General features: G+C 37.4%; 2 protein-coding genes across 2 annotated transcripts; one reads left to right on the top strand and one right to left on the bottom strand.

Annotated features, from left to right (window-relative positions):
• Positions 1-42,395: 42,395 nt before the first annotated feature.
• On the top strand, positions 42,396-46,152 carry LOC127091412 (replication protein A 32 kDa subunit A). Its single transcript, XM_051030044.1, has 10 exons — positions 42,396-42,762; positions 42,871-42,981; positions 43,164-43,261; positions 43,376-43,417; positions 43,506-43,583; positions 44,987-45,062; positions 45,306-45,401; positions 45,474-45,553; positions 45,691-45,759; positions 45,847-46,152. Exons 1-10 carry the CDS (start codon positions 42,667-42,669, stop codon positions 45,920-45,922), a joined length of 822 nt encoding a protein of 273 aa, XP_050886001.1. The 5' UTR covers positions 42,396-42,666; the 3' UTR covers positions 45,923-46,152.
• Positions 46,153-66,900: 20,748 nt separating this feature from the next.
• Positions 66,901-67,230, bottom strand: LOC127091414 (flowering-promoting factor 1-like protein 2). Its single transcript, XM_051030046.1, has one exon. The coding sequence runs from the start codon at positions 67,228-67,230 to the stop codon at positions 66,901-66,903; it is 330 nt and encodes a 109-aa protein (XP_050886003.1).
• Between the last annotated feature and the right edge of the window lie 4,859 nt (positions 67,231-72,089).

Here is a 72,089-nt window from a genome sequence, read left to right as displayed (position 1 = left end):
TTCAGCCCTCGCTCCAGCGAGCCTGGATGAATTGGTTACTGGAATGCTCGCTACCTGCTCGCTAGATGCTCGCCTAGCGAGTAAGTACTAGCTATGCTTTTACCTAAGTCTGGGAGTGTTCGCTAGGGCCTCGCTAAGTGCTCGCCTAGCGAACACTTCGCTACCTCACTCGTCTAGCGAGCTTACGAATATACCATAAAATTTTGGGCTTAATTCTGAGCCCACCAAGACACAAAAAATTATTATAAATACTAAGACTTCATTAAGAAAAAGGGACAGACGGAAAGAGACAGAAAGAGGAGGAGAAAACCCTAACCGAGACAACCAGAACAACCGAGAAAAACCTTGTAGGCTAACTAGGAGAATTCAGAGCAACCTTTGGATACCCTGAAGGGAACTCATCTGCACAAAGATTACCTCCGCCCACTCAATCTGACACAGACCCTAAGAGTGATCTGACAATTCAATGGTGTAATTCAATTCGATCCCTCCAATCAGGTATGCATGAATGTGTAAAACCATATCTTGAATGCTTAATCATATAATTTCTGCAATGGATGCCATAGGGTTTAGGGTTTCTGAAATCGCACTGTTATCAAAGAAGAACCCAGAATCCGTAAGCGTTCGCTAGCACCTCGCTAAGCGAACATGTAGCGAGGGTTCGCCAAGCCTTCGCTAGGCGAGGCAGTAGCGAATATGACAGTAGCTGATTATTTCTGCTTGCACTCTAATCTGTTTTGTGTTGTTTGACATGTTTTATATCGCAAGTATGCATTATTTACCTGACACTATTACTTCTATGATTCTTTTGTTCGGTGCAACTCTTGATTGCACCCCATCTTTGTATTCTAACACGTTTGTTGAGTTTTTGTGAGGGCTCACATACTCCTGAAGAGATAGTTGGCTTGGTATTCCACTTTATTTGTGGGATACCATTGTGGAGATTTATTCTAATTACTTGATTTATTACATTTCTTTCTAATATATGACCTGGGCCCTCTCTTTGTTGCCTTACGATATTACGGTCATGTCCCGCGAATGTGGGGATACCCTTAGCAAAGACCCTTTCGATTAAATCATCATGTCCCTACAAGATAAATCATAGTCCCTCGAACGTTGCCTTCGAATATATGACTTTGTCCCCCAATGACCCTTCGTTGTAGCCTACGATTAAATGATGATCGTCCCTTCGAATGCTAAGGTATCCTTACAAATGTTGCCTTCAATGACCGATCGACGACCCCACGATGTCCCTTTACATCCAAAGGATAAGACTACTTACTTCTCAATAGTAAGGACAGTTTTACCCTCCTAAGGATAGGAAATACCTATAAAGACCTTGGTTAGGTATAACTCTTAAATGTCTGCTCACAGCTTAAAATATTTTTTACACCTCACACTTTTCAAAACATCTTTTAGAAAATCACCACTTGGTATACATTCGCACCAGAATCATTGCCGAGTTATATTTTTCTAAACATCTTTCAAAATCAAACGAGATAAACACTTTGTATACATTCATACCCGAATCATTACAAAGTTAAACTCTCCTTTCAAAATATTTTCTAAACACGTCACATTTCTCAAACACCTTCTCAAACAAGGAAAACATAAGTGAGTTAAGCAATTAAGAGCCCATGGATAACCATGGATACAAAGGGTGCTAACACCTTCCCTTTGTATAATTTACCTCCCGAACTCAAAATCTAATCAAGGTCTTTCCTGTTCTTTTCCGCCTTTCCTTATTGGATAAAAGAAAAGTCGGTGGCGACTTTTGCTATCCGCAACATTGCTTTTCAAAGCAAAAAACACAAAGTCAGTTCACCGTATAACAGAATTGGCGACTTTGCTGGGGACTCTTAACAAGAGAGGTTACCTTAAAAAAAAAGATCATTTATGTTTTCGAATTGTTTCTTTGTACTTTTAAGGGATTGTTTGGGTATTTTATGCCTGAGTGAAAGATCCTACACCCGGATCTAGTGTACCTTAGGTAAGTAGCAAGAGATCATCGCGACTGTCCGGCGTATACTGGAACGGTTAAAATGATGGCTACGGTTAATGTGACACTTTGGATGTCCTGATGTTCCTCATGTTTACTTGAGGAAAAATTTGGTGTCCACGTGGTGTCATCAAAGCATTAACCAGACCTTTAGAACCCTAATTGACTCATCCTAGCCATTAGAAAGTAGTGAGATAACTGACTTCGGTTCCGACTGGGGTTGGTTGATACTCGATACTACACTCTTTGAGATTGGACTTTAGGGAAATTTCGGTCAACCGCTTGGTGTTGCACTGAAGTGGACTTAAGGAAAGGTCAATGATTTGAGATCCTTCTCGAACCTTGTTACTATTCTAGGACAGGTTGAACCAACCAAACTTCAGTGGGGAGGGTACTTACCTATGGAACTCATGCAAGCCTTAAAACCTAGGAATGATTGTGGTGTGACTTGTTTGTGCTTGTTACTTACCTCATAACATCATAACATCATAACATCATAACATCATGACATCATAGCATTGTACTAACCATTTTGAGGACTTAGGGATTTAACTTTGCTCTGTTTTGTAAGGTTATGGCTTCCAGGAAGACCATCCGGATCAACTTTGTAGCGACCTCTCCTCAACTCAAGGATTTAGTGTCAGAACTTCCCGATCACGCTCAGTTCATCAAGAAACATGGTTCTCTCCTCAATTTGGTTACCACCGGTTTCAAAGAAGATATGATGAGAGTTCTATTCCAGTTCTTCGATCCTAAACATCATTGCTTCACCTTCCCAGATTATCAGTTGGTACCCATATTAGAAGAATTTTCCCGGCTGCTTGGGATACCTATCCTTGATCAAATACCTTTCAGTGGTTTAGAAAAGATTCTGAGGTTTGAAGAGGTTGCTGCGTCTTTACACATGACAAAGTCCGACATTGAAACTAATTGGGTAACAAGAAGTGGAGTTAAGGGTTTACTTGCCAAATTTCTGATAAATAAGGCCCGAGAATTCCGAAAAGTTATGAATGTTCATGCTTTCAAAGATGTTCTAGCATTGCTAATTTATGGTTTGGTGCTATTTCCTAACCCAGATCAATTCATAGACATGAATGCAGTTAAGATATTTCTCACTCATAATCCTGTGCCCACCTTGCTTGGAGACATTTTGCATTCCCTCCATACTCGTACTATTAAAAGGCAAGGGACTCTCATGTGTTGCGTACCTTTATTACCTAGGTGGTTTATTTCGCACCTTCCTCAATCAGTCTTGAAGAATGAGCAAAATTTGAAATGGTCTCAAAGGATAATGTCGCTCTCCCATTCAGATATCCATTGGTGTCCCTAACCCAAAGAAAATGTTATCATCATTGACCGTTGTGGAGAATTCTCTAACGTACCGCTCCTGGGGATAAGAGGAGGTATTACTTATAATCCTGCTTTAGCCCTACGTCAGTTTGGTTATGCTCGAAGAGATGGTCCACATGAAATAATTATCCAAGGCACTGTGTTTGACTATGAAAACGATTCTCAAGGTCTCCGTCAAAGGTTTGTACGAGCTTTGGGCATGGTGAAAAGAAGTACTTTAGGATAGAAAAACTCTATTCCTATGGAACCTTATCTCAGATGGGAACACGCCAGAGCTCGTGAGCTTATCATGCCATATATTGCAATCGGACCTCTGACTGTTGAACCAAAAGTTGAAGGAGGTACCCCTCAAATCATTCCTTATCCAGATATGCCTGTCAATTGTCACATTACGTGAAAAACCGGCGAAGAAAAAGACACAGAGCCGCCACCGTGCGTTATTTATCCCAAAGAAGGGAAAGGAAACGCTCGAAGTAAACCTGGAAAGGAATGGTCTCACGACCAGAGATTGCTAGATACGGGAGTCGGTTATGCGAAGGGAAGGTATTAGCACCCCTACGCATCCATCGTACTCGATGGGATCCACGCTCAAAAGAATAGAAGAAAGGTTGCTAAATAACTGCTCAAAACTGCACACACCCTGGAAGGAAACACAGATGAAAGACGAAAGAAGAGGACTCAGCAGGATGTCGCATCCTGGGCCTACGTAGTTTGTCAGACACAAACATCAGAGTCGACGTAGTTCGGGGAACCGGGAAACATGCTCGCTAGGACGTCGCATCTTATGCATACGTATCTTCTCTAACCATAAAAGAATCAGAGCACTCGTAGCTCAGCTAACGCACGCCGAAACAAGACACTGAAATAAGACGCCGAGACGTCAGAGCAAACACACAAACACAAAATGGAAATGGAATGCCAGTCGCTGGGCTTACATCCAACTTTACAAAAGAAACGCAAACAGGAATCCGAATGCCAATCGCTGGACTTACATCAGACTCCAAACAAACAAACACACACGGGAAACCGACTGCCAATCGCTGGACTTATGTCAAACTCCAAGCACACACACAAGAAGAAGGAGGGTCTCGATTGCAACTAGGGCAAGAGAAAGGGAAGGTCTCAATCGCAACGAAGGCGAGAGAAAAGAAAGGATCAAAGTTAGTTGTTAGTCAAACTCGACAAGACATCGCATCTCGTGCCTACGTATCTCATCTGGACATGAGAATCAGAGTTGCCGTAGTTCGGCTAAACTATTTCTATTTGTTTTGTGTTTTTTAAATGGATGACGTTACTACACAATCTACCGGATGCTCGACCTTGGGAGACTTACTCACCTGTAGTAGAAGGAGTTAACGTGTCCTCACGAGGGGATAATGTTTGTTTGTGTTTTAGGAAAGCTCACGCAAGAAAGGAAGTCCTAGACGAAGGAACCGTGCTACCTTAAATGACATGCAAATGAGAGACTATACGAAGTCTAGCAATCCTATGGGGATACAATCACACCACACAAGAACATCAGCATAAAGTAAACACACCAACAAGGGGCTCAAACATCAAGGGTGAGGCTTTAGTCAAGGGGTCATGTCAACCTCGACAAACAAGCCAGTTGTATAGGGTGTAGACAGAAGCTCTTAACCACTGACACTGAACGTCAGGGTGAGCAGATGAAATGGGAGATAAGGGTAAGACCTCATAGCTCTTAACCCAGGCCTGGGTGAGCTTGAATCAATGAAAACGTGGGAGTCCAGAATGTGGGACTCTACTCCACTTGACTGACTCTATACACAAAAGATCTTGGGTGTTTATTCAAAAGCGTCAACACATAGTGTGAGCATGATGAGTGACTCAAATGAATAGCAGGGGATGGATTGCACATCCCTTCTATCTGCCAATGCCTCTTCACTTAGGAGGTCTTTGAAATACATGGCACAAAGATAAACAGTCACAAACATTGCCTCTTAAGGAGGGCTTCAGACAGGTGCCTGCCAAAAAACAGCAGGTCTTCCAGACTACATGGAGTTAGAAGATGATTACCTAGGTGGTATGCCAACCAAGCAAAGCAACTCAAGCAATGAGTTAAAGCGGCTAAAGTACCTGTAAGAAAGTCAAACCAATCAGTACTATGTTCAGACAAACAACCAACAGTCAACAGTGTTACAACTCAATATGCCACACAAGTCAAGCTTTATGACTCAAGAATTCAAGTGATTCCACCACACTCCATGAACCTACAACACAAAGGATTAGTGGACAAATAATTTTGCATCTCAATTCATGAGATCAACATAAACCAATGGGACTAGGAGCTTGAACCTGAAACAAAACTCAAAAGATGAGTACAAACCACTGGCACCAAGGCTAGGGTAAAAAACAAACCAAAAAGTCAAAACAGCAACCAATATTCACTGTGAAGCTCATTTATTCAATCATGAACATGTCTCAAAAAGTGCCAAATCAAAATCATCAAGCAAAGTCATTTCAGGATCAAGATATGGCAAAGGCACACATGGATGGTCAACATTGGATATCAAGAAGAGAAACTCCATATTAAAACATAAATGACTCAAACAATTCTGGAAATTTTTATGAGCATACAATATGTCTAACACAATCATCATGCCAAAAATTGGAAACAGAGGAGCTCATTTAGCATGGAAATAAAAATGAATAAGATCAACATCAAATTGTGTGACACACATTGTCACACCTAACAATCATGTGTCCCAAACAGAGAAGAAAATTGCTAAAAATGCCAAATAAAATCTCACAAATCCAGCATCATGTTAGGAATCATCATGTAAAATTTCAAATCATTTGGACAAGTATTGAGCATTTCACACCAATTTGAATGAGGCATGGCATAATTGTGTACATGTTCAAGTAATTCCACACAATCAAAAATCCAGAAGAGATAAAATCATGAAGTCACTCCACAAAAATACTAGACATCCATATGATCATGTAGAAAAAAACCTGGAATTAATTGGATCATTCTTCAATTAGTTATGATTTTTTGAATATCATGCATAAAATGAAATAAAAATTAAAATCATGAAGTAATATTAAATGATCATGGCAATTTGGAAATGCACTCAGGCGGATTCGAACTGTGTACAGCCAAAACACGGTCGTTGCGCGCCACTTATCCAAACGACATTGTTTACGGCATGGGGAATTAAATGAGAAAAATGAAGAACGCGCAGGACTGGAATCGAACACGCATGGCTTGGGTGAAAGTCTCTTCTACAGTGTTTTTGCATGAACGAACCAGTAAACCCTAGAACTATTCACCTATGGCTGCGCACGGTGGAAACCACCGTCTTCCTCATGAAGACGGTGGAGGAACAGTAACATCTCCAGATTTTTTTTCCAGAATCCACTAAAAATTATATCAACAGAAAGCTCCTTCCACGTACATTAAAGATCAATCAACATTTAAACCTAATTCTTCCTAAATCAAGAGACTCGAAGACAAACATTTTTGTATTCAAATTTTCAATCGCACATATCTCAGCCAATAATCCACCAAATCATATGAAATTTTCATCAGATTAATAAGCAAGAAGAGATCTACATTATCATGGCAAAAGATCTGAGAATTAAGAGCTTCGAAAAACCTACCTCTTGAAGAACAGTTTCTGGAATCAGCAGTTTCAAGTCCTGGCACGATTCAAATCCACTCCTCTATCACTGTTATGAAGCTTTATGAAGAAATTGAGGCTTGGAGAGGCTTAGATCTAGCTCAAATAACAGTTTCCATCTTCACCTTCATGAGCTTGCTATGCTTGATTTCTGCTCGAATCTTCCAAACCAAAGCTTGATCTACACTAAATGAAGATCAGAGAACAAGAATATGGAAGAAAATCAAAGGCTTATGTGGAAGAAATTGAAGTTTCAAATTGGAGAAATTTTGGAGGGAAAGTTTCAATCTAGATCTAGAATGATGAAATCTGAAAAATTCTGTTATGATTATCCTTTTATACCATGTCTTAATCACATTGCTAATCATGCTTAGGCTTGGCTAATAAAATTTTAAGAAGAAAAGAGGTGTATGACCAAAATTGATTTTTCACCTCATGCATGCAACATGCACGTGAACAATACCACATGGCCATGCAATTTCACTTAAAATCATCTTATGAACATGTTGGAATGGTTAAAAAGCTCATATGATGCACCAAATTCAAATTCATGATTTTCCCTCCAAAATGAGCATGAATGACCAAATGATTATGTGAATAAATTTCATGCCATGCCTTGATGGATTTGGAAAATAAGAGTTATGACAAGCATTATGCAAAAAGAGGAACTCAATTTGGAGTTTTAGATCAAAAGTTGTGGCCTTTTGAAGTTCCATGCACACTTGGCAATGATTTGATCATATCTCATCAACCATTCATCAGATGCTCATGATCTTGGACTTTTTGGAAATGGGAGAGAAAGATCTTCAACTTTAATGTTGGACAAAATTTCATTTGAAGATTATTTGATGATGTAAGATTGGGTTGAAGTTGGTCTAAAACCCTTCCATTTTTGGAAACTTGAAGTTACAGGTCACTTTCCATTTTTGGAAACTTTTGATCTGGCTTCAAATCCTTCAATGTAGATGTTTGACATGATGAATAAACCTCTTTTAGACATGAATGAAGTGTCTCAAACCATTTCTCCACCTCCTAGCCCTCAGTTGACTTTCTGTTGACTTTTATGGGCCCCAGATGACCTGAAACTGTACTGTGGACTTTGAGCCTCTAACACTTGGTCAAATTGCTTCAAAATGAACCTTAGCTCATATGAGCTCTCTAGCACAACCATGTGGCTTCTTTTCAAAGAAATGCTTGGTCTCTTGCACAGATGAATCCTCTTGATGCCAGTCTTGACTGATGAGATGCAATGTACTATGCAATGTTAGTGTAATGTCACTGTAATGTCAATGACCTAAAAAATAAAATCAATGCATGAATGGGGGGTGAAAATTTGAGGTGCTACAGCTGCCCCTATTCAATCAACTGGGAACCTGGATGGATGAGAGCAACGACTGTCAGACCTTCAAGGTAACAGGGATTGAATACTAAAAGAACCGTAGAATTTGCACTCTGCGGGGGATAAAGCGAAGAAAGCGAGGCCATCCACCAATAGCGGCTTCCACTGGGGATTGGATATTTACAATTGGACCAGACAAGACGTTTACCGACGACTCTACTAGGGATTTTGATATTTATCGGAAAAAGGAACCACGACCAGACGCCAACGGATGAATGGGAGAAAGAAGCCACGACCAGACATCGAAAGACGATGAATGGGAAGAGAAACCACGACCAGACGCCAACGGACGAATGGGAAAGACTCAACCAGACATCAGCGGATGAATGGGAAAAACTCAACCAGACATCAACGGACGAATGGGAGAAAGAAACCATGACCAGACATCCAAAGATGATGTTTGGGAAGAGAAGCCACGACCAGACATCAAAGGATGAATGGGAAAGACTCAACCAGACATCAACGGATGAATGGGAGAAAGAAACCACGACCAGACATCCAAAGATGATGTTTGGGAAGAGAAGCCACGACCAGACATCGACAGATGAATGGGAAGAGAAACCACGACCAGACGCCAACAAACGAATGGGAAGAACTCGACCAGACATCAACGGATGAATGGGAGAAAGAAACCACGACCAGACATCGAAAGACGATGAATGGGAAAGAAACTCGATGTTGACGGACATCGAAAGATGATGTCTACGGACACCAAAAGAAGAAGGACCCACACGGGGATCAACATGACACCTACTGGTATTGTAAGAACGACATCTACATGTGTCAAGACAAGGCCAGCCACTTGCCAGGGACTAAGCTGGGGATAATCAGACTCTCTTTTCACGAGCGGGGGAGGAAATAAACCTCTCTGGGGATTACCAATCCTGAATGCTATCAAGAGCAACTGCAGCAAACGTGCCATACAGATGTTGAAAAATGATCCACCTCTGCTAGGGATATGACCCAATACGGTTTAACACATGTATGCATATGTTTGAGCTTCTATGGCGTAATGCTCCATATTGAATGGAAATGCTACGCTTTTCGAGGATGCTAATGCAAATGATTACTATATGCAAGATGCAAAGGCTAAAAATCCCTGTTGGGAAGCATACGACCGCTTCTGAGCGAACGATTCTGATTTGATCTCCCAACTCTGTGGAGAGACGCAACAACTCTACTGCGGATGCTAACTGATCTGACACTCTGGGAAATAGCACTGCTGCTGGGGAGTCACCTGTTGGGAAAAACACCAACCTTTCAATCATGCTGGGGAATAACACTGCTGCTAGGGGAAGGGATAAACCTCACTGGGGACGACCTCCACTGAATCCAATCCACTCGGGGACTCCACTGGAGAAAATAACCAATGCCAGCCTCTGCCGGGGATAACTACCAACCCACGGGCAGAATTAACTCTACTGGGGATAGTTTTCACCGAACATGATCCGCTTGGGGACTCCGCTAGGGAAAACCATTAGCACAAACCTCTGCTGGGGAGACTGCCCACTTCAGACTTGCTAGGGGACACACATTCACAACCCTGCTGGGGAAAGGCGTTCATAACCCTGCTGGGGATACTGCAAACTCAACCCTGCTGGGGATATAGCAATCTTCCGGCTCGCTGGGGAACTAGCAGTCCTCAGACTTATTGGGGAAAAGGCCACCTGCAGACCTGGTTGGAAAAAACATCCTCAACCCTGCTGGGTATTGCAGTCTACTTCAGGCCTGACTGCCGAGGAAACACTAGTCTCGGACTTGCTGGGGAGACAAGCTCTGAACTTGCTTCGAGCAACCCAACTTCACACTACTGGACAGTGCTGAAACACCTTTGAACAAACTGTGACCCATCTGCTTTAGCGAGTAATCAAAGATAGTAATCTGCAAAACAGTAAGACATACATGCCCTAGGGGATTGTATGGACAAGATGTACCCAAGTGTACTCAACATTCAAAATGATTTTCAAATGTTTTATCTTTCTGCATGTTATTGTCTAGCCTTCATGTTTTTTTAAATGCAATGTTTATAAAAAATTCGGACGTTTTTGCAAACAAAATAGTAAAATAAAAACAAGAGAGCAATTTAACTGAATAACGACTTTTATTGATTTAAAATGGGCCTGAAAAGGCGAATACATCAGGAAGCAATTCCTAGGAAGAGGTAATTGCGCCAAACAAGGAAATAAACTATCCTATTGGCAATGTGAACACGGCATCCACTATTTTCCAATTCTGTTATAACTCGTATATCCTCAATTCCCCCAAATTCCCTGCTTTCGGAGAAGAATGATTGGACCAATCATATCCTTCAGGATGGTATACGATGAAGCGCGATGAAGTACAGATAACTCAGACTGTAGTCTTCGCTTTAATCCCTCTTTTGCCTGGATCGCCCTTTCGGGTTTTCAATCCACCGGGATACCCATTTTTGCCTAAGCCGCCCTTGCGGGTTTTCGACTTACCGGGTGTACATATTCTTTTCATTCTTTATCCCTAATTTTTGCCCGAACCTTTTTCTTTTTCTTTTGGTTCGCCGGGATGCCCTTTTTTTTCCCGGACTCTTTTATTCTTTTCGTCCGACGGGTCAATTTATGCGAAGTATTTTTTGACTACATCTGAGTTAACAGGGGACGGAAAATCTTCACCATCCATAGTTGTAAGCATCAAGGCTCCACCGGAGAAAACCTTTTTAACAACATATGGACCTTCATAATTCGGAGTCCACTTGCCTCTGTTATCTGTACCGGGAGGAAGGATCCTCTTCAACACCAAATCACCTGTCTGATAGTTTCGAGGACGCACTTTCTGATAAAAGGCTTTCTTCATCCTTCTCTGATACAATTGCCCATGGCACACTGCTGCTAATCGCTTCTCCTAAATAAGGCTCAACTCATTAAACCTTGTCCGAATCCACTCAGCTTCGTCTAGCTTGACATCCAACAGGACTCTCAGAGAGGGAATCTCCACTTCAACAGGTAGGACTGCTTCCATACCATACACAAGGGAGTACGGGGTTGCCCCGGTCGACGTACGTACTGAGGTACGGTACCCATGCAAAGCGAAAGGCAACATCTTATGCCAATCCTTGTACGTCACGACCATCTTCTGCACAATCTTCTTAATGTTCTTGTTTGCCGCCTCCACAACACCATTCATCTTCGGTCTGTAGGGAGAAGAATTGTGATGTTCAATCTTGAAATCTTTGCAAAGCTCTTTCATCATTTTGTTATTGAGATTCGAACCATTATCAGTGATGATTCTCTCGGGAACCCCATAACGACAGATAATCTCCTTCTTAATGAATCGGGCGACCACTTGTTTGGTAACATTGGCATAGGAAGTTGCTTCCACCCACTTGGTGAAGTAATCAATCGCAACCAGGATGAAGCGATGTCCATTAGAAGCAGTAGGTTCAGTCTTCCTGATCATATCGATGCCCCACATCGCGAATGGCCAAGGAGAATTCATAACATTCAGAGGGCTTGGTGGTACATGCACCTTATCTGCATAGATCTGACATTTATGGCATTTCCGAGCGTATTTGAAACAATCGGATTCCATGGTCATCCAGTAATAACTGTCTGTTAACAACTTTTTGGCCATTGCATGACCACCAGCATGGGTACCGAACGAACCCTCGTGTATTTCCTGCATCAACACGTCTGCTTCGTGTCTATCCACGCATCTGAGCAAAACCATGTCAAAGTTCCTCTTGTACAACACATCATCCGGATTCAAATAAAAACTTCCAGCTAGCCTTCTCAGGGTTTTCTTGTCATTCTTTGACGCTCCTTCAGGATACTCCTGGCTTTTGAGGAAATTCTTAATGTCAAAGTACTATGGCTTCTCATCAACAACAGACTCGACTGCAAACACATATGTAGGGCTCTCGAGTCGATTCACAGCAACATGTGGCACATGATTCTGCCAATGAACTTTAATCATAGAAGACAAAGTAGCAAAGGCATCAGCCATCTGATTTTCATCTTGGGGGACATGATACAACTTCACTGTCTTGAAGAAAGTCAAGATCCTTCTGGTGTAATCTCGATAAGGAATCAAATGCGGCTGATGAGTATTCCAGTCTCCATTGACTTGGTTAATCACTAGAGCGGAATCTCCATAAATGTTCAGAGTTTTGATTCTTAGATCGATGGCTTCTTCAATCCCCATGATACAAGCCTCATACTCAGCCTCGTTGTTGGTCACTTCAAAAGTCAATCTGGCAGAAAAAGGTATGTGTGCACCTTTGGGATTGATAAGTACTGCCCCAACACCATTTCCATTCATATTCACAGCCCCATCAAACATCAATGTCCACTTGTCATCAGGATCCGGTCCTTTCTCGACAATAGGCTCTTCACAGTCTTTCATCTTTAAGTACATGATGTCTTCATCAGGGAATTCAAACATCATCGGCTGATAATCATCAATCGGTTGCTCGGCGAGGTAGTCAGACAAAATACTACCCTTGATGGCCTTTTGCGACGTGTACTGGATATCATACTAGTCAAAATCATCTACCAACGAGCCACACGTCCAGTGAGAGTCGGCTTTTCAAAGATGTACTTCACTGGATCCATCTTAGAAATCAACAAGGTAGTATGGTTCAACATATACTGTCTCAGTCGGCGAGCAGCCCATGCCAAAGCACAACAAGTTTTCTCGAGCTGCGAATATCTTATTTCACAGTCGGTAAACTTTTTGCTAAGGTAGTATATAACATGCTCTTTTCGACCAGACGCGTCATGTTGTCCCAATACACACCCCATCGAATTCTCAGTCACCAAAGATACATTATCAGAGGCCTCCCAGGAACTGGAGGTATAAGGATTGGAGGTTTCTGCAAATACTCTTTTATCTTATCAAAAGCTTTTTAACAGACATCATTCCACCTGATTGCTTGATCTTTTCTTAGCAGTTTGAAAATCGGTTCACACGTGGCAGTTAGGTGAGATACGAACCGTGCAATGTAGTTCAACCTCCCTAAAAACCCACGAACCTGCTCTTCAGTTCTCGGTTCAGGCATTTCTTGAATAACTTTTACTTTTGTTGGATCGACCTCAATCCCTTTCTCATTGACAATAAAGCCTAACAGCTTCCCTGATCTCACCCCAAACGTACACTTGTTCGGATTCAGCCTCAGTTTGAACTTTCTCAGTCTTTCAAACAACCTCTGCGAGTTTACCAAGTGCTCCTCTTCTGTCTGAGACTTCGCAATCATATCATCCATGTACACTTCAATTTCTTTGTGCATTATGTCATGAAAGAGAGTCGTCATAGCCCTCTGATAGGTAGCACCGGCATTCTTCAGCCCAAATGGCATCACCTTATAGCAGAACATGCCCCAAGGAGTAATGAATGTCGTCTTTTCCATGTCTTCTGGCGCCATCTTGATCTGATTATAGCCAGAAAATCCATCCATGAAAGAGAAAACCGAGGATTGAGCTGTGTTATCAACTAATACATCAATGTGAGGTAATGGGAAGTCGTCTTTCGGACTAGCTTTGTTTAAATCCCGGTAATCGACACACATCCTGACTTTACCATCCTTCTTCGGCACGGGAACTATGTTGGCCACCCACGGGGGATAGTTGGTAACTGCCAGAAAACCCGCATCCAACTGCTTCTGGACCTCTTCTTTGATTTTGACAGTCATATCAGGACTAGTTCTGCGAAGCTTCTGCTTTACTGAAGGGCAATCTTCTCTGAGAGGTAGCCTGTGCACCACAATATATGTATCCAACCCAGGCATATCTTGATACGACCATGCAAAGATTTCCACATATTCTCTCAGCATCTCAATCAACCCTCTCTTGACAGATTCCTCTAAAGCAGCCCCTATCTTGATTTCTTTCTTGGCGTCCTCAGTACCAAGGTTAACAATCTCCAACTCTTCCTAATGCGGTTGGATGACCCTTTCCTCCTGCTTCAACAATCTGACCAATTCTTTGGGGAGCTCACAATCTTCTTCACTCTCCTCTTCAGCTTGGTAAATGGGATTATCGAAATCATACTGAGCCATAACAGAACTGTTTTTAGTGGAGTCCGCGAGATCGATTCTGCAGGAACGATGTTTAATGCTTTATTTTAGAAAAGAATTCAAGAAAGTCACAAAAACAAAAAACATTGCCATTTTATTGTTTGAAAAAAAAATGAAAATAAAAACAGAAAGATAATGAGCACAAATTTGTTTGCAAAACGTCCTTTATTAATGATAATCATTTCAAAACATGATGTGACCCTACAATGAACCACTACGCCCCGGGCAGAACGTAGGGTTTTTGTGCAGAATGAAAAACAAAAGAAAATGACTCTGTCTAAAGAGTAACTTGGACTATTTCTTCGGCTGTCCAATTATTCACCATCTCCCCTGGAGCACACAGGCGCACCCAGTTGTCCATATCATAATCACTGTCACCGTCTTCACTACCGGCTGCAAAGACGTCACCATGATTCATCAACCCCGCGCTGGTGAAGGTACTCGGCCCTTTCTGAACATCCTGCTCTGCCTGAAGAGGCTGATAACCAATGCCAAATTTGTCTTCTTTCACGGGCATGTCAACCATCTTGCCCCAGTCTTCTGCGTTGCCTGAGTTAACAACCTCCAAAGCCTGCTTGTATGATGCAATTGAAACACCCAGCTTCTTCTGCTCGACGAAAGCCACCTTCTCAATAGCAATGGTCTCGAAAGCTTGGCACAGAGTTTCATGAATCTCGCCATCCATCTCCACATACTTGAAGGAAGATAGATGACTCACAAGAATGTCCTCCTCGCCACACACAGTCACGACCTGACCATTCCATACATACTTCAGCTTCTGATGGAGAGTTGACGACACTGCTCCAGCCCCATGTATCCAGGGACGCCCCAATAAACAACTATATGTTGGTTGAATATCCATCACATAGAAGACAATGTTGAATACTTCTGGGCCTATCTTCACGGGCAACGTGACTTCACCGAAAACTGATCGCTTAGATCCATCAAAAGCACGGACGATGAGATCACTCGGAGTAAGAACAACCCCTTCAATATCAATCTTGCTCAAAATCTTCTTGGGCAACACATTCAACGAAGAGCCAGTATCGACCAATACATGTGACAACATTGCGCCCTTGCATTCCATGGTGATGTGTAGAGCTCTATTATGGTTACGACCCTCAGGCGTCAAATCCAAGTTTGTGAACCCCAAACCATGCCGTGTGCTGACATTCGCAATAACACCCTCAAGTTGATTGACAGAAATCTCTTGAGGCACGTAAGCCAGATTCAACATTTTCAGCAAGGCGTTACGGTGTGCCTCAGAACACAACAACAGAGAAAGGATGGAGATTTTCGACGGAGTTTGGTTCAGCTGGTCCACAATCTTATAATCACTTTTCTTAATGATCTTCATAAACTCCTCCACGTCCTTTTCAAAGGAACCCTCAGGTACTTTCTTCTGCACTGGTCCTTCTTCAACCACAGCTTGCTTCCCTTTTGCTTTGGCAAGAGCCTCAGCATTGTTATCCCTCAAAGTCTGTGGTGCAAACAGACGACCACTTCTTGTAAACCCTCCAGGTCCTCCACATTGTCCACAGCCGGACCAACAGTTATAGGAGTTCTGTTTGGCAAACCAATTGTCACTGGAGCCTGATTCACTGGTCTGGTCTGATTTCCTAACCTTCTGTTGTTACGGTAAGCATTGTCATATTTCCAAGGAACAGCCCTACTGTCGCACCTCGAAAAAATGGGGATACGACTTCAAAGCGAAACGCAATTGTGCGCTCGCAATGATGGACTGAACAGAGTCGCCACCGAACTTTATTTATTCCTAAAAAGGAAAGGGGAAATATCGATAAAACCCAGGACAAAGGAAGGATAAGATATGGTCATCGCAACCAATATCAGGGTTCGGGAGTCGATTACGCAAGGGGAAGGTATTAGCACCCCTCACGTCCGTTGTACTCAACGGGAACCATTAGGTTAATTGTGTGCGTTAATGTTAGTTTGGAATGTTAGGCTTTTCAAATTATTAAGTGGGAAAGTAAGAATAAAAGAAAGGAAAATGTTTTTGGATTTTTGACGAAGGACTAAACCTAAGTTTTTTATTAATGGGCCTGACAAGATTTAAAAATCCTGCTCCTACGTATCTCAAAAGAGAAATCAAGGCTTACGTAGTTATGGGTAGAAAAATGTTTGTTTGTTGGTCGATTTTAGCGAAAGTCATACTGTATTAATCGACGAAAACATTATTTTACCCAAAACAGATGAGGAGTGAACGCATACCACACATCGAACGGATTTATAAATCTACATTCGGAAAAGCGTCATTTATCTCTACTCAACAATCGTGGCCGAAACATTGTTTTGCATCACCTTAAGACAATATATCTTTTGTTTAAGAAAAAGGTTTTTGATTAGTCGCACGGCGGCGAGAAAAGAGTTTGATTGGTTGGATGTATTTTGAGTGATGGCGAGAACTTGGATGAGCGAGATATACATCTCGAATCCTAGCCTCAGGAGTTCATGGTATACACCATGTTCCATTTCCATCTTTATTGAAAAAGGTTAAGATAGGAATTCACTATTTTTGGAATTTGATTGAGAAAGGGTTTGAAGAAACCGCGTTGACAATTTTAGACGATGACGAGAGCTAAGATCGGCGAGATATACATCTCGAATCCTAGCCTCAGGAGTGCATGGTATACACCATGTTCCATTTCCACCTTTATTGAAAAAAGTGTTAAATAAGAATTAGGCATTTTGAGTTTTGTTGTGAAAGTGACTTGACCCTAGATCAGGTATTGATGGACGTTTAAAAGAAATTTGAATGAGTGTTTGAGAGAAAACAAAGTGGATAAATTTGGATGATGGCGAGAGCTAGGATTGGCGAGATATACATCTCGAATCCTAGTCTCAGGAGTGCGCGGTATACACCACGTTCCACTTCCATCTTATTGAAAAGGTCTTAACTATAAATTAATATTTTTGAGTTTTTTTATTAAGAAAACTGGCTTGACGTTGAATCAAGCGTTTGATGAAAGTTTGAAAGAAGTGGAATAGAATAGGAGGGAGAAATGAATTGATTTGTTTATTGAAAAAATACTCGACGTTGGATCGAGTCATGTTTTTTTGTATTTTTTGTAAATGGTGGGTTTTATTCTTGTGTTAATAGCTAAACTAAACAGTCGAGCAAATAAAGAGATAAGACAGTACAAAATTATCACACATCGGGGAGTGGGGTACATTTTGTCAAATGGGGATTCAAGATCATGAAACAAATAAAACGGGCCCAAACAACAATAATGCAAAGTATGAGTGTAAGTGCAAGAGAACCAGCTCATTGTAAGAAATCCCAAGAGTAAGCTATGTGAGGTTGATGGCGATGCTTAAAAAGCAATCGACTTACAAGGGTGTGAAAATGGGCTCGACATTGAATCGAGAAAAGTGTGATTTTAAAGTTTAAAATGGTTTTGAATGGATGATGAAATTAAAAGAAATCAAATTTGCGTCATTAATCAATAATAAAAACTATGAGTATAGGAGAAATTAATATAAAACCTAAACATAGAAAAAAATGAATGCTAAAAGAAATAAAATGCCATATGTGGGTATCGAACCCACTCCACTAAAGACCATAGAAACCACCCCTCTCCACCAGGCCACTTATGACTAGTTATTATTTTAAGGCTAATTTGGATAAATAAACCAAGATAGATTAAAAATCAGAATTAAAATAAAAAAAACTATTAAAAAAGAAATCTGTTGGACTACCATAATTAAACCCAGCCGCTTGGTTGTTGGATTCTAGAGGCTAGTGAGTTGGGAATAGTAAAAAAATGGAATCATTGTTAAACACCAACGTTAATGTCCACTAGGAACACTAAAGGGTCACTTAAATGGAGTTAAATGGTCTGTCTTATAATGTTTAATTAAAGAGCAAATGATAATAATAAAAAAAGAAATGAAAATGGAGGACGCAAACGAATTTCGAAACTCATCGTCCTCCTCCCAAATCTCAATCTCAGAATCTCTCTACCTCAAAACTCTCTCAAACGAAATCTCTCTCTGTTCTCAAAATCGCTCATCAACGCTCACCCATCGCTCAACCTCGCTCACTCAGACGCTTAACAACGTTAGCCAAAGAGAGCGCAAATTCGTGGCTTCAAAGAGAGAAATCAAGTGGAAATCTCACCTTTTGCGACGACGACGGATCAGGTGAGCTTAAATCTTCTTCCTTCTCCTCTTTCAATACCGATTTTCTTTTGATTTGGGGATTAGGGTTCTTTTTGTGGGGTTTAGTCCGCCTCCGATTTTTTCGTCCCCTCTCTCACTGATTCGCTCTCCCCTATTTATGTTCTGTAAATTAGGGTTTTTGATTTGATATGGTGGTCCAGAAGGGGCGTCCCTACGAACTACTTTTTGGATGCTCAAATTTGGATTGACTTGTTTATTGTTAAATCCGAAAAAGGTAAACATACATACACTTTCTTCTTCCCTTTTGTCTTAATGCCAATTTGGGATTTTTGAAATTTTACTGCTTGGTAATTATTTTGTAGCTTCGGTTGTCACAGGGGTTCTGGATCGGTGAGGATGAGAAGACGGGGCTTACTGAAGGAAGTTTGAAGCTGATTGGTGAAGGTTCCAGGAGTGTGCCTTCCAGCAATAGCATGAGCTCCCGTATACTGAGCGAACTTGAGAACAACTCTCTGTCCATAAGGCCTAGCAGATTGGACAATAATGTCCTGAGGATTCTCAATCGCAACAATAACCCTTGCGGAAAGTTGGAGCTTCTCCCATGTCTTCCCAAGATTTATAATGTAAATCCCGTCATTTCGGCGTTTAAAAATGTAACGCTCCATTTGGAAGTCACAATTCTTAGTGTCGAGGTGAAGCCTACACTTTATTTTCGGAGGCATTTTCCATTTTACAACAGGTTACTGGTCCCATGCATCGGGAGGTTGCTAATTGCTGTCGGTATCTTGCAATGGTTTTGTATCATGCTGTTGTTATTTTTCCATTGTGTTGCTCACGATTTGTGCGCCTTGCTTATGCTTGTAGGTTGACAAAACATACCGGTTTGAGGTCTGTTGCGTGACTTGATGATAAATTGGTCCAGGGACATCCAAGGCATAGAAAAATGGTAAACTCCCTGGTTTCTAACCCTACCTTTCACGTATATTGCAGCATTGCCGAATTTATGCATAATTATCGCATTTGATGCTTATGCAGAATTTTAGATCATGGCACATTCTGATGAGCTCTTTGACGCCATACACAAAATGCAGTCTCAACGTGGCTGGCGATCTCGAGTGCGATATGTTCAGAAGATGTGTTCAAGCAATCAAGTAAACATCCTGAGGAGAACCGATTTGATGTGCTGTACCGTTAAAATGAAATTCACAGAAGATTGACTGTTGTATTGTCTGGTTGAGTCAATTTGTCTTCAATTTGTGACAGTATCCGATCCCCAAAACTTACACAAAAACTTTATCTTTTCTTGTAGGAGGAACCTTCTGAGAATACTGTTCCATAAGGTTGGCATGAACGAGGAGTATTTGATGCCGACGCAACTTGATCGCATCCGTCAGAAAACCTACTTGATAATTGTATAGAAAATGCACTCGGTGCTTGTCTGATACCACCATGTTCACACTGGTATCTGCTCAACTTATTATGATATGCCCCGTTGTCAACTTCAGCAACATAGCCTCTAGCAAAAGCAATATCTAAAATATCCAAATTGCTATCAGAATCCATTTTCCGTAGGCCAGGGACGTGTTTTTGATCCTCGTAGACCAGTTGATAATTGTTACTATCATTAATATTGAAGTCCATTCTGTTTGGCATGTGCTGCTCTGCATCAGTTATGACGGGAAACCTTCTTAAACCAACCCGGTCATGTAGGAACTCGGCAGAAAACTTCACCAGTCCATAGACATATATTGTCTGCATCCTCTTTATCAGAAGGTACTCTGTCACTAAACCCAACACTCACTATACCTCTATAGAGATTAACTGAAATTCCAGGATCCCCATTATTCATGGTGGAAGATCATACAGGTCACAATTGGCATTGTTACGGTTTTTTGTAGAATGGTTGATGTTTGATATGCTAGATGCACGACTTTGGTGTCTTAAATGTGCACACCAGATAGAATTCATGGCTTTCTTATGTTTCATTTATTTTGTAGGTATTGAACCGTGTTGGACATGTTGATCGTGTGGAATTAGATGCAAGGCTATGAAGTGCATTGGATGGGGGGCTGTTGTAGGTTGTTGCTTTTTTGGATGCCGGTTCCGTTGCGATTTTTGATACATTGTTGTGGAATTTGGAGGAACCAAATTAATTCAAGAGGTTAAGGTGAGTTTTTTTCTTGATGCTGTTATGTTCTTTTCAATTTTCTGTTGTGGCTTTTGTAACCGAAACATGGACTGCTGTGATGTTGCAGGTTTTCTTGTACCACTTCGAGCAGCTTCTTGCTGTTCAAAAGCCTTGGATTCAAAATACTCAAACCAAGCTGCAGCGTCCTGTATTCGCAAGTCATCAGGGCCAAGCCTTGCCTGCAAAATTTGCAAAGTTGTCTGCTCATGCTGCTGCAGATCTCATGTTGATTAGCATTGACATGATTGGGCCTTGCTTCGTGTTTGTCGGTCGCGTTTTATGCTGCAGATTTTGTGACCACGGCATGTTCTTGTGGCAAAATTGTTGTAGCTCGTGAACCTTTGGGAGAAAATAGCACAAGGAGTTCATTGCAGTCAATATACCCGTTGTTTCCGGCTTGACACGAAGCTATGTATTTGGATCATAGGCTAGGACTTCCCCTTTGGAAATTTGCAAACAGTTGTAACTCATATTTGTAACACATAAACGTATGGACGTGTATGTACTATTCTTCAAATTTGCATTCCTATATGCTTGAATTTTAGCAGTAAACATGATGTTCATTGGATTCCTTCCATCCTTGCTTACATGAATGCATTGGTGTTGTTGTTTTGTTGCGGGACTGAGATAGACCTTTTTTATTTGAATTGCTCATGATGTATGCCATTAAGTTTGATGTATGTAGCATAAAATGTATATGAACAACCAATGAGGCATAATGTAATGCTTATGTAAAATGCTTGTTTTAATACCAAAAATTACTTATGATTTTAAGGTTGTAACAAACTCGGTTTGAATGAAATGAATTTGCGGTTATAGAAATGAATATGGATTTTAGAAATAAATCTAAGAATAATCAAAATGTTAATTTAAAATCAAAAAACCAACAAAACCAATTAGAATCAAATCAATCTATAATTTGTTAAAATTACTTTGATGTCAACTCTAACATTCATTTGGAAATTAAAATCAATTAGAGTTTGAATCATTAGTAAAACACAATTAAGATTAACTTGAAATTTGGAATTAGATTTACTTTGAAATTAAATTAAAATTGAAAATTAAAAAAAAGTCAAATAACTAAAATCCATTTTGTAATCACAAAGCACCATGATCAAAAAGCTAGATAATAACCAATGTTTATCACAAAATATGGATTTGGGAATGAATGTATGCAAATGAACTTTAGGCCATGTGCCAAATAAAAATGAAAAAAAAAATGGAAAAAATTCAGGACCAAAATCGGGGTATGACAGTTGCCCCTATTTAAGCGTCTTCAACTAGAGAGTATGAAGCAGGACACTCTTCATATGATCATAGTGGGAGACGGTTAAATACTAAGAAGACCCGGATTTTGATCCTGAATCCCTATGACATGATATGATATGATATGATATGATATGATATGATATGATATGATATGATATGATATGATATGATATGATATGATATGATATGATATGATATGATATGATATGATATGATATGATATGATATGATATGATATGAATCCCTACTGTTCTCAACAGGTCTTCTATCAGAAGCAACAATAGTAGTAGGAGCGCCAACAATTACTGGTGTAGATATGGTCACTGGGGTACCAACAGTTACAAATGCATTAACCGTTCTTGGAACACGTCCAGAACCCTCAGACGGTTTGAAGTAAATGGTGACAGTTGACACCACCCCACGATCTTTCACAGCCCGGCTAAACTGTAGGCAACCATCATCAATCAGTCCATGGATACCTCTCATCAGCTTATCACAACCATTCCCACGTCCATCACAGTCTGAACAACCATCATCACAGCCCGAGAACACTCCCCCTTTCAACAGACGTTCTTTTACCACCAACAGCGAAGTCTGAACCTCATCAACACTGACCACCAAATCCAAAGCCTCCTCATCTTCCACATTGTTCACCCTGGGCCCACCATGTTGAGGCATAGGGTTGTTCACAACATTCGGGACAGGAGCAAAGTTGATTGTTTTAGCATCAATCAAATCCTGGACCTTATGATGAAAAGCCCGACAATTCTCAATATGATGCCCCGGTGCACCGGAATGAAAATCACAATGAGCATTGGCATCGTACCCAGCAGGAATCCTTGTCAACGGAGCCATGGTGCGAAGCTCAACAAATTTCAACCTGAGCAGTTCAGGAAGCAATTTTGCATATGTCATTGGTAGCGGATCAAAATGACGCTCGGGCATTCTCTGCCTTGGTTGAAACGGGCGTTGTTGTTGTTGTTTTTGTGGTGCTCTTTGTTGTTGATGTTGAGGTTGGGGTGCTGGAATAGTCACAGCAGCAACCTGACGACACTGTCCTTTGTTTGTATTCCTTCTGTGATGTACAACATTAGTCTCCCCCTCCCTCCTCTGGGGTGCCCCAGAAAATGGCTTCTTAGAACTGGAAGACGAGGAACCAGAATCTTGAATCTTCCCTGCTTTAACAAGGCTTTCAGTCCTCTCTCCGCAGATAACCACATCAGAAAAGCTACCGAATGGGCAACTTCCCATACGGTCCATGAACACCCCCTGTAGGGTCCCAATAAACATGTCAGTCAGCTTTGTCTCCAACATAGGAGGTTGCACTCTTGCAGCTAACTCACGCCACCTCTGGGCGTACTCTTTGAAACTTTCACCAGATTTCTGACACAAACTCTGCAGTTGGGTCCTACTCGGAGCCATATCCATATTGTGCTTATACTGCCTCAGAAAGGCTTCACCCAAATCTTTCCAGCTTCTAACAGACTCCCTCTTCAACTCCATGTACCAGTCCAAAGACGCTCCAAACAAGCTATCCTGGAAAAAGTACATCCACATCTTCTCGTCATCTGTATATGTAGAGATCTTTCTGTAATAAGCCTGCACATGAGTGCGAGGACAAGAAGTGCCGTTATATTTGTCAAAAGATGGTGCCTTGAATTTGTAAGGAATCCTCAGCCCATCAACCAATCCCATGTTGGTTACATCAAATCCCAAAGAGTTCTGACACTCCATGGCACGGATTTTCTCAGCAAGGGCATCAACTTTCCTATCCCTCTCTTCAGTTCTTACAACTTCATCATCCTCACCGAGGAGAGTAAACATGTCTTCCTGCCTGTCAACCAACGAAGCAGGATGACGCACCGGAGTACGGGTTGCTCTAACATTAACAGTCTCTTGAGCAATGGGCTGTCCATTGATTATGATACCCCTCAGTTCATCACCCACAACATAGTTGTTGACGGGGATAATAACAGCAGCAACATTGTCATTAACAGGGACCCCCTCTGGTGAAGCACGGTTGATAGGTGGAATCGCAACTTCCTGTCTCTGGACCAGGGCTCGAAGCTCTTCTTGCCCTTGCGCAACCCCTTGCATCATATTCATAAACTGGGCCATGTTAGCCCTCATCTCAGCCAACTCAGCTTGAACTTGATCCATACTTCTCTGTTGATTTAGTCTTGTCGCGTAACGGTGCGGACGACGATCAGCAATCCTGCCTAAAACAGGAACCAGAGTGAGAAATCTTGTTCAAGAACACCTGTAATGCAAGAATGATATGCGTATGATGCGTATGCTGTTCATCATGAATGATCCTGAAAAGGATATACATATGCGGGTTGACTTCTTTTTTTTTAAGCATTATTTTTTTTTTGAAAATAAACATGCTATGATGCAAATGATGAAGCCATGGCAGGTTGGCTGAGTATCTCATGGCACATGATCAAAACTTCGGCATGAATTCGGCACCGGAAACCACAGATCCAAATCATCTGGAACCCAAGGTCATCTGGAACCCATACTTCAGAACCAAGTCACCATCTGAGCAAGTACCCTCAAATTCAGCCCAGGGATCCGAAATAAACGGAACCCTCTGATCAATACCACGGTCAAACCTCCGGCATCTCAAAAATAAAGATCCATAAATCCGACTTAACCAAGGTCACCAACACAGCATCACTGGCAAAAACTGCATTTGTAAGGATCAAACCCTCCCCTCACAGGTGAATTCTAACAAGGTCATCCTAAGGCGGATAATGGTCTCGACAATTGGACCAGATACTCAACGGGTTTGCCCTTTCGGGCGTGTCGTTGCAGCTCTCATAAGATCGTCTAACCCAAAGATCCGGGAAAGAACGGTCACCGAAGTCAATAGCTCAGATGAGATAACCCAACCTGAGTGGAATACTCCAAACGGAAGGACTCTCTCAAATGAACCTCGTTCGGTTGTGGTATGTCACGTCGCAATAACATGCTGATACAACAAGTGAGGAGACGTGAGACCACGCTAATCCTAGGTGTATACTCGGGCCTGGGTTTTAGCCCCACTCAGAACACCCACCCCAAATCAGAGGAACCAACCCGCACAGAATCCAGCACAATGATAATATGATGCATGCAAACACATATGCACATATATACAATCAGAGCATAATAATGAATGCAATAAATAAGCAGTAAAAGCAACCACAACTAATCTAAAGAGCGCTAGGATTGACTCGCTTAGGGAAGATGGACCAACAAGAGGTTAACTTCTATTTATCCCCAGCGGAGTCGCCAGCTGTCGTATTACGCGAAAAACCGGCGGAGAAAAAGACACAGAGCCGCCACCGTGCGTTATTTATCCCAAAGAAGGGAAAGGAAACGCTCGAAGTTAACCTGGAAAGGAATGGTCTCACGACCAGAGATTGTTAGATACGGGAGTCGGTTATGCGAAGGGAAGGTATTAGCACCCCTACGCATCCATCGTACTCGACGGGATCCACGCTCAAAAGAATAGAAGAAAGGTTGCTAAATAACTGCTCAAAACTGCACACACCCTGGAAGGAAACACAGATGAAAGACGGAAGAAGAGGACTCAGCAGGATGTCGCATCCTGGGCCTACGTAGTTTGCAGACACAAACATCAGAGTCGACGTAGTTCGGGGAACCGAGAAACATGCTCGCTAGGACGTCGCATTCTATGCATACGTATCTTCTCTAACCATAGAAGAATCAGAGCACTCGTAGCTCAGCTAACGCACGCCGAAACAAGACATTGAAATAAGACGCTGAGACGTCAGAGCAAACACACAAACACAAAATGGAAACGGAATGCCAATCGCTGGGCTTACATCCAACTCCACAAAAGAAACGCAAACAGGAATCCGAATGCCAATCGCTGGACTTACATCAGACTCCAAACAAACAAACACACACGGGAAACCGACTGCCAAGCGCTGGACTTATGTCAAACTCCAAGCACACACACAAGAAGAAGGAGGGTCTCGATTGCAACTAGGGCAAGAGAAATGGAAGGTCTCAATCGCAAAGAAGGCGAGAGAAAAGAAAGGATCAAAGTTAGTTGTTAGTCAAACTCGACAAGACATCGCATCTCGTGCCTACGTATCTCATCTGGACATGAGAATCAGAGTTGCCGTAGTTCGGCTAAACTATTTCTATTTGTTTTGTGTTTTTTAAATGGATGACGTTACTACACAATCTACCAGATGCTCGACCTTGGGAGACTTACTCGCCTATAGTAGAAGGAGTTAACGTGTCCTCAAGAGGGGATAATGTTTGTTTGTGTTTTAGGAAAGGTCACGCAAGAAAGGAAGTCCTAGACGAAGGAACCGTGCTACCTTAAATGACATGCAAACGAGAGACTATACGAAGTCTAGCAATCCTATGGGGATACAATCACACCACACAAGAACATCAGCATAAACTAAACACACCAATAAGGGGCTCAAACATCAAGGGTGAGGCTTTAGTCAAGGGGTCATGTCAACCTCGACAAACAAGCCAGTTGTACAGGGTGTAGACAGAAGCTCTTAACCACTGACACTGAACGTCAGGGTGAGCAGATGAAATGGGAGATGAGGGTAAGACCTCATAGCTCTTAACCCGGGCCTGGGTGAGCTTGAATCAATGAAAACGTGGGAGTCCAGAATGTGGGACTCTACTCCACTTGACTGACTCTATACACAAAAGATCTTGTGTGTTTATTCAAAAGTGTCAACACATAGTGTGAGCATGATGAATGACTCAACTGAATAGCAGGGGATGGATTGCACATCCCTTCTATCTGCCAATGCCTCTTCACTTAGGAGGTCTTTGAAATACATGGCACAAAGATAAACAGTCACAAACATTGCCTCTTAAGGAGGGCTTCAGACAGGTGCCTGCCAAAAAACAGCAGGTCTTCCAGACTACATGGAGTTAGAAGATGATTACCTAGGTGGTATGCCAACCAAGCAAAGCAACTCAAGCAATGAGTTAAAGCGGCTAAAGTACCTGTAAGAAAGTCAAACCAATCAGTACTATGTTCAGACAAACAACCAACAGTCAACAGTGTTACAACTCAATATGCCACACAAGTCAAGCTTTATGACTCAAGAATTCAAGTGATTCCACCACACTCCATGAACCTACAACACAAAGGATTAGTCGACAAAGAATTTTGCATCTCAATTCATGATATCAACATAAACCAATGGGACTAGGAGCTTGAACCTGAAACAAAACTCAAAAGATGAGTACAAACCACTGGCATCAAGGCTAGGGTAAAAAACAAACCAAAAAGTCAAAACAGCAACCAATATTCAATGTGAAGCTCATTTGTTCAATCATGAACATGTCTCAAAAAGTGCCAAATCAAAATCATCAAGCAAAGTCATTTCAGGATCAAGATATGGCAAAGGCACACATGGATGGTCAACATTGGATATCAAGAAGAGAAATTCCATATTAAAACAGAAATGACTCAAACAATTCTGGAAATTTTTATGAGCATACAATATGTCTAACACAATCATTATGCCAAAAATTGGAAACAGAGGAGCTCATTTAGCATGGAAATAAAAATGAATAAGATCAACATCAAATTGTGTGACACACATTGTCACACCTAACAATCATGTGTCCCAAACAGAGAAGAAAATTGCTAAAAATGCCAAATAAAATCTCACAAATCCAGCATCATGTTAGAAATCATCATGTAAAATTTCAAATCATTTGGACAAGTATTGAGCATTTCACACCAATTTGAATGAGGCATGGCATAATTGTGTACATGTTCAAGTAATTCCACACAATCAAAAATCCAGAAAAGATAAAATCATGAAGTCACTCTATAAAAATACTAGACATCCATATGATCATGTAGAAAAAAACCTGGAATTAATTGGATCATTCTTCAATTAGTTATGATTTTTTGAATATCATGCATAAAATGAAATAAAAATTAAAATCATGAAGTAATATGAAATGATCATGGCAATTTGGAAATGCACTAAGGCGGATTCGAACTGTGTACAGCCAAAACACGATCGTTTGAGCTTAAGGCGCGCCACTTATCCAAACGACGTCGTTTACGGCATGGGGAATTAAATGAAAAAAATGAAGAACGCGCAGGACTGGAATCGAACACGCATGGCTTGGGTGAAAGTCTCTTCTATAGTGTTTTTGCATGAACGAACCAATAAACCCTATAACTATTCACCTATGGCTACGCACGGTGGAAACCACCGTCTTCCTCATGAAGACGGTGGAGGAACAGTAACATCTCCAGAATTTTTTTCCAGAATCCACTAAAAATTATATCAACAGAAAGCTCCTTCCACGTACATTAAAGATCAATCAACATTTAAACCTAATTCTTCCTAAATCAAGAGACTCGAAGACAGACATTTTTGTATTCAAATTTTCAATCGCACATACCTCAGCCAATAATCCACCAAATCACATGAAATTTTCATCAGATTAATAAGCAAGAAGAGATCTACATTATCATGGCAAAAGATCTGAGAATTAATAGCTTCGAAAAACCTACCTCTTGAAGAACAGTTTCTGGAATCAGCAGTTTCAAGGCCTGGCACGATTCAAATCCACTCCTCTATCACTGTTATGAAGCTTTATGAAGAAATTGAGGCTTGGAGAGGCTTAGATCTAGCTCAAATAACAGTTTCCATCTTCACCTTCATGAGCTTGCTATGCTTGATTTCTGCTCGAATCTTCCAAACCAAAGCTTGATCTACACTAAATGAAGATCAGAGAACAAGAATATGGAAGAAAATCAAAGGCTTATGTGGAAGAAATTGAAGTTTCAAATTGGAGAAATTTTGGAGGGAAAGTTTCAATCTAGATCTAGAATGATGAAATCTGAAAAATTCTGTTATGATTATCCTTTTATACCATGTCTTAATCACATTGCTAATCATGCTTAGGCTTGGCTAATAAAATTTTAAGAAGAAAAGAGGTGTATGACCAAAATTGATTTTTCACCTCATGCATGCAACATGCACGTGAACAGTACCACATGGCCATGCAATTTCACTTAAAATCATCTTATGAACATGTTGGAATGGTTAAAAAGCTCATATGATGCACCAAATTCAAATTCATGATTTTCCCTCAAAAATGAGCATGAATGACCAAATGATTATGTGAATAAGTTTCATGCCATGCCTTGATGGATTTGGAAAATATGAGTTATGACAAGCATTATGCAAAAAGAGGCACTCAATTTGGAGTTTTAGATCAAAAGTTGTGGCCTTTTGAAGTTCCATGCACACTTGGAAATGATTTGATTATATCTCCTCAACCGTTCATCGGATGCTCATGATCTTGGACTTTTTGGAAATGGGAGAGAAAGATATTCAACTTTCATGTTGGACAAAATTTCATTTGAAGCTTCTTTGATGATGTAAGATTGGGTTGAAGTTGGTCCAAAACCCTTCCATTTTTGGAAACTTGAAGTTACAGGTCACTTTCCATTTTTGGAAACTTGAAGTTACAGGTCACTTTCCATTTTTGGAAACTTTTGATTTGGCTTCAAATCCTTCAATGTAGATGTTTGACATGATGAATAAACCTCTTTTGGACATGAATGAAGTGTCTCAAACCATTTCTCCACCTCTTAGCCCTCAGTTGACTTTCTGTTGACTTTTGTGGGGCCCAGATGACCTGAAACTGTACTGTGGACTTTGAGCCTCTAACACTTGGTCAAATTGCTTCAAAATGAACCTTAGCTCATATGAGCTCTCTAGCACAACCATGTGGCTTCTTTTCAAGGAAATGCTTGGTCTCTTGCACAAATGAATCCTCTTGATGCCAGTATTGACTAATGAGATGCAATGTTAGTGTAATGTCACTGTAATGTCAATGACCTAAAAAATAAAATCAATGCATGAATGGGGGGTGCAAATTTGAGGTGCTACACCAATGTTGAAGAATTGAAGAAATCCTGGATCCAGCTGAGAGAGGAAAGGGATACTTTTGAAGCTCAGTTCTGTGCTGAAAGGAAGAAAGTATTAGAGCTCACCAGCCAGCTTAATGAGGAACGAAGACTCAATGCATATCTCCGCCCAAAAAGAAGTCGTCCCTGGGAGACTTGAGCTTTCATTTATATTTTTTCTCTTGTAATGAACATTGATTAAAGAAATTATTAATAAAAGTTCCCCTTTTTGGTGGTTTACGCAAAGTTAAATTCCAAAAGTCCTTGAAAACATTTCATACATTGCATAACATAACATAGCATTGCATAACATGTATTCTAAAGGATCAATGTTCTCACGATCTTCCAACCAATCAGAAAAATGGCCCTCGAACAAACTGTCAAAGATCACCAGGCTCAGAACGCTCAATTCCAGGAGATGATCTTGACTTATCCAAAGGGCAGGAGGAGCTGAAGGCTCTCTTGCTCGAGAAGAAGAAAGACAAGAAATCTGTGAGTTACATTAACCCGGGAAGAAGGCTTAAAGGACAGGCCGCAGGAGTCAAGGTTAGAATTCCGAAGGATCAAGAAGATGAGACCGAAAATGATTCGGAAGATGAGAATGCTGATCCCTTCAACCCTGAGGACGACGATGAAGAGTATGAAAATGAACAGTACTCTCCGAAAGATGACAAGTATAAGTTGCTGGAAGAACGTATGCTAGCTATGGAGGGTCAGAAGGCGCCCGGTCTGGATTTCGAAAGCTTAGGTCTGGTCTCTGATGTGGTCATTCCTCGCAAATTCAAGGTACCCGCTTTCACTAAGTATGATGGTGCGTCTTGTCCTCAGATGCATCTGAGAGCTTATATGAGAAAGATTCAGCCGTATACCAGTGATAGGAAGTTATGGATCCATTTCTTCCAAGAGATTTTGTCTGACACATAGTTAGAGTGGTATTATCAGCTCGAGAGCTCCAACATCCGCACCTGGACTGATTTGGCGACAACTTTCTACAAGCACTACCAGTATAATTCTGAATTAGCGCCTACTCGGCTACAACTGCAGAATATGACTATGGGCTCTAAAGAAAGCTTCAAAGAATATGCTCAGAAATGGAGAAATTTGGCTGGCAGAGTCAACCCCCCTATGACTGATCGAGAACTAGTGGACATGTTCATGGGTACACTGACTGGCCCATTCTACAGCCATCTATTGGGAAGTTCCTCATTGGGTTTCACTGAACTTATATTGACGGGTGAACGTGTTGAAAGCGGCATTCGAAGTGGAAAGATACAGGCGGCTACCTCTGCAAGCACCAAAAAGTCCTATCAGGGGAGGAATGAATCAAATGTTGTGTACGGTCAAAGGGGTCATAACAAGAAAGATCATGACCATAGTGTTGGAGCAGTTACGATTGCAGCACCGCCATCTCAAAACTTCCAACACAGACAAGACAGGCCAAGAAGGCAGTTTACCAAGATCAATATGACTTTAGCACAAGCACTGCAGGGTATGTTAAAAGCAAATCTAATTACCCTCAGAGATCCTCCTGCAAATCCCAACACTACTTCTCCCCGTTATAATCCCAATGTCAGGTGTGCATATCACTCCGATAGCCCCGGGCATGATACGAACGATTGTTGGTTGTTGAAGAACAAAATTCAGGATATGATCGACGCTGGAGCAATTGAATTTGATTCTCCAGAGACTCCTAATGTCATCACTGCTCCTATGCCTAATCATGACAAGACTGTTAATGCTGTAGAAGATGCTGATAGCGATTACGACTTGGATAACTGGAAGGTTGAAGACACTATCCCGATTTCCTTTAGTCAGGAGTAACTGTTATGGCTTATTTTAGAGCATCGAATTTTGTTAAGGGTTTTGTCATTTTCATAAGCATATTCACATTCAATAAATCAATGGATTTTTTGCATTCAAATATTGCGCTCTTTATCTTTCCTGTCATCTTTCAAATAAGTTATGTTTTCTTGCACACACTCACGTAACAAATTGCAAATCCATATCCATTCTGGATCCTGTTGATAATAATTCTACTACTGTTAATTATGGCTTTAAAAATCCGATCTACCAAGCCGAGGATGGAAGTAAGGAAGATTGTGAAGTACCTAGAGAGCTTGCCAGACTATTACTGCAAGAAGAAAAAACTATACGACCGCATGAGGAATCAACTAAAATTGTAAATCTGGGTACTGAAGTAGACAAGAAAATTACTAAGGAAAAATCAAGAGATAATATGGAATGATGAATTTCAAGAAGCTTTTGACAAAATCAAGAAGTATCTCCAAGAACCTCCAATTATGATGCCACCAGTCGAAGAAAGACCTCTAATCATGTATTAAATCGTGTTAGAAAATTCAATGGGGTGTGTGTTGGGGCAACATGACGAGTCTGGTCGAAAATAGCATGCAATATACTACCTTAGCAAAAAGTTTACCGACTGTGAAACAAGATACTCACTGCTCGAGAAAACTTGTTGTGCTTTGGCTTGGGCTGCTCGCCGACTAAGACAGTATATGTTGAATCATACCACTTTATTGATTTCTAAAATGGATCCTATCAAATATATATTTGAGTAGGGGTGTTCGCGGTGCGGTTTGGGCGGTTTTTCCGATAAAAATCACCCGAACCGCAAGAGAAAAAAGCATGCGGTTTGGTTTGGTTCGGTTGACTTTTAGAAATAAAACCAAACCAAATCAATGTGGTTTGAGTTGGTTCGGTTGGTTCGGTTTTTTATAATATTTTTATTGAGCCATATATACTCCTATAAATAACGACATAACTTTGTGTTTAGTCATTCATACATTACTAAATAACATCAAAATTCATCATATTTAGACAAAAACGTTTCATTCAATATACAAAAAACCAGATTAGAAAAAAGTGGAATAAAAGACAAATATAAATAGTAGTATAAAATAATATCAAAGATATTATAATAAAACATAAAAAAACATATGAGATGAGAGATTAGAAAAGATGAAAAAAATAACATAAGAGATGCGAGATTGAGAAGAAAAGTGCAATAAAAACGTAATTAGAAGAGAAAATAGTAACATAAAAGATAAAAAAGAAAGAACATAATAGAGGACTTATTATAGTAGAATAGGCGAGACCTACATGGAAAATAAGATGAGAAGAATGTGTGATACTACTATGAGAGATTTAAGAAGGTTGAAATTGAAACCCTAAGTGTGATTAAGAGAAAATCGTTTGTAATTGTAAGGTTAAGGCATACTAGGTTTGAGGTTTGGGTTGGATGTGGGATAAATGAACTTTGGGTTGTAACATAATGCGGTTTGGTTTGGTTTAGTTCGGTTTGAAAAATACAAACCGCAAACCAAACCAAACCGTGCGGTTTTGTTAAAAAATGACCCAAACGAATCCGAACCAAATGCGGTTTTTTGCGATTTCGGTTTGGTTTGGTTTGGTTTGCGGTTTTCTATTGAGTTGGTTTGGTTTTGAACACCCCTATATTTGAGAAACCTGCCCTCTCCGGAAGAATAACAAGATGGCAGATGATTTTAATAGAGTATGATATCTAGTATACTACCCAGAAAGCAATCAAAGGAAGCGTGTCAGCTGATCATTTGGCTCATCAAGCAGTTGATGATTACCAATCTATGAATTTTGAGTTCCCAGATGAGGATGTCATGCTTGTTATTGATTATGAAGAACCTGGACCGGATGAAGGACCCGAACTGGGATCCCGATGGACTATGGTTTTTGATGGATCTTCTAATGCATTGGGCAATGGTGTTGGTGTTGTAATTATTTCCCCCAAGGGTTGCCATACGCCTTTCACTGCTAGACTATGTTTTGATTGTACCAACAATATGGCTGAGTATGAAGCATGTATTTTGGGACTCAGAGCTGCTATAGACCTGAGAATCAAGTTTTTTAGTGTGTACGAAGACTCAGCCTTAATAATCAGTCAGATCAAAGGAGAATGGGACACTGAACATCCGAATTTCATCCCTTATTGAGAGAGGGTGTTGACATTAATCCCATACTTTGAAGAGATTACATTCGAACATATTCCACGAGAAGAGAATCAGTTAGCAGACGCATTGGCTACCATGTCATCTATGTTCAGAGTCAGATGGGACAATGAAGCTCCCATGATCACCATTGAACGATTAGATGAACCAACATATTGTTATGAACTTAACGCTGATGCAGTAGAAGAGAAACCTTGGTTCTACGAAGTAAAAAGATATTTAGAAACTCAGGAATACCCTGAAGGGGGATCCATCAATGACAGAAAATTTCGGAGGAAGTTCTCCGCTAAATTCTTTTTGAGTAATGGAGTATTATACGAACGTAATCATGATTCGACTTTGCTTCGCTGTGTGGATAAAAAGGAATCAGAAGAGATTATGGAAGACATGCATGACGGTATTTTTGGGACTCATTCTAGTGGACATACGATGGCCAAGAAGATTCTAAGATCAGGGTATTATTGGTCTACCATGGAAGCTGATTGCCACCATCACTCCAGAACTTGTCACAAGTGCCAGATCTACGCGGACAAAGTACATGTACCTCCTGCTCCATTGAACGTGTTGACAGCCCCTTGGCCCTTTGCAATGCGGGGCATTGATATGATTGGAGAGATTAAACCTACTGCTTCTAATGGACATCGTTTCATTCTTGTCGCTATCGATTATTTCACGAAGTGGGTAGAGGCAACCTCATTTGCTTCTGTCATAAAGAATGTGGTGGCACGGTTCATCAAGAATAGTCTTATTTGTCGGTATGGCATCCCTGAAAGAGTTATCACTAATAATGGTACTAATTTGAACAACAAGATGATTACTGAACTCTGCACGCAATTCAAAATAAAACACCATAATTCTTCTCCGTACTGGCCAAAGATGAATGGCACCGTAGAAGCTGCTAATAAGAATATTAAGAAGATTATACAAAAGATGACAGTAACATACAAAGACTGGCATGAGATGTTACCATTTGCTCTTCATGGTTATCGCACTTCGACAGGTGCAACTCCTTTCTCTTTAGTCTTCGGAATGGAAGTCGTTATACCAATAAAAGTTCAGATTCCCTCTCTAAGAATTATAAAAGATACAGGCTTAGAGGAAGATGAATGGATTCAGACTCGACTCAATCAGATAAATTTGATTGATGAAAAGAGACTTGCGGCCGTTTGTCATGGGCAGATATATCATAAGCGCATGACCCAGGCATTTAACAAAAAAGTCAAGAGACAGGTGTATCTAATTGGCGACTTGGTGATAAAGCGTATCATTCTACCACAAGGTGATCCCAGAGGTAAATGGACTCCCAACTACGAAGGGCCATTTGTAGTTAAGAAGGTATTCTCTGGTGGAGCCATGATGCTCACTACAATGGATGGCGAAGATTTCCCGCATCCCGTGAATGCAGACATAGTTAAAAAATACTACGCATAAAAGAGACCCGCTAGGTCGATGTATCTAGGCAAAAGTAAGGGCATCTCGGCGAACCAAAAGGGTTCGGGCAAAAATTAGGGATAAAAATATAAAAATGTACACCCGGCAAGTCGAAAACCTGAAAAGGCGGCTTGGGCAGAAAAGGGTATCCTGGTGGACTGAAAACCTGAAAAGGCGGTCCAGGCAAAAATTAGGGATTAAGGCGTATGACTATGTCCCGTTCTTAGGCAGTTTCACCCAAGTCGAAGGGACTGAACAAACCAATCACTTCTATCCGACAACAGGAGATGAGATGCTTTAAGACATAATGACAGTAGTAGAATTAAAATCAACAGGGCTTTTTCTTCATAGCTTTTTCTTTGTTTTCTCGACAATTTCCTCTTACTAGGATTTCTGTCTCCTTGTACTCAAATTGTTTATTTATAGGCCCTCTTTCAAAATCAATACAATTTTATTTCCAAAAAGATACTTTTGTTTCACTTCCTCTGTTTTGTTTGCATCAACGTCCATTGATTTAATTCGAATTAATATATGCATTTGAATATGACTGATGTTTACCAAAAATACATGCATAAAATAGAAATAGCAATTACTAAAAGACTTTAGGATCAAGGATAAGGTCTAACCATGCTTTCCAATGAATCCAGTTGCTAATCCTATTCCCCAACAAAACCAGTTATTCCCATAAGAAATTGACATTACTAGACAGACTGGTCATCTCTTATCCCCAGTCAGGTTCTGTTGAATATTTCTACCACCAGACAGAAATCAAATATCCCCAACTAAGAAAGGGTCATTAATACAAATATCTCCAACCAAAATATCGAAATTTATTTTCCCCTGGCAAAAATTTTCAGATGCATAATTCATTCATGCATCATTTCACAGCATATACATGCATGCAATGTTCGCATTTATTTTCAAAAGCATAAAACATCTCATGCATCATGACATGGCATGAGGCTAACTTTTTTTTTCTTCAGGTTAATTATCCTCCTGATACAGTCAAAATAAAGATCCATTCAGACGGATATCTTTATCGATCACATTCAAGATTCAGATACATCCTTCAGATATAATCCATATGAATATTCATTCTGACAAGCATTCTGACGTCCTCCTAATGATGTCATCTTCAAGCCCATCCCAGACATTTATTGCAAATACAACATATACAAATATTATCAGATATAGCCTAACGTACGGCTCATTCTGATTCAGCCTAACGTATGGTTCCTTCAACTGTTCCAATACGGTCTAGCGTACGACCCATTTGGATGTTCATCCCCTCAGATACGATCTAGCGTATGATCCATTCTGATCTTTATTCCTCAGATACTACCTAGCGTACGGTACATTCTGAAGTGTAGTCTAGCGTATGACTACCCCTTTTATCATCAGATACAACCTAACGGACGGCTCATTCTGCTACTCAGATACGATCTAGCGTATGATCCATTCTGATCTTTTATCCCCAGTGGAGTCACCAGCCTAATGGATGGCTCATTCTGTGACTCAGATACGATCTAGCGTACGATCTATTCTGACCCTTATTTCTCCAGATACAGCCTAGCGGACGACTCATTCTGCAACTCAGATACGATCTAGCGTACGATCCATTCTGATCCTTATTTCGCCAGATACAGCCTAACGGACGGTTCATTCTGCAACCCATATACGATCTAGCGTACGACCCAGTCTGGCTCTTCTCATCAGATACTACCTAGCGTACGGTATATTCTGATATGTAGTCTAGCGTACGACTACTATTTATCGCCAGATACAGCCTAACGGACGACTCATTCTGCAACTCAGATACGATCTAGCGTACGATCCATTTTGATATTTATTTCTCCAGATACATCCTAACGGACGACTCATTCTGCAACTCGGATATGGTCTAGCGTATGACCCATTATGATCCTTGTCACATCAGGTTCAACTCACCCTAATATCACCTAATGGATGACTCATTATACGGTCTAGCGTACGACCCAGTGTGGCACCCATGTCTTCTGGTATGGTCTAATGTACGACGCACCCTGAAGCTCTCATCATCAAACTTTCTAGATGGCATCTTTAAGCCCATCTCCATCAAGACTACCTTAATTAACAAATACAAATTTTTGGGGCATTCTAAGTGTTCAATAATCTTCCACCTCCAGATCACGAATGGCGTACATACCATTCTAACTCTCTCGGTTTAAGAATATTGAACAGGGGCAGCTGTCATACCCCAAAATTTGCCCGTTAATTTTTAAGACATTTTTCAAGACATTCTAAGACATTTTTCAAGACATTAATCTTAAAGGAACAAAGGTCCAGCGCACAGGTTACCAAATCCAGGAGAGGACCTGAATTGTCATGCTCGCTAGGCGAAGTCCACGCTTCAGCCCTCGCTCCAGCGAGCCTGGATGAATTGGCTACTAGAATGCTCGCTACCTGCTCGCTAAGTGCTCGCCTAGCGAACCCTTCGCTACCTCACTCGCCTAGCGAGCTTACGAATATACCAGAAAATTTTAGGCTTAATTCTGAGCCCACCGAGACACAAAAAATTATTATAAATACTAAGACTTCATTCAGAAAAAGGGACAGGCGGAAAGAGACAGAAAGAGGAGGAGAAAACCCTAACCAAGACAACCGAAACAACCGAGAAAAACCCTGGAGGCTAACTAGGAGAATTCAGAGCAACCTCCGGATACCCTGAAGGGAACTCATTTGCACAAAGATTACCTCCGCCCACTCAATCTGACACATACCCTAAGAGTGATCTGTCAATTCAACGGTGCAATTCAATTTGATCCCTCCAATCAGGTATGCATGAATGCGTAAAACCATATCTTGAATGTTTAATCATATAATTTCTGCAATGGATGTCATAGGGTTTGGGGTTTCTGAAATCGCACTGTTATCAAAGAAGAACCCAGAACCCGTAAGCGTTCGCTAGCACCTCGCTAAGCGAACATGTAGCGAGGGTTCGCTAAGCCTTCGCTAGGCGAGGTAGTAGCGAATATGACAATAATTGATTTTTTCTACTTGCACTTTAATCTGTTCTGTGTTGTTTGACATATTTTATATCGCAATTATGCATTATTTACCTGACACTATTACTGCTATGATTCTTTTGTTCGGTACAACTCTTGATTGCACCCCATCTTTGTATTCTAACCCGTTTGTTGAGTTTTTGTGAGGGCTCACAAACTCCTGAAGAGATAGCTGGCTTGGTATTCCACTTTATTTGTGGGATACCATTGTGGAGATTTATTCTAATTACTTGATTGATTACATTGCTTTCTAATATATGACCTGGGCCCTCTCTTTGTTGCCTTATGATATTACGGTCATGTCCCGCGAATGTGGGGATACCCTTAGCAAAGACCCTTTCGATTAAATCATCATGTCCCTACAAGATAAATCATAGTCCCTCGAACGTTGCCTTCGAATATATGACTTTGTCCCCCGATGACCCTTCATTGTAGCCTACGATTAAATGATGATCGTCCCTTCGAATGCTAAGGTATCCTTACAAATGTTGCCTTCAATGACCGGTCGACGACCCCACGATGTCCCTTTACATCTAAAGGATAAGACTACTTACTTCTCAATAGTAAGGACAATTTTACCCTCCTAAGGATAGAAAATACCTATAAAGACCTTGGTTAGGTATAACTCTTAAATGCCTGCTCATAGCTTAAAATATTTTTTACACCTCACACTTTTCAAAACATCTTTTAGAAAATCACCACTTGGTATACATTCGCACCAGAATCATTGCCGAGTTATATTTTCTAAACATCTTCCAAAATCAAACGAGATAAACACTTTGCATACATTCATACCCGAATCATTACAAAGTTAAACTCTCCTTTCAAAATATTTTCTAAACACGTCACATTTCTCAAACACCTTCTCAAACAAGGAAAACATAAGTGAGTTAAGCAATTAAGAGCCCATGGATAACCATGGATACAAAGGGTGCCAACACCTTCCCTTTGTATAATGTACCTCCCGAACTCAAAATCTAATCAAGGTCTTTCCTGTTCTTTTCCGCCTTTCCTTATTGGATAAAAGAAAAGTCGGTGGCGACTCTTGCTATCCGCAACATTGCTTTTCAAAGCAAAAAACACAAAGTCAGTTCACCGTATAACAGTATCTTATGTGCATATGTCTGCAGACAAACATAGACAGGTTACATTACTTGTAATAGGTTTTTCATGAAGTCTTGGAAAATGAACTCCCAAAAGTGGAAATATATATATTTATTGCAAAATGAACTACACAAAAGAACAATTTTAACAATTTGTAACTTGTAATCATCTTTCCACTTCAAAGAGGAAAACATGATACATTGCATATGTTAGATTCATTGAACCTTAAGTTTAGTTTAAGGATACTTGTGTTTGAATCTAAATCGGTGATGAATTCAATAATGCATAGTCATGTAAGCAAAGAAAATTAAATAGAAGCAAGCCTGAGCACTTACACACAATCTGTTGGACTAAAACACTAAATAGTTCAAATTTCCATGACTCATATTAGTTCTTCATTTTCTTGGCCTATTCCTAGGAGCTCATACAATACTGACACATTAGAAATCAACTGAAACACACAAAAAGAAAACATTATATCAGAACTTTTGTGTGCATTTTCTTCAGAATGCATGAATGACAAAAACAAATTGTACCTCAATAATTAAACTATGGATGGTGTTGACAATCTCAGTTAAAGCCTCTAGCTATTATGGAGTCAGTTCAGTTCCATTTATGTCAAAATCATCGTCCCCACCTTCTTCGTACCTTAATCCTTTTTCTCGTTCTAACTCTTCAACCATGTGTAGAATATTAGGATCAATGAAATCATACATATTGTAGCCATCCAAAATTTATGGCAATATATCTTTTTTTCATTCATCATCGACTAAAATATAATGCTTTATCAAGTTCACGAAGTATACATCAGCCCCTCCATTTTCCTCCTTCAGATCCTTCTCCGTTATTCTCTTCTCCTAAGTATAGGATAACAACAGATCCAATAAAAATATAATATCAAGCAAAATGGAAAAGCACATGTTTGAAACATATCCATTACAACAACAAATCTATTAGCAAAGATGAAAAAAACATAAAAGCTGGTTGCGAAAATGACAAACCTATTTGAAGTTGGTAAGGAAAATGAAACAACATTTCAAAGCAACGAAAGAAATGGAGAACTTTATTATTAACCATCTCAACAACAACATAAACTATAGCAATAAATTTCAAAATCTTTCAAAGTTATATTTACTAATATTTGTATCAAGTGTCTTGTTGAGTGAAATAGGTTCAACCTTCATCCTTGCTTAAAGATTATCTTCTTTGGTTGAAAGGCAGAGAAAGTGGGAGTTAGGGTTGAGAGGTGGCGGGTTTCGATTCAGAGGCGAGGGGGGAGGGGGGGGGGGGGAAGTGAGAAAGTTCCACCGTTTGAGATATGGAAGGTTTTGTGTTCAATGGAGGAAGTGAAGCTGAGACCAACGGAAGTGACCATAATTGCTTCTTCTATATGCAAATGGATGGTGTAGCATATGAGATGTTTAAAGTCATACATGCATTTAGCTTTTCCAATGGTTCCAACTCTCAATGTGACTTTTCACTACTCAATGCATTAATGAGAGTGAAATATCCATTGAAAATTTAAAAATGACTTGTGTCTTTCCATCTTCTGCAGAGTGTATGTATGTGAAATTTCTGGAGATTTCTAGAGCATATTCTTTTAATAGCCAACTTTTGCATTAAAGAATTGGCATAATGATACTATGGAAAAATGGAAAAGAAAACGAAAAGGCACATATGATTGTATTCTGCTGAAATGACGAGTAATGGCATAAAAGAAAGCAAGATATACAAATGTTCTAAAGGACATAAATGGAAGAATGGTGGATATTGATTTTCTTATTTAGATAGTAGACTTTTTGATTTATAATCGAAAAAATTATAGTTGGAAAATTTATAATAAATTAATAAAAAATTATCCATTAGTATTTTAATGGTACACTAATTCAAGAGTTACTGTGGCGCTGAAAATAGATTTATATCTTTTATTTATTTTCTATTATAAATCATTTATATAAAAGTTATTATTAAGTGATCGAGTATTTATGTTGTTGATGGGAAAAATAATATTGTACAGAAGAGTGAGATTTTTTAGCTTGGTTCGATAAAATTCAAGATGATCTTAAGAGCCTTGATAATTATTGTTTTAAACATATTCTCCGCGAAGCAAATATCTCTGCGGATCAACTAATCTGAATTCTAAATTTTTTTATTGTATTTTTTATTTGTGTTCCGCCTTCTTGCCTGGGCCTGTCCAACATGATGTTGCTGGGATTGATTAGTGTTGTTGTTGTTTGGACCTAGACCTTCTTTTTGCAAAAAAATGAATAAAAAATAAAAAATTGCTAATGGATGGAATAATTATAATAAATAATACTTTATTAATTAAAAAAATGGTTAATAATATTGATTAAATAAATATAAAAATAAAAAATTATAAAAATAGCCTCAATTTTAACATCAAAATTGTCAAAAACTTTTATATATGCAATTGGCTTCAAGGCATGCATGCGCCAAATCAAACAACGCCTATACTCATTTAGAAATTTGCAATGTATGCATATGCCATACAAATTGACTCGTGTGTTTATTGAAAATTAGATGCACACTTCAATTGACACATACGTAATGAAATATGATTATTTCTGTAATTACTTTAAAAAATAGATTATTTTAGAATTTAAATTAAAAAATAAGGTTATTTTAAAAAAAAATCTCAAATCTATCCTGTTTTTTATATATTTTTCTCTTTTCACATTTTCTGTCTTATGAATCTCATGTCAAAACCAAACATTAAACACTAGAATTGAATTAAAAGTATTTTGTATTACATGATATAAATATTATAACTTTTTTCTACAGCCATATAAATATTTTAACTTATGCGTTATCGATTTGTTTTATACTTATGATAAACATTGCAACAGTTTAAAGAAAAGAAAAAGAAAGAAAAGAGAGAGCGATATTATAAGAGGGAAAATGCCAAAGTTGAAATCGAAACTGAAACCCTAAATCGCGGGAAAAATCGGAGGCATTAATGGCGGGAAACAAAAATTAACACCACAACACAACCCTTTTTCTAATTTACAGTATATTACAACTTCTTTTTCACAATTTGTTCTCACTCAAGCAGTTACACTTCTCTCGCTTTTCGATTTCTCTTTCTAGGGTTTCGAAAATGTTCTCCAGCTCCCAATTTGACTCCTCCAACGCCTTCTCCGGCGGCGGATTCACGTCCTCGCAACTCAACGAATCTTCTCCGGCACCGACTAAGGTAAGCTATCTTTCTCATATCGGTTGAAGAAAAATCAATAGCGTTTTGCTTTATACTATATTGATTCACTGAGTTTTGTGTTTGTGTTGATTGTTTTCTTTGTTGAAGAGCCGTGATTCTCAGGGTTTGGTTCCAGTTACAGTGAAGCAGATCAGTGAAGCTTCTCAATCTGGTGATGAAAAGTCCAATTTCGCGATCAATGGCGTGGATCTCACTAATGTACGGTTATTTTTTTAATTGAAATCATTTTAGCGTTTTATACTTGCTTAACTTGTTACTTTTGTGTTTATTTTGTTATTTTTGTTTATGTTATAGTTTTGATGGATCTGTGATAATACAATCACGCTGCTTGCTTTAAGGTATTGTGATTTACATCAAATTAATCATGTATTTTGGTTCAGGTGACTTTGGTTGGAATGGTGTATGAGAAAACTGAGAGGAACACTGATGTTAATTTTGTTTTGGATGATGGAACTGGGCGGATCAAATGCCGAAGATGGTACTCGCTGCATGCTAAATGATTCTATGTTGGCTGTCTTAAGAGTTACTTAGGAGATTTATTTATGCCTGTTGTGTCAATTATATTTAATTTTGATATTGGTTGTTTGATTAGGGTCAATGAGACTTTTGACTCAAAGGAAATGGAGGAAGTATCGTAAGTTCTTATCTATGGATGCAAATGATATTGACTTATGATTCTGGGGATGTGATATTTCTCACCTTCTCTGATTATTCATTGACAGGAATGACATGTATGTTCGTGTTTATGGGAACTTGAAAAGCTTTCAAGGTGTAAAGCAGCTTGGTGCCTTCTCTGTCAGGCATGTTGGCCAGACCCATTTTTTTATGTCTATAAATTCTGCCATGGCCTGTTTATTTGCTTTGATAACACATACTCCAATTGCCACCAGTTCAAGAATGTTATTCAGAAGGCGGATGCCTTTTTTTTACATATCACCTATGTTGTATTGTGGACTGACTAGTTCTAGAATGTATTTGTGGGTGTTTAAGTGTACACCTGTTTTCAACTTTTAGGGTGCTCATTTGCAGGAAATTGTGCTATCCTGAGTGTTATCTATTTGTGTTTGGTTTTATCTGGATTCATTCTAATTATGGGTTACAGTGCCATCATTAACTGAATCATGTTTGTTATATACCCTGTCTCTCATCTGCACCCTTGTGTGAGCATCCTATGTACGCAAAATTATAATTTGGTAAGTGGTTGTCAAGAGTATAAATGGATGTGTAATATAAACAAATTGGAAGGTGGTTACATTAACAAGATATATCCTTCAGTAATTCAGCTAGAGGCCTACAGCTAAAACCATTGAATGTAATTAGATGTCACCTTGATTGTTGATTACATCTAATGGTTTAGATCACCCCTACTGACTTGGTTCTGATGTTGAGCTCTTCCTTTTTTCGCTAGAACACTGAGTCTGGGAGCCATTACAAATATGCATTTTGGGAGATCCGTGGTGTTGCTTGTGCCTCTAGCTTTGCTTCTTGACTGTTTATGGGGTTTCATTAATGTGTGTATTGTAGGTTCTTATTAGATATTTGTTTGTTTCTTCCATTAATCCATTCTATTTTGTCAAGTATAACATTGAGAAGAAAAGAGGAGAGAACAAAGGGAATGTTGCTCTGTTAGGGTTCAATAGTATTGTGAAAATTCATGTTAGGGAATACAGATAGTTCAAGCTAGGGAATACAAAGTAGATTATATAATAGAAGCATAAAAACCTATTATTGAACATCTAACAATTTTCATTAAACATATCATTTAGTGCTCCCTGTTATTGGTTATTAAAATGAATCTGCGTGTTTAGCATCTGAGGTTTTATCAGGGTCAAATGTTTGATTGCTTCTGGTTACTAAATTATCTACATAATTGATGTTTTTCAGAATTTCATGTTCTGTTTTTTTTCCTTTCAATTTTTAGTCAGTCTGAATGAACTTAAAACAATATGTGCTAAAATAATTTGTCCCTTACAGAATATGTGGAAGATGTGTGCATTATTTAGTCTGTTGTCAGTTTAATTTCAAGTTCACCAAAGTTTAGAGTTAAGTAGGCCAAATATTTAACTAATTTAATCCTGTTAAGGACATCAATTGACACTTCTAGAGTATATTACATGTACTACTGTGCTTATGTTTCACTATGAAAAAACATCTTTTTATTTGTCAAACTGACTCTTTTAATCATACTTGTGGTATTTCACAGGCCTGTGACAAATTTTGATGAGATCCCCTTTCACTTTATCGATTGCATACATAGCCACCTCCTTGCCAAAGTTAAGGTACATGTAGTTTCTGCATTTTATCAGAATGTTTTTAGTTACTCCTATTTATTGTATGCAAATTGACTGCAGTGGATACTGCATTAAACTCCAGGAATTTAAATAAATGTTTATAACCTATTTGTAAGAACAATGGAAATATTGACTATTTTCATGTTAACATGTGTTAAAGTATTAGGCCTTGCTTAAGTTGGCAAACATGTAATTTAACGTAATGCCTTGCTTTTATTTTTTGGGTTATAGTTGGAAGGAACCCCTTCTACATATCCTCCAACAAACTCGTCTATCAACACTCCTGTCAAAAGTGCACTGAATGGATCTCAGGCACCATCCAATCCGGTATGATATTTGATGTAAGCCACTGTTTTTTTTTCTATGATTGGATTGCTGATATAATATTCCCAACCTCAGGGATATACACAATATAGCACTGATGGACTTGAGGACTGTGATAAATTAGTGATTGACTATCTGCAGCAGCATTCAAGCATGTGAGTTATTATAATTCAGGAAACATTTAGCTTATGTATTACCTTTTATTAATGTTTTCAAGTAGGATATCTATATTCCTCATCTTTCAACTTTATTTCTTATGCTGAGCAATTTTGAATTTGATTATAAATTGCAGGTTAGATGAAAGGGGAATACATGTTGAAGAACTAGCAAGAGAGCTCAAGCTTCCATTGGACAGGATCAGGTCAGTTCTCTTATTTTTATTTTGTCTTGTCATGTGTATACAAAGCATTTGCTTGTGATATAAACAAAAATCTGTTCATGATGCCAGATTGTCTGTAAAAGCTCTTGAAGATGATGGTCTGGTATACTCCACCATAGATGACTCCCACTACAAACAAGCTTGATATTTTCTGTCATCAAACTAATATAGTTGAGGATTGTGCTGGTACAGGACAAATACCACCAACGATATTGGTGTTGATTTGTTTTAGTTCATAGGTTGATGTAGATATTTTCTGGATCAATTAATCTATATTTGCCAAAAAAACTGTATGAATCTTGTTTGTTGACTAAATTGCTGAACACCTTAAATGATCTTAAGTTTGAATTAAAAATTTATCATCTATTTCTCTAATTATTGAACATGATTTTACACTTTTAGTCCATATTCTATTTTTCATATTCAAAATAAATGTTAAATAAACCTCTATAATAAGTTTGCTTAACAAGGCTACAAATATCCTCACCAATGACATGCCAATATTTGTTAAAGAAAATCCCTTGAAATCCATCGGTCCGGGAGACTTAAAAGGATGCTTATGGTTCAATGTATATATGACTTAATCATTTGTAATTGTAATCTATTTAGTAAGGTTATTACCCGTCTCCCACTATAATGTTGAAGTGTAATCTAAATTCATTTAAGTTGTATTTAGATTTAATTTGAGTTTCATTTAGTTGTTCTTGTGGTACAAATACTGAATTCAAATTTTAGTTTGGAACATAATTCATCTTGTAACCGTTTTCAGTTGAGAGTAAAAGTTAGTTAGAATTCTCTCTCTTCTATCATCTTCATCTTCATCATTCTTGTGCACCAAAAATTGATATTTAGAGCTCTGATTTTGATTCAGGAACGGAAAACACGAGTGTAAATTAGGCGAATGTGATTGATTATGTTCATTCAATTCACAGTGGATTGAAGATCAGAATCAAAACAAAATCATATTTCTTGATTCTATGGGATTGGGAAACACGAGTGTTGGCGAGATCTAAGTAAATTTGCACAAGAACGAAGATGAACAGTGAGAACGGTAGCTTGAACACAAAGCTTCTAGTATTTGATGGAAAGAATTGAAATCGTTGAATGATTCATATGCATGTGTTGTTTGGCGCTCAAGATGTTTTTGATCTCGTGAATGACGATTGTAGCATATGCAACAGAAGCATAGAGAAATGTGCATAGAGAAACAAGGAAGAAGGATCAGAAGACGTTGTTCCATATCTATTAGTGGTGAATACGAATGTGTTTGAGAAAATCGCTGATTCAACAACGACGAAGACTGCGTGGGACACACTTGTACGATGCTACAACGGTGATGCATTAATGAATAAGGTGAAGCTTCAGTCTCTATTCAAGCATGTATGAGAATCCCAACATGAAGAATAATGAGAAGATACCTGATTACATCTCCAGAGTGAGTTTGATCACAAATGAGATGAAATATTATGGGGAAAATCTCTCTGAACAAGTAATCATTAAAAAGATATTGAGATCACTTACTCCTCCATTTGATTACATTGTTGTAGCAATTGAAAACTCTAAGGACCTCAACACCATGAAAATTGAAGAGCTGCAGAGTAGTCTAGAGGGATAAAAGTTGTGTCTGACTGAGAGAAACTCTGAAATAGAGGTAGAGCAGGTTCTGAAAACATCTTCTGATAAGAAGAATCAGAAGCAATCTTGTTCAGAGGCCAAGAAGAGACATGATGGTGGTTATCAGAAGTCAGAAGCCTCCGACTTTGATGAGAAGAAACATCATAAGGAAATGAGAAGTTTGACAAGAAAAAGGTTCAATGTTACTGTTGTAAGAAGTTTGACCACTTTGATGCTGATAGTTGGTCAAACAAGGAAAGGAAATAAGAAGAAGCAAACATAGCCAAAGGAGATTTTGAAGATGCACCTATGCTATTGATGGCTTATGAGTCTGATGGTGGATATTTGGTAGACTGGTGGTATATGGACACTGGATTCTCAAATCACCTAACTGGAAACAAACAATGACTGGTTGATTTTGACTTTAGAAAGAGGACAAATATCAGATGTGTTGATGATAAGTACCTTAATACCAAAGGAATAGGAAATGTCAAAGTCAGAGTGAAAAATGGAAAACTGCTCTGATCAAGGATGTTTGGTATGTTCCTAGCATGAAGAGCAATCTGATGAGTGTAGGTCAGCTAATTGAGAAAGGTTTCTCAGTTACTATGAAGGACAAACTTTTGAAGTTGTATGATTCTGATCAGAAGTCGATTATGCAAGCTGAACATGAAAGCAACAAAACATTCAAAGTGAATATGGAAACATCTAAAACTAAATGCCTAGTGCAGAAGCTGCTAAAGGTGACAGTGAGCCATGAAACAAGAGATTTTGGGGCATATGAACTTCATAAGCTTAAGGCATCTGAGTTCTAAGAATCTGATACATGTCATTCCAAAGATTGTGAAGCTTGAGAAGTCATGTGAGATATGCATGAAAGGCAAGCAACCTAGATTTCCATTTGCATCAGAAGTGGCTCCAGGAGAAAAACACGCTTTATGAGTAATACATTATGATGTATGTGGACCATTTGAAGTCCCTTTAGTTGGAGGAAACAAGTACTTTGTGTCATTTGTGGATGAATTCACAAGAATGACATGGGAAACACTCATCAAGTTTAAGCATAAGGTGTTTGCTAAATTTCAGAAGTTCAAGGTGAAGGCTGAAAAACAAAGTGGTTAGAAGCTGAAAGTTCTCAGAACTGATAGGGGAGGTGAGTACAACTCATTAGAGTTCAGAAGGTTCTATGAAGAGAACGGAGTTGAACATGAGGTGACTACTCCATATACTCCACAACACAATAGTCTTGCTGAAAGAAGAAACAAGACTTTGCTCGATATCACAAAGAGCATGCTGAAGAAGAAGAAACTTCCTCACACCTTGTGGGGAGAAGCTGTTGCCACTGCAATATATGTGCTCAACAGGTGTCCATCCAAGAAGCTGAAGGAAATTGTTCCTTACGAGAAGTGCACTGGAGATAAGCAAAGTGTGAGTCATTTTAGAGCATTTGGTTCTATTTGTTACAAACATGTTCAAGGTGCTACTTGATAGAAGCTAGATGGTAGAAGCAAAGTAATGTTACCTATTGGGTACCATAATACATGTGCTTATAAGCTCTATTGTCCAATCACTAACAAGGTGAAAGTAAACAAATATGTCATTGTGAAAGAAATATAAGCATGGAATTAGAACAAGTCTCAATACAACTCTGGTGCAGTGTTAACACCTGAGTTAACTTCTGAAGATATTTCAGACTCTGAAGGAAAATCTGCCTCTGAAGGAGATTCTTCCTCTGAAGAAGACTCTGAAGATGAGTCTGAAGAAGACTTTGAAGGTGAATCTGATTCTGATCTAGACTCTAGTAATAATCACGCCTTTGAAGGCAGTCATGCTTCTGAAGGTGGTCCAACATCTGAAGAAGGTTCTGAACAAGTTCAGAGGCCACAAAGAATCAGACAAACACCAAGAAGATTTATAGAGTTTGACATGTTGCAAGACAATGAGATAAAATCTAAAGAAGAAGTAATTCAGTGTGCCATGTTGGTAGACTCTAAACCAGTTAGTACTGAAGAAGCTCTCAAGAAGAAAGTGTGGTTGGAGGCCATAAAAGAAGAACTTAAGGCTATAGAAAGAAACAAGACTTGGGAGTTGACTGAGCTTCCAAAGAACAAGAAAGCCATCAGCGTGATATATGTTTACAAGTTGAAATTGAATCCAGATGAATCAATTGGAAAACACAAAGAAAGGTTAGTAACTAGAGGATTTCTACAGAAATATGAATTAGATTACTTTGAGGTGTTTGCAACTGTAACTAGGCATGAAACAATCAGATTGGTGATTGCTATAACTGTAAATAGAAATTAGCCTCTGATGCATTTAGATATGAAATTTGCATTTCTTAATGGTCCTTTACAAGAGGAAGTTTATGTGTCACAACCTCCTGGATTTATGAAAAAGAATCAGGAAGGGATGGTGTACAAGTTGCATAAAGCCTTGTATGGGCTGAAATAAGCTCCTAGAGCTTGTAATTTGAAAATTGATTCATTTTTAAGCTTCAAGGTTTCATAAAATGTGAGAAGGAGTATGGTGTTTATGTTCAACATACATCTGATATAAATATGATTATGGTGTGTCTCTATGTTGATGACATATTGCTAACAGGGAGTTGTTCAGATGAGATAGTCAAGTTCAAGAATATGTTGATGAATGAGTTTGAGATGTATGATCTAGGAAATATGGTATATTTTATATGGGTGGAGATTTTGTACTCTGATAAGGGCATAATTTTACATTAGATGAAGTATAATCTTGAGCTTCTGAAGAGATTTGAACTAATAAATTGCAAGTTTGCAATCAAACTTGCTGAAACAAATCACAAGCTGGATTCTAATGTTAAGGGTGATGGTGTAGATTCTACAACTTTTAAATAGTTGGTGGGCTTATTGAGATATCTCTGTAACACCAGACCTGGAATTTGTTATGCAATTAGAATGATGAGTAGATTTATGAACAAACCAAAATGGCTACATTACCAAGTTGCTGCCAGGATACCGAGGTATATTAAGAGGACTCTGAGGTATGGAGTTTTGTTCCCTTCTGGTGCTAAATCTGATTCAGAGCTGATATGCTATTCAGAATCTGATTGGTATGGAGACAGAGTTGACAAAAGAAGTACTTTTGGATATTTCTTCAAGTATCTGGAAGGTCCCATTTCTTGGTGCTCCAAGAAGCAACTAGTGGTTGCATTGTCAACCTGTGAAGTTGATGCACGTGCTTTATTTGCGTGTCAAGATGTTTACATCATAAAATTATTTCAGAATATGAAGATCAAGGTGATCAAACCTGTGAGGTTGATGATTGACAACAAATCAGCGATAAACCATGCCAAGAGTCCAGTGCTGCATGGAAGAAGCAAGCACATTGACATGAAGTTCCATTTTCTGAGTAATACGCTTTAGAATGCAATGCGTGAAGTTGTTTACTATAACACTCAGAAGCAACTTGCAGATGTCCTGACTAAAGTTATCAAGTCTGAACACTTTATCCATTTGAGGGATGAAATTGGTGTTGTTGATTTTAGTCTTGAATGTGGATTAAGGGATGATGTTAAAGTGTAACCCAAATTCATTTTAAGTTGCAATTAGATTTAATTTGAGTTTCATTTAGTTGTTCTCTAGGTATAAATATTGAACTCAAGTTTCAGTTTGGACATGATTCATCTTGTAACCGTTTTCAGTTGAGAGTAAAAGTTAGTTAGAATTCTCTCTTTTCCGTCATCTTCATATTCATCACTCTTGTGCATCAACATGCAAAAGGTGTAGAATGAACATTATTTGGACAATAAAATATATTTTTGTAGAATTTAATTTCTTCATGCTTAAGAACAACATCATTAGTGAACCAAACACCATTTAGAAGATTCATCCCATGAATTGTATTCCTATTCCTTCTGATAACACTTTGAGATGTATTTTTTTTTAGTATTTTCCATTCTAAATCAACCAACCCATATCAAGTTCTGTGAAAGCTAAACTATGAACACTATAAAAGAAGAATGAAAAGCTTGCATTGAAATATTGAGTAATGAGTTACACAAATCTGATTTACAATACTAAATATAATACTACTTATAGCATCAATAGTTAGTTATCTTCAATAACTAACTTTAAACCATCTCTTAACTAACTAGTGTAATTTAGTTATACCTAACAAACTAAAGAGTTACACCTATGGTAAGTTGAATTGTTACACAAGTAACTTCACCAATAACTACTAACCCTTATGTTTAACAACCCTTCAAGTCATAATGGATCTTAATCATTCCTAGCTTGCTTTAAAAATTACTGAGTGGTCCTATGTGCATTGACTTAGTCAAAATATCTACAACTTGATCCTTGGATGCAATAGGAACTAAATGGAGGATTCCTTCATGCACTTTCTCTCTAACAATATGGTAATCGATTTCTATATGTTTGGTCCTCTCATGGAAAACTGGATTGGTTGCTATGTGAAGAACTTGTTTGTTGTCACGGTAAATCAGAATTGGAGAATAATGCTTGATGTGAAAATCCTGCAGCAAGTATATAATCCGTTTTCCTTCACATCTAACTTGAGATAATGCCCTATATTCAGTCTTAGATGAAGATCTATATACTATTGTTTGCTTCTTACTTTTACAATTAATCAAAGAGTTCCCAAGAAAGAAACAAAACCATGTTGTTGATCTTCTAGTGTCTGGACATGTTCCCCCAATCAGAATCAGAGAAACCTTTAAGTATTAATGATGATGATGAGCTAAAGAATAAGCCATTACCAGGACTATCTTTGAGGTATTTAAAAATATGTAGGTCTATTAACATATGTTCATTAGTTGGTTCACTTAGAAACTGACTGAGCTTGCTTACAACATAAGAAATCTCTGGTCTGGAATGTGTTAGATACATAAGCCTCCCAATTAATATTTTGTATGTAGTTGGATCACATAGTAAATTACCAAATCCCCAGTGCAATTATAAATGAGGCTGCATAAGAGTAGTGCAAGGTTTTACTCCATTCAAACTTGTGTCTTGCAAAATGTATAATGTGTATTTCCTTTGGCATAATGTAATACCTTCTTCTCATCGACTCAATTCAAAGACTAGAAAGTATTTAATAACTCATAAATCCTTGATGCTAAAGTTTTAATTTAATAGGTTCTTAATGTTGGTAATATCATTAACACAAGCCCTCCTAAGACCAAATAATCCACATATACAAGGATCACTATAAAATATGTATCACTAGACCTAATGTACAAGGAATAGTTAGATTTTGATTGAATCTAACCTGAGTGTAAAAACATTTCAGTGATTTTTGTGTTGTATTGTATGCTTGCTTGCTTCAAGCCATAAAGAGATCTTTGAAGTTTGCACACCATGTTAGGATGAGGCAAATCAAGGCCCGTAGAGGCTTGGATATATACCTCTTCATTAATATCACCATGCAATAAAGTTGTACGGACATCAAGTTGAAACAATGGCCAATTCTGGGTAGCTGCAATGGCCATGAAAAGTCTGATGGTTATCATTTTGGCAATTGGACCGAAGGTGTCCAAATAATCTATACCTTCAGTTTGAGTGAAAACCTTTGCTACCAACCCTGCCTTTTATCTCTCTACAAAGCCATGGCATGTAGTTTGAGTTTGAACACCCATCTACAACTAATTTCTTTCTTATGATTAGGCAAAGGGAACTAACTTCCATGTGTTAGTCTTCATCAGTACAATCAGTTCATATTGAATCATATTACTTCAATTCTTATCATATATGGCTTCTTCATAAGTGTTAGGTTCAAAAATGGATGGCATATTAAGAATGTATTGTGTATGTGCAGCAGGAAAATTATGATAAGAAATTATGATAATGTATCTTATAGGTTGAAGATCATGATTAGGTAAGTTAAATAACGAAGACATGATAAACGAGTGACTATGTTATTAGTTGATGTATGTGAATAAGGTGACTGGTTATTTGGTGAAATAGAAAAGGAATACTTATGTTTAGTAGAAAAGGTAGCACATGTGTTTATAATAGGTGCATCTGAAATATCAGAATGATGACCATCTGGTGTGATATGGGATTGGGAATCATGAATGTAAGGAAACTTAAATATATAAGATTGATGGGAAGAATCATAATATGAAGAACGAGAATCTGATGAGATATTGGTGGATTATTTGTAAGGAAAAATTGTTTAAAAGAAAAGAACATCTCTAGACAGAAACGTTTCTTTAGAATGGAAGTCAAATAAAATGTGCCGCTTAACACCAATTTGAAAACCTAGATACATATTTTTAATCTAGAGCTAGTTTCTTCCTATTTGCTTGTAAGGTTGAAGCAAAACAAAGAGAACCAAAAACTCTAAGAAGATTAAAATCAGGTAAGCATTGATGTAGAACTTGAAATGATGACTTGTTGTGCAAGAAAGGTGTGTGGAGTATACTAATAATGTGAATGACATGACTAACTGCATAAGACCAGAAAGTCTTAGGTAGATTGACTTGGAATATAATGGATATAGTAATACCATGTATATGTTGGTGTTTTCTCTCAAGTATAACATTTTGTTGAGGAGTACCAACACATGAGGTATGATGTGAAATGTTGGTTTCTTTATAGAAATATCTAAGAATAAACTCACTACCATTATATGATATAATTCATTTGATGTTGCTATTAAAGTGAGTGTGAACCATAGAAACAAAACCTTTAATAAGGTTTGGTGTTTCGGATTTACATTTCATGAGAAAAATCCATGTAAATCGACTTATGTCATCAACAACTATGAGAAAATATTTGTGGCCATTTATTGAATGGACAATGGACCCATATGTACATATGAACTAAGTCAAAAATGTCAACAAACTTGTGAGTTCTATTAAGGAATGGTAATCTCTTTTGCTTGGCATAAAAGCAAACATCATAAGGCATATAAAATTGCATAATTTTGGCAAAAGAAAAAGTTTTATTTATTTCAATCAACTTGTCATATGAAGGATGACCAAGTCTTAAGTGCCAAATGTTACACTTATTTTTATGTCTAGGGTCATGCTGATTAATAGAGTTGACATAAGTATTATGCTTCAAAAGAAAAGAATTGATTGATGTATCAGTAAAACATAATGGTGTATTTGGAACTCTAACATGGGGATGATTAAGAATGTATAATCCATCTCTTAATTCAGTTGCACCAATCATCTTCTTGGAGTAAGATTTTTTGTATCTAACAAGTGGAATTGTAAAAAATTAGTTGACACTCAATACTATGAGTTAGTTTAAGAACACATATAAGGTTGAAAGAAAATTACGGCATGTATAAAACATTGGTTAAAATGAAAGTGGTGTCAAAGAAAATAGTTTCTGCAAAACTAATGGTAACTAAGGAACCATTTGGAAGTTTAACTATTATAGGAGTAATTCTTTTCAAACAAGAGAATTTTTTTGTTGAGAAAAACAAACATGATCAGTTGCACCAGTGTTAAGGATGAATAATTCAGGCCTGACATTGATAAGGAAAATGGAGATAATACATGTGTTGGATTTTGGTCGAGTAATGAGATGATTTACACCATGAGAGTTTGATTGTGATGATTGCTGAAGTAATGCAAACAAAGCTTTATGTTGGTCAGGAGTAAAACCTATGAAAATCGAGTTTTGATCATTATGTTATTCTTCATTATTTTCAGATTGAACATCATCTTCATGAGCATGATTATAAGATACATTATTGATATGGTTATGATGTTATCAATGAGGAGGATAACTATGCTTCTTAAAGCACATATCTATTATATGGTTGGTCATACCATAATGTGTACAAATTCCGGTACCTCTTCCTTAACCGCTGAAGGATTTACCACCCCTAACATTTTTGCCACGAAAATGAGGAGTTCACCTGCCTTGAAATTGACCAGTAGGAAAAGCCAAAAGTTTGGATTCATCAATGGGAGAAATAATTTGTATTTATTGTTGAACAAGCAAAGAGTAGATTTTGCAAATCTTGGGAAAATGATCCATCAATATAATTTGAGATCTAACTGTAGAGTATTGGTCATTTAAACCTTTCAAGAATTTTATGGCTTGATCAATATCCTTGTACTAATTTTTTTATCAATGGCTATACACGATACGTCACACTCAGATGCAGGAATTTGATGAAAATTATCTAATTCTTGCCATAACATATTCAATTTCATGTAATAAGAAGAGATTGAACAATCACCTTGCCTTAGAGTACATATTTCCTCTTGTATGTCTAAAATTCTGAACACATCACCATGATAAAATTGATCTTTCAATTCTTTCCATATGCTGGAAGCAATCTCCATCCAGAAGATACTTTGAGAAATTTCAAATTCAGCAAAGTTGTTTAGCCATGATATGATCATTGTGTTACATCGATCCCAAGCAATGTAATCATGATCTTTATCTAGTGGTCTTGGAAAAGCATCATTGATGAAATAAAATTTGTTCTTGTATCTTAAAGCCATTGTCATGGACCTGGATCAAAAGTGATAATTTCCAGTATTCAATAAAGGAGTAACTAACACAAAAGCTGAATTTTCATTAAAATGCATGAAGTAAGGATTGAGGGTATAATTTTGATAATCTTTATCGAGATTTGCAGAAGCATTGTTCTGATGCGATGGAGCATGGCCATTAATGGTGCTTGAAGAACTCTCAATAGACATTGTTGAAAATGATAAGAGAAAAAGAAAAAATTGAATTAAGATTAATGGAAGAGAGAAAAATAGGCTGAGATTTGTGAAAATAATCAAGATAGTGCATCAACGATGGTGAAAGCATAACTACAGGTCAATGATACCATGTAAAAGCTAAAATTTGAACACCATAAAAGAAGAATGAAAATCTTGCATTACATTATTATACTAATGAGTTACACAAACATGATTTACAATGCTAAAGCTAATACTACTTATAGCAGTAAGAGTTAGTTATCTTCGATAACTAACTTCCAAAATAACTAACTAGTATAAGTTAGTTATTCCTGACAAACTAAAGAGTTACATTAATGGTAAGTTGAATTTTTACACAAATAACTTCACCAATAACTACTAATCCTCATGTTTAACAAGTTTTTTTATCAATGCTTCTTTGACCTCTACAATTTTTATGCCATGTAAAATTTTCTCCTATAATGTATAAATCAATGACATTAGAAGTATCTGTAATATAGTGTATCCTAGTAACACTTTTTTGTAAAAAGGCTCCCTATTTATTCAATTAGGAATAATGGTTTCATTAAAATCACAAACTATAGCATCCATGACCCTGTAATGTTATTATCCAAGTTACAAAGATATTCCCAAAAGTGATATCTCATTCCTAGATTAGAACTTGCATAAAAACACTAGTATAATAACATGTACTTTGCCTCAAGGATATGCTAATTGTGATAACATACTTGATGACCTCAAGAACAATTATAATCAAATTGTGGCCATTTTGCATAACGATCCAAATTCCACCTGCATGACCCTAAGAAATTGATATAAAATCTATGACAAGCCTTGGTTAATCCAAACCATCTTAATTTTTTCAAAAATACAATGAGTTTCTACAAGAATAATGAAAGTAGGTTACTTATTTCCAATCAACTGTTTCAAGTATCTTTTGGTATTAGGATTATTGGCTCCCCTTAAATGACTAGAAAATATATAAACATATTTTAAATCTATCATTAATACACTAATTTATAAGTAAGGGAGGAACATAATCTAGGTTCACATATTATCATCTTGGATTTTTGAGTTTCAAGGACATATTTAATATTTTCTAATTAAGTACCAAGAACTCGTCCTTCCAATGTGTCGAGGGGACGATAACTCCAATTAAGTACCAAGAACTCGCCCTTCCCCAAGTTTAGTTATGAAGCAATTTGACGCCGAGGGACGTGACACTAATGAACACTTGAAGTTGAAAAATTTAAAGAAGTTTTTCATATTTCCTTAGGTTTATAATTTCCATTCTCATTGTTTATAAATATATAACTTTAGACCTCAATATTTTGTATTTTCTTTGTCCAACATGAGCTGAATCCTACTTGTTAGATAATCTGAAATTTCATGAAATAATAATACTTTGAATATTAGTGAATGTGGTAATGTCCTGTCATATATTTAATTTTGGGTTTGATCACCTTAAAGCTTGATAAAATTTTGTTAAGTTACGATAGTGCTTAATGAATGAAATTCATGAACTAATATAGAAAAATAGCGAGTAGACATGCATTACTTACTTAATAAATTTAGACATAAAGGATTAAGACCACATGGGTAAAAAGAAGACGTTATACTCGAAGTGAAATGATACTATTGTAAGGCTTAGACATAAAATTCATAATTACTTACTACATATTTTCATGTTGTTTATGGACACCACAAGGTTTAGTTATGGCCTCATCTGACACAACACCACATATCATATGCAACCGTTAGATAAATTCATGAAATTGTTCATTTTCCAACATATTTTCATTCACTATTTTAAATCCTTATTATTAGTCTCTAATTTTCTACAACTTCACTGCATGACACACACTAATATTTATTACCTTAGCTCATGCATTATTTTACTAAGTTTAATATGATTTATCAAGTTGTTTAGTACCAACCATCATGAGATATATACTTTTTTTTATCACTTGCTAGTAGTTTAACAATGTATACTTGTACACAAATAACGAAACAACAAGTTTTTAGTACCACAGTCGGAGATTGCATCTTTTTTGATGTTTGGGAAATATTTAAAGAGCCCTGAGGCAATTTCCCCATCACGGTATTCTAATTTGCTTACAATTGGAGACTCTCTACAATGGTCTAATGCCATCTTTAAGAAACATGTTAGATGCATATTTGGTACGAGCATTACTATTCAAGTCATAAACTTAAGGCTTTCAAATTAATTAAAAGTGTCATAACTAACACATGAAAATGACCAAAAACATGAGCTGCACCATTTACTACTACTAATAGGCCATCCATAGTTCTTGAAGTCAAGGAGATAATTCCTAGTTTATCTTTGGTGACCCATATTAACAATATGATAAAGTCATTTATGATGCCACCTCATATTCTTGTTAATGATCTGAAAGAGGCAAGATAAGTGGTATCATGCATGGACCCCACCAAAGTCACCTAATGCAATTTGACTTAACAAACTTGAGATGTTGCAAATAACTATTGCCATGTCAAGGGATAATGTTTCATCTATGGTGAAATATCCAATTTTGGAGTTAAAACAATTACAATTTCACTTGCAGTAAACATATTTAGAGTCAGCTTAGAATCAACCTATGATTATTGCATTTGACTTGACACCAACGCAAGTGAGACTCCTCCCATAGTTTCTGAAGAGGTGCAACAAGGTCGTGGTTTGGAAGATGACTAAATGGATCACCCCTATCATATCTTGTTGTAAGGTATTCCTAAGAATAACATATAAATCAAGAGAATACTAAATCATATCATGAAGTAAGTGGTGAAGAATGAGATAATAAAATGGTTAGATGCTAAGATCATTTTCTCCATATGTGATAAAATATGAACTAGTCCTGTTTAATTTGTTCCTAAAAAGGGTGACATGACAATGACCACTAATGAGACGAATGAGCTTATTCCTACAAAGTTGTGGAAACTTTACCGTACCCCTACAAATAATTTTTTTGGACCAAAATACCCTCATATAAATAGAGTATATTTTTCAAAAATGGAATTTTTTTTCAGTTGCGTTTGAAGACTTCCAGAAGAGCATTTTTTGGCATTGTAAACCGGAACACTGAGAGTAAGTCTTCCGGTTCACAAAACGTATACCGGAACACTTCTTCAAAGACTTCCAGCTCGCTGCATTTTTGGGGCATTGAATCGGAACTCTTTAAGAAAGTCTTCCGGTTTGTAAGAGTATATACCGAAACTCTTTCTTAAAGACTTCCGATTTGCATGAACTAAACCGGGACTCTTTTAAGAAGTGTTCTGGTAGTCAACCAAATTTTTTTCCACACCGGAACTCTTTTAAGAAGTGTTATGATGCGTTTTTTTATTTAAATTATTTTATTATAATATTTTTTTTATAGTGGTTCGAAGACAATGTGCATATGGTAGGATTCCAGACCGCAGTTTAGGTCGGGGCACATCTTCATCTGCAACAGAGCCGATTGGATATCCAGGAGGGCCGTACGATACGTCTCTTTTGGTAAAGTACGATCATCATGTTGCTCGCCATTTATGGTTTGGTGAGGTAAATAAACGGGATATATTTGAAAATGACTAATATTTGAATATTTTACATTGTGTTTTCTAATATGTGTTTAATTGTTTTTAGGAAAGAGGTCCGAAGAAAGAGTTAAAGGTTGCTGGACACGGACTAAAGCTAACATCGAGGGTTCTACTAGATCTTCCACAACAGGTGGAGAGTTGAGTATCTAGATTTGGGTTATTTTCACTTCAGAGAACTAGTCTGAACAAGATAGACACAAATTTGGTATCTGCATTACTGGAAAGATGGCATCTAGAGACATCTTCATTTTACATGTCGTTTGGTAAAATGAGCATTACTTTGGATGAAGTCTCATGTGTGCTTCACTTGCCCATAAGAGGTATCTTCTGGAGTCCTCAGGATGTCACGGAAGAGGTTGTTGTTGAACTTGCTATTGACTACTTAGGAGTGTCACATGGTGAGGCACAATCACATGTTCGTAGCTGCAGGGGTTCTTATTATAAATTGGAGTGGTTATACGATTTATTCGTACAACATAGAACCGCTTCTATCTGGGCATATGCGACCAAAGCATATTTGTTGATGTTGGTGGGTTCCATAATTTTTGCCAACAAGACCTTTACACTTGTCGAGGCACGATATCTCTTACTATTTACAGACTTAGATAGACGTTCGGGATATAGTTGGGGAGCAGCTGCACTGGTTACCCTATACAGATACCTTGGAGATGCGTCCATGTTTAGTTGTAAACAGCTCGGTGGATATCCTACTCTGTTACAGGTATATAATTTAATTTTGTTTATTAAGTGTTGGATTCATTTTATAAAGTATGTTAACTTAATTTATTTTGTTTATTATGTTTTTATTTTGTAACAGTGCTGGATTCACGAGTACTTTCCATTTGAGGATCATAGAGGATGTAGTCAGTTTGATGAGTTATGTCTGTACAGGGGGTGTTTGAAGTGAGGTGACACAGTTGTTCCATACTTTCCTGAAAGATGTTTACGTCAGTTCGGGTACAAGAAGTATGTTCCATTCCCACCTCTTGATTGTATGATGGCGACTGATATTGATGTTGATTGGATTGGTTACCATAAGAGCGTTATTACCGTTATCCGTCCAACTATCCTGGCCACTACTCCATCTGATATAGAAGATGGTTATCTGGAGTGGTATTATTGTGTTTCGCATCCATGTTTGGTCTCTCCCCATCGTGATGAACCAAGAGAGGTACCAGTTCCTGTTTATGACGCAGGACCATCTGTTCCTAATTGGGCTCGTGTATCTATATTGGTTCATCGTTATCTGAGACAGGTTAATGCCGAAGAGGAAGATCCACAATTTGCTGATTTATTTGAAGCTTTGCATATTTCTCGTTCACATTGATTTATGTATTAAGTTTTAGAACTGAATATAATAGACATAATATAATATTCATGTTTTGATTACATATTCATGTTTTGAGTACATATTCATGCTAATATAGGCGTAAGTAATTGCCAATGTTGTAGACGTCTTGCAAATCCTAATATCCAAGACGTTGCTGCCTGACAATGAAACTTCTTCCAATCTAACGTGACCGGTGGCAACGGAAACCCCTCTTTCATGTTAACCTGATGACAATAATTAAAACATATATTTAATAAAGTGAAATAATTAAAATATCAAGTCATATAAAATCAAATACGTACCTGAACCCAATGATTTTGGTTAACAAAACCAATGCAATAAATGGAGACATTTGGTGAATGTGAACTTGTTATAGGAAATAAAGTCATGCACGGATTGCCTAAATAGACAAGTACAACATTATAGCGATTCTCTATCAAGTAACCCATATCTGGTAGAGTCAACCATTTTTGAGGTGGCTGTGAAGCAAAGGATTCTATCATCAAAGATTCTCTCACTTCTGACAACCGATTACAAAATAACTTATCATACAAAGTTGACATATCCTTGTCTATTATTTTCAACCCCAAGTCTCTACGAACCATTGACCAACCATCATCACCATATCCATGCAATGATGCAATGACTCTAAATCTACAATTACCATCTGATTCAAGATTAACTACATCTTCAATGTATGACCTAATATGATTAGGAAATTGAAGAGTGAAATGTTTCTGTGGTTGTGGTTGCTTCTTTGATAATTTTAATTTCTTCGAAGCCTGTGATGGATGAGATTGCCTTTGTGAAGATTGAGATGCCTTATCAACATACTCATGATACGAAGGGTCCCTATAAACATCATATTCTACTGGTTTTTTCCCTTTCTTCTTCACTCCTCCTTTGATTTTTAATTTCTCGGGTGGTGGACACAATGGAGTCATTATGGGGTATGCAAGTTCACATACCATACTCTTTAATGCCCTTTTTCTAATAACATCTAATGACCTAAACCGTTTCCATAATTCATCTATTGCACAAGTCATATCCACCTCTGATCCATCATCTACACCTACCTCTAACTCAACTTCCATAGTTAGTTTCCTCCAATGAACATGAACAACATCTATGGGTATCGATATACCACCTAGTGCGTATCTTCCTAACTCACAAGCACAAGGTAACCCATAAGATGTTCTAAGAGTACAACCACATATTTTCCTGTTAGTTCCAATATAATCAACTCTCGATAACTCTTCAACAATACGTCTCAAACCAGCTCGAGACACTGAACCACGCAAATAACCATAAAATGGATTTATGTGCGCGTGCTCAACTTCGTAAAAACTCTTTTGAAAAGAAGCTCTAATGCTGCCTAGTTGTAACCTCAAGTTGTTATTCATAGCTTCCCAATATTTGACCATGTCACCTATACTGTTTGCTAACATCTGCTTTAACTTCCAATGAGCAGATTCAACCCTAAAAATATTGAAAATAACACATAAAAAAATAGATAGGAAAAATATCACATATAAAAATAACATAGAAAAAATTATAACACGTACCGATTAGTCGTCGTGTTACCCAAATGTAGCACTCGATTAGTCCATGCTCCAACAAATCTATGTCTATGTGGAGTCAATCATGTGTCTTTCACATGATTAATAAATCCACTATAATCAACACATGCTTGCTCAAGTTGATGCAACCGTTGACCATACTCAACCTCATCACTAGCCCAAACAACTTCCATCCATAATGTGTCTATCGTCTTTTGCAGGTCATTTACCACATGTTGTTTGCATTTTGCACCAACGTTTTTGTTAATGTGAAATCTACATAGCAAATTAATCGACATGGGAAGCACAATTTCAATTGCTTTCATCAAAGCAAGATCTCTATCTGTCAAAATCACTTGTGGACACAAATCTTTTTTCACAAACAATTCTTTTAGTTTCTCCTATATCCAGCAAAAATTCTCTGTCTGCTCAGACTTCATATACGCAAATGCAACAGCAAAAGTCAACTCCATTGATGTCATGCCAACAATTCAAACAAAGGTTATCTATATTTGTTTGTCTTGTAGGTGCTATCCATAACTAACACAATAGGAAAAATATTCAACAACTTAACTGAATCAGGATGGGCCCAAAATATCTCTCTCACAACTTCCGAGTCATCCTTTTTTCTACTCCAAGACACATAGCCTGCATCCTCAATAAGCTTAAACAAATGTTGTATCTCACTTCTAGGACCTCTTATCTCTTTTTGTATCACACTCTTATGCTTGTATACTTGCGTAATCCGAGTGACATTCTCAGGATCTCGGTCTTGCAAGGAAAGCAATATGTGTCTAGGTGGTACATATCTCTTTGTCAAATCAATGACATGTTGCTTCTCATACGTGGTAAACCTACCAATAAAGGAATGACCTTCCAATCTATAAGGTAAACCATGATTATGGAACCCACATTTTACATCAATCTTCCAACCAGACCCATCTTTCGCCGTAGTCGATCTGATTTTAAATGGGCATCCACATTTCTTGGATGCACTTTGGGTTTCACTATCAGTATTCTTGTGTTTCCCACCTTTATCACAACCAAATATTAGTTTGTTACTTCTCCCTCTCTTGCATGTTTCAATATATGAACGGGTGATAATAACAGTTACTTTATTATCGATTCCAACCTCTTAAACCCATTTGATAACCTCTTCTCGTGTACCAAATCTTTCAGTCGTTAAAAACGCATCAGAAGTATATACACATATTTGGGAAAAATTTTCCATTCCTGCACAATAAAAAAATGCCAAAAAAAGTCAAAATAAATAAATGCAAACCAGAAGTCTTCAAAGAAGAGTTCCGGAATACATAAAAACAATACCGGAAGACTTCAACAAAGAGTTCCGGTATGTGTCACTTTGTTTACCGGAACTCTTTCAATAAGTGTTCCAGAACATTTTTTTATTAAAGAACCGGAACTCTTTGTTGAAGTCTTCTGGTTTACTGTTTGCAGTGTTCCGGATGTCTTTGGTTTAGTCTTCCGGTTTGAAAAAAATACATACTGGAAGTCTTTTTCCAGGAGTTCCGGTGCGAGGGTGGAATGTGTAATTTTCGGAAGTATCAACTGAATGGTAAAAATGAAATGGTAAATTGATTAAAACCAGTTAAGGATACAATTGGTTTTTTAAAAAAATTATTGGGGTATGAGTCTAAATGTACGAGTATGAAGTAAAATTTTCAAAGTTGTGCCATGGTGGAAAATATGCATTGATTACACGAAATTGAACAAAGAAACAAGAAAAAAATCACTTCCTTCAACCCTTCATTAACTAAATGTTGGATAAGTTGGCTGAGAAAGAGTACTACTCTTTCTTTGATGGTTATTATGAATACAATTAAATTGCTAGTGGCTTTGATGATCAAGAGAAGAAACCATTCACTTGCCCTTATGAGACTTTTACTTTCAAAAGAATGTCATTTGATCAATCAAGGGCCTAATAACTAAAAAGGATGAAAAGCCTAGGTTGATTAAATGTGTGTTGTTAGCATAAGAGTTTGATTTGCAAATTAGAGACAATAAAGGTGTTAAAAATCAAGTGGAAGATAATCTGCCACGTCTCTTAGATGAAGTGCAATGTTAAGACAAATTGGACATCAGAAAGGAATTTCCTGATGAACAATTACCTGTGTTGTCAGATGTCATGATACCTTGATACATATACATTGTCAATTACCAGGTCCGTGGATATGTGCCCTCAAAATTCAATTTACATTAGAGAAATAGTTTCTTCCATTCTTCAAAGATATACTTTTGGGATGAGCCTATGATGTACAAGAAGTGTGTTGTGTTGATCAACTGTTAAGAAAGTGTGATGATGAGGAGGAAACACATTTGATAATGTCTTCTTGCCATTCATCAACATATGGTGGTTATTTTTGAGGAACTGAAACAACAACAAATGTATTGAAATATGACTACTTTTGGCCTTAATTATTCAAAATGCTACTTTTTTTTGGTAAAATGTTTGATAAATGCCAAATGGTTGAGAATATCTCAATGAAACAATAAACACCACTAACCACCACTTTAGAAATTGATTTGTTTAACGTGAGAGACATTGATTTTTTCAGACCATTTTCTCAATCTTTTGCCAATCTTTATATTCCTGTGGCCATAAATTATGTGCAAAATAGATAGAGGTTGTGGCATCACCAAAAATTAATGTAAAAAATGGTAACCAAATTTTTAATAAAAATACTTTCACACAATTTGACATGTCTAGAGTATCAATGACAAATGAACTCGTTTATGTAATAAATTGTCAGAGGATTTGTTGGCTATATACGGTGTAAAACACAACAAATCTACGGTCCATTTCCCATGATATAATGGTCGATTCAAATTGTTTAATATAGAAATTAAGAGAACTCAACAATCAATGGTGAACCATTCAATTCAATAAAGGATTGTTCCAAGTAACTTGATGATGTTTTATGAGCCCATACAACTTCATTTAAAACACCGTTATGAATGTTCCTATTCAAGTTAGTTTATGGAAAATATTATCATTTACCCATTGAATTGTAATATATAGCATTTTGAACTAAAAAAAATTGTATTTAAATTTGCAAGTTGCATGCAATGCACGGTTTTTATAACAGAATGAATTAGAGGAACATAGATTATTCTCTTATGAAAATACAAAAATTTATAAAAAAAACAAAGAATTAGTGGAGAGACATGATGTCATGCTCTTTAAGTCTAAACTTAAGCTATTTATTGGTAAGCTTAAATCAAGGTGGTTAATCCATTTAAGTTTTTACAAGTATATTTTCATGGAGCTGTGAATCTCTTTAATGAGAAGTTATGACATCAACTTATGTATAGAATAATAAATTCGAGAGCCCTTTTATTTAACAAAGCTCTCATTTTCTAGCCAATTAACAACACTTTCATTTAAAAGATTCTACTTTTTTTCTATCCACTATAATGCTTTAAAAGTGTTCTCGTTGTATCAATTTTTTTTAAAGTGTCGACTTGAAGAGCATTTTAAACTGTTTAGAAAACAAAAAAAAATGTTTTTGAAAATCAAATTTAACGTAACGATTTCTCTCTCTTTCTCATATTTCCCTTTATTAACTTTTCTCTCTCCCTTCTCATGCTTCTCTCTCCCTCTCTTCTTTATTAATATTTACATCTTAAAAGTAATTTTGTATAGTAAATTTTATTTGAGTGATATCTATTGTCAATTAAATATTATACAAGAAATATTTGGTACAAGATAGTAGAAGGAACTAAACTTTAGAAGAATAATTATTTTTGAAAGTTATCTTCCATTGTTTAGTTGCACATAAAAAGAAAAAAAAAGTTTTTTATGAGCCCCACACCATATATATATATATATATATATATATATATAAACAATTTTTTTTCCTCACACAATAAATATAAAAAGTGTGAGGAAAGTTGTTGTAAGGTAAGGAATAAAGTTATTATTAGAAATCAATACTCAATATGTTACAAAAAAGCACTCCAAGCAAATATACACTACTAGTCATAAACATCAACACCATCACTCATCCTATAAATATAATTTACTTATTCCCCTCTCTTATGAACATAAACCAAAAATAAAACGACAAGCTTAATCCCTAGAGTTTCCATAAAACTCTAGCTATATATATATATATATATATATATATATATATATATATATATATATATATATATATATATATATATATATATATATATATATATATATATATATATATATATATATATATATATATATATATATATATATATATATATATATATATAAAACCACACCAACTTCAGAAAATAAATCTAACCCCCCCTAAAAGATGAATTACGTATGAGTATAGTAGCATGCAAACTCATCATTTGTCCCTAACATGGAATACATTAGGGGTTTTTACGACAATATCATACATATTGATGGAGTTGAACTTGGAGAAATCTTTAGGTAGAGAAATTAGGTCAATAGAAGAGTGTTTATGAAATTGGTACAAATCGGGATCTCCGTCATAGTACCTCTCCCAACCTAAACCAATCAATATTCTCTCAAGAAAAGCATAAGAATTTACCACTTCGCCCGTCGGCAAGTGAACCAACATCTTCCTCTTCCCATGTCTTCCTTCCGATGCCTCCGCTTGAGGATTCTCGACTAACCGAAACACGCCGTTCTTGAACACCCAAACCCCGGACATTTTTTTTTGAAAAGACAAAATGAGAAGTGATATTTAGAATGAAGGATCTATGTTTTTCGTTTGAGTTGAAGAATTATGAGAGGGGTGTGAAGGGTATATATATGCTTCGAAAGTGGATATGAGACTTAAATAAAACAAAGGGAAAATACTCTTTTTTTTTGAAGTGGAAGAGTTGAAAATGATGTATATGGGGCATGTTTCACTTTGGCATATAGAATCTATAGTTTTGTGGGGGCATAACGTTTTTCTTTTCCAAATGTGATCACATAACATATGATATGGGGTGACCCTAGGGTTTGCACATGTTTTTGTGGGGTTTTGTTTGATAGAGAGAGTATCTTCTTTTGGTTTAATATTGATGATGCATTGCTTTTGGATTGTGTAGTGTAGAGAGGATAAGGAATCTAGTTTATTACTTATATAAAAACAAATAGAGGAGAAAAAATGGGAGTATTTAGTTAGCTACAATAATTTGTGAATCAATCAGCTAGTCACACGAGATCTCCACGTGAAGATTGTGGGGACTCCATTTTAGAATGCCATAGCTGTTTCAGTTTATGTTAGGTACTCATAATTGGGAATAATTGGAGACCCTTAAAGGCAAATTTTAGTACTTTTTGTCTGCAAACCAATTTTAGACTATGTATAGTGGTTAAGACTGGCCAAAGTGATTGGTCCGAATATTCCAATGTGTCACTTCCATTCAACTTTATTTTTTCCAGGTATGGACATTAACATAAATATTTATATGTTTAAGTTTAAAAAGTGCAGAGTCCGTGAGTGCATCCCGTCTCACCCTTACTTTTTTACATGGAGGTCCAAATTTTAGATCCACACTTTCAAATATGTTTGTATCGCTTCACCCCATTTTCTCGGACTTTTGCGTGGCGAGGACTAAACGGGACGGACAAACCCGTTTACCACCCTAAAGGTGGTTATATATAATATTTGGATTAAATTTGTTTGTGGTCCTCCAACCTATGTCAAATTTCATTTTTAATCCTTCAAAAAATTTCCTTAAAAAATGATCCTTCCAAAATTTTGGATATGCATTTTTGGTCCCTCATACAATTTAGCGACATAATTGACGATATTTTTAGAGACAACTTACTACTTAACGACTGAATTGGCGACAGTTTTAGTAGAAGGGACCAAAATTGTGGATGCAATTTTTTTTAGCAGAATCATTCTTTAACTGTTTTTTTTAAGAATAAAAAATGAAATATGAGACATTTAGAAGGTCCTCAAACACATTTAACCATGTAGTTTCTCAATTGATATTCAAAAATATGATTAATTGAAATCATATATTTAATTGAATTGTATTGAATTAAGAAAATTAAAATCATTAAATGATTAAGAAATTGAATTATATATTTTAAACAATTTAGTTAATTAAACTTAATTTAAAAATTAGTTTAAACTGTTAACTAGTTGTTTTCAAAAATATTATTTAAAAGTAAAAAAATTAGTTTTTACGAAAAAAAATATTTTCAATTTTTTTTAAAACAAAAAATTTATGTATTTTTAAAAATTAAAAATAAATTTTTAAAAAATTCAAAAATAAAAAAAATATTTTTTATAAAAAATTTAAAAATATTTTCCAAAGAAATAGTTTTTTTTTCTTCAATCAAGTATTAGTTCTTTGTATTTTCTAATATTAAATTGATTTTTTTTTATGTCTGTATATAACTAATTACAACTTTAATTTTTTATTTAAGCACCATTACAGAAAATGACTCGTAAGATTGATGTAAGCCCTAATGAGTAATAGTTTTATTATTGAATTTAAAATTTATATTATGTTAATTATTTATAATAAAAGTTTTTTTACTATGTTTATTTTTAAATATTAAGCTTTAGTCCGTTTAAATAGAATATTAAATGAGACTCAAATCTGAGATACTATTTGTTGGAATTACACCAAACTTATGGAGAATTCTGAATCAATCTCGATGAACAAGAATCAATCTTTCTGATTGATTGCTCATCTTGTTTTTCACTCTTCACTCAAGTGAATCAATCAACCTTGATTGCAAGATGATTATGCTGCACAATTGATAATGAAAGAAGAAAGGAAAAGATGAATTGGAGAAGAAAGGAAAATTAGGGTTTCAAGGAAAAATGGGAAGAATAAAAGTTGTGAATTCTGTAGCGAAACTTCTTCTCTTTACTTTGTAATCTAAAATATTATTTACACTTTTCTCCATTCAACTACATTACAAACAATGATAGGGTACCTCCTTATTTATAGGATGAGATAACTTGCACACTAAGTAATCTCCAACTAACCTAATTAACTTAGCTAAACAAATAAAGCCAAGTCAAAATTATGTCGAGATACACTTCTTCGACATTTCAACAACTCCTTATTTTTTTGGAGCAAAATGCTTCGATACAAAGAGTTGCATTTTAACACACCATCTAATTCATTCTGTCTAAGCTATTTACATTCATCGTAGAGCTTAATTTCTTAAACACTTTGACCTGCATTCCTTTTATCATGATGTCTGCAATCAGATTCTCAGTTTTACAGTGTTCGAAGTTCAACTTCGCTCTTGCCACTTGCCCTCGAAGATAATGGAGTCTCATCTTGACGTGCTTGCTTCTTCCACGTGTTATCATATTCTTTGCCAAATTGATAGAAGAGATGTTGCAATCTTCATGGTAATTGCTCCATGATTCTTCCCTGTATTTTCTTCGACCAAATTGACCATCAAAGTTACTTGACATGCACAGAGAGAAACATCTATATACTCTGCTTCACACAACGACAATGCCACTGCTAGTTATTTTCTTGAGTTCCAAGCAACTTATGCTCGACCTAGCATAAACACATAACCAACTGTGGATTTTCTATCCTTAACATCACTACAATAACTTGAGTCGGTGTAATCCACTAGTTTGCATTCTTTTCCTTCATCTACTGTAGGAAACAAAATGCCATAGTCGAGAGTTCCTTCCAGATACCTTAGTATCTTCTTCGTCCCTACTAGGTGTGATACCTTTGGCTTCTGCATGAATCTACTCATCATACCTACACCGTATACTAGATCAAGCTTTGTGTGACAAAAGTATCTTAACGAACTAATAAGTCTTTTGTACTGTGTTAGGTCGACACCATCTTCATATAGGTTTTTTGACAGTTGTAGTCTTGGTTCAACAAGTGTCGAAGTCGCATTGCAGTCTTCCATCTCAAATCTCTTGAGTATTTCATTTTCATATCTTCTTTGATGCATCATCATGCCTCTACTACTCTTTTATAATTAACTGCCAAAGAAGTATGAAATATTTCCTAAATCAGACATTTCGAATTCCTTACTAAGATTACCTTTGAAGTCTTCGATCTCTTTCTTGTAGCTACATGTTATAAACAAGTCATCAAAATAGAGACATATTATAAGCCATTCACTCTTGTTTCTTCTTGCATATACTCCATGTTCATTTGTGTACTTCATAAATTCCTTCTCACTTTGGAAACTATCTATCTTCTTATTCCAACCTCTTAGAGCTTGCTTAAGTCCATACAGGGCTTTATGCAGCCTGTATATCTTGTTTTCTTTAACTTGTTTCACAAACCCAACTGGTTGTACAACACAAACTTATTCATCTAAGGGGACATTTAGGAATTCACATTTCACATCCATCTCATACATATGCCAGTTGTTCATGTTTGCTAGACCAACAACCAACCTGATTGTTTCGATCCTAGCAACATGTGCAAAGACTTTGTCGAAGTCGATCCCTTCTTTCTTAAGAGATCCTTTTGCCATAAGTCTTGCCTTGTGTCGAGTTACTTCTCCTTTGAGATTTAACTTCACCTTGTATACCCACTTCATATCGATTGCCTTCTTTCCTTGAGATAATTCGACAAGTGACCAATTTTTATTGACTTCGATGGAGCCAAGTTCCTCATTCATCGCTTTTATCCACTTTGAATCCTTCAATGCCTCAACTGCATTGACTGGTTCAACATCTACATATAAATCATAATGTACCACCTAACCTTCATTATCAACCACATCATCTGATGTAATCAAACATTATTACAACCTTGTAGGCATGTGTCTTGTTTTTTGAGGTCTGCTTGTGCTTGCTTGACCTCTGACTTCTTCTTGTCGAACTTCTCTTTCGACTTCACTTGATGGTTCTTTACATAGGATTCTCACTGAATCATTCTTTATATTTTTAGTCCAATCTAATTCCTTAAGCTCATCTATGATCACGTCCCTGTTGATCACTACTTACTTGTTCACTGGGTCAAACAACTTGAATCCACCAGTCAAATGATATCGTATTAAGATCATTTGACTCGACTTGTCATCAAGTTTTCTTCTCAATCTATCAGGAACATGTCTATGTGCTATAAATCCAAAACCTTCAGATGACTCAAGCTAGGCTTGACACCAGACTAATATTCTTCTCGCGTGATTCCTTCTAGCCTTTTCATCGAACACCTAATCAGAACATATGTTGCATTTGACACAACTTCTCCTCATTATTCTTTGGGTAGATTATTTCCTTTCAATATATTTATCACCATATTCATGATGGTTCTATTATTCCTTTCAACAATTCCATTTTGTTATGGAGTGTAGGGTGATACCACCTCATGCATAATCCTTTCTTTCTTACATAATATGTTGAAGTCTTTCGACACATATTCTGCACCACCATCAATCCTCAAAATCTCGAGCTTTCGACCACTTTGCCTTTCAGCCATTGATTTAAACTTGGAAAATACCTCAATCACTTCACTTTTCTTCTTGATCAGGTAAGTCCATGGTGTCATACCCTAATTTTTAACCCTAATATTCCATATATTATTTTCATAATTATACATAAACAAGGTCACATCT

Source organism: Lathyrus oleraceus, chromosome 6 (genome assembly GCF_024323335.1).
Source record: "Lathyrus oleraceus cultivar Zhongwan6 chromosome 6, CAAS_Psat_ZW6_1.0, whole genome shotgun sequence".
NCBI lineage: Eukaryota > Viridiplantae > Streptophyta > Magnoliopsida > Fabales > Fabaceae > Lathyrus > Lathyrus oleraceus.
Note: the sequence above shows the minus strand (reverse complement) of the source record. Positions and strands in the feature narration are given on the sequence as shown.

Coding starts and splice junctions, on each gene's coding strand:
- LOC127091412 (XM_051030044.1), top strand. CDS start 42,667: ATGTTCTCCAGCTCCCAATTTGACTCCTCCAACGCCTTCTCCGGCGGC. Junction 43,262..43,375: donor CGGATCAAATGCCGAAGATG/GTACTCGCTGCA, acceptor TTGTTTGATTAG/GGTCAATGAGACTTTTGACT. Junction 45,063..45,305: donor ACCTCCTTGCCAAAGTTAAG/GTACATGTAGTT, acceptor TTTGGGTTATAG/TTGGAAGGAACCCCTTCTAC.
- LOC127091414 (XM_051030046.1), bottom strand. CDS start 67,230: ATGTCCGGGGTTTGGGTGTTCAAGAACGGCGTGTTTCGGTTAGTCGAG.